Raw genomic sequence first — 66753 nt, 5'->3', positions numbered from 1 at the left:
CGGTATATAGTCTGCAAAGCCTCCAGTATTTACCATTTGGTCCTTTACAGGAAATTTTGCTGACTTTTGCCTTGGCCACTGCCAATCATTATACTTTTATCAGAGGGATCTTTCTGAAGCACAAGTCTGATTACATATACCATGTGTCTGCGTGCTGTGTTGTTTCAGTCATGTCCACTCTTTGGGACACTGGACCATAGCCCGCCAGGCTCCTCTGTCCATGGGATTCTCCAGGCAAGAATACTGCAATCAGTTGCCATGCCTTCCTCCAGGGGATCTTCCCAACCCAGGGACCAAACCTGTGTCTCTTATGTCTCCTGCATTGGCAGGTGGGTTCTTTACCAATAGTGCCTCCTGGGAAGCCCTATATATACCACAGCCCTGCTCCAAACCCTCCACTGACCCCATGGCTTTCAGTTCTGGCTCCTTAGCTTGGCACACAAAGGTCCATACATCCTGACTCCAGACAGCTTCTTCACCATATATCCTGCCTTTCTCCCACAAATACACTGTGCTTCAGACTTTCTGAACTTGTTAGTTTCCTGAAAGCTTCATGTGCTCTCATGTGCCTCGCCACGTTCTCCCTCTGATTGAAGAGTCCTTCAACCCATTCCTCACCGAACTAACTTCTCATCTGACAAAACTCAGTTTAAAGGTCACCAAACATGGTACTGCCGACTAAAAAAATATGTACAATGTGAGGGTTGTGAGTTAAGGTTTGTTTGGGGCAATATGAGGACTGCAGTCCAGGAGACAGCACCTCAGATAGCGCTGAGAAACTGCTCCAAAGAGGTAGTGGGGACAGACAGTATATATGTGATTTTGGTAAAGGGAGACTACATGCAATCAAGCACATATTTTTTGTAAAAAAATTCTGCTGGTCTCATGAAGTTTCTACTAGTCATGAGAAACAATGGTCACCGTGAAGGATTTTAGTGCTTTTTCTAGATATGAGGAGATACAAGAATTGGGCTCATAAAATTACCTCCTGAGAATATCTATCTGAGGACCTGTCCTGCCAGTTTTCCCAGAGCACAGAGTACCTCATTTCTGCTCTCCACCCTGAATTCCTTTGGGGGTATTGAAGGTCAGCAGCTGCAGCAGCACATGATTTAATCCTTGATAGAAAGTGAAAGAGAAGTCGCTCAGTCGTGTCTGACTCTTTGCAACCCCATGGACTGTAGCCTATCAGGTTCCTCCGTCCGTGGGATTTTCCAGGCAAGAGTACTGGAGTGGATTGCCATTTCCTTCTCCAGGCGATCTTCCCAACCCAGGAATTGAATCCGGGTCTCCCACACTGCAGGCAGACACTTTACCGTCTGAGCCACCAGGGAAGCCTTGGTAGAGGTAGATGGCAAGCACCCATGGCAAGTGCCAATTTGTAGTTGACAGTACATATATACTATGGAATATTACTCATCCATAAAAAGGAACAAATTTGAGTCAGTTCTAGTTAGGTAGATGAACATAGACTCTATCATACAGAGTGAAGCAAGCCAGAAAGGGAAAAACAAATATTGTATTTTAACACATATATACGGAATCTACGGAGAAGGCAATGGCACCCCACTCCAGTACCCTTGCCTGGAAAATCCCATGGATGGAGGAGCCTGGAAGGCTGCAGTCCATGGGGTCGCTGAGGGTCGGACACAACTGAGCAACTTCACTTTCCCTTTTCACTTTCATGCATTGGAGAAGGAAATGGCAACCCACTCCAGTGTTCTTGCCTGGAGAATCCCAGGGACGGGGGAGCCTGGTGGGCTGCTGTCTATGGGGTCGCACAGAGTCGGACATGACTGAAGTGACTTAGCAGCAGCAGCACACGGAATCTAGAAAAATAGTACTGATGAACCTATTTGTAGGGCAGGAATAGAGATGCAGACATAGGGAACAGATTTGTGGCTACAATGGTGAAAGGAGTTAGTGTTGGTTGCTCAGTCACGTCTGACTCTTTGTAACCCCATGTATTGTAGCCCACCAGGCTCCTCTCATCATGGGATTCCCCAGGCAAGAATACTGGAGTGGGTTGCCATTTCCTCCTTCAGGGGATCTTCCTGACCCAGGGATCAAAACCAGAGCTTCTGCATTGCAGGCAGATTCTTTACAGTCTGAGCCACCAGGGAAGCCCAAGGAGAGAGTGGGGCGGAATTGAGAGAGTAGCATTGAAACATATACACTACTGTGTGTAAAATAGATAGCCAGTGGGAAGTTGCTGTATAGCATGGGGAGCTCAACCCAGTGCTCTGTGACAACCTATAGGGGTGGAATGGAGGGAGAAGGTGAGGGCAGTTCATGAGGGAGGGAACCTATGTAAACTCATGGCTGACTCTAAGGCAGAAATCAACACAACATTGTAATTATCCTCCAGTTAAAAAAAAAAAAAAAAGGCCATCAAGCTTTCGACGATGCCCTCAGGCTGAGTTAGGGGCTCCTAAAGTAATGCTCAAAATTCTCCTAGCCAGGCTTCAGCAATACATGAACCGTGAACTTCCTGATGTTCAAGCTGGTTTTAGAAAAGGCAGAGGAACCAGAGATCAAATTGCCAACATCCGCTGGATCATGGAAAAAGCAAGAGAGTTCCAGAAAAACATCTATTTCTGCTTTATTGACTATGCCAAAGCCTCTGACTGTGTGGATCACAGTAAACTGTGGAAAATTCTGAAAGAGATGGGAATACCAGACCACCTGACCTGCCTCTTGAGAAATCTGTATGCAGGTCAGGAAGCAACAGTTAGAACTGGACATGGAGCAACAGACTGGTTCCAAATAGGAAAAGGAGTACATCAAGGCTGTTATATTATCACCCTGCTTGTTTAACTTACATGCAGAGTACATCATGAGAAACGCTGGACTGGAAGAAACACAAGCTGGAATCAAGATTGCTGGGAGAAATATCAATAACCTCAGATATACAGATGACACCACACTTATGGCAGAAAGTGGAGAGGAACTAAAAAGCCTCTTGATGAAAGTGAAAGTGGAGAGTGAAAAAGTTGGCTTAAAGTTCAACATTCAGAAAACGAAGATCATGGCATCTGGTCCCATCACTTCATGGGAAATAGATGGGGAAACAGTGGAAACAGTGGCAGACTTTACTTTTTTGGGCTCCAAAATCACTGCAGATGGTGACTGCAGCCATGAAATTAAAAGACGCTTACTCCTTGGAAGGAAAGTTATGACCAACCTAGATAGCATATTCAAAAGCAGAGACATTACTTTGCCAACAAAGGTCCGTCTGTCTAGTCAAGGCTATGGTTTTTCCAGTGGTCATGTATGGATGTGAGAGTTGGACTGTGAAGAAAGCTGAGCGCCGAAGAATTGATGCTTTTGAACTGTGGTGTTGGAGAAGACTCTTGAGAGTCCCTTGGACTGCAAGGAGATCCAACCAGTCCATTCTGAAGGAGATCAGTCCTGGGATTTCTTTGGAGGGAATGATGCTGAAGCTGAAACTCCAGTACTTTGACCACCTCATGTGACGAGTTGACTCATTGGAAAAGACTCTGATGCTGGGAGGGATTGGGGGCAGGAGGAGAAGGGGATGACAGAGGATGAGATGGCTGGATGGCATCACTGACTCAATGAATGTGAGTCTGAGTGAACTCCGGGAGTTGGTGATGGACAGGGAGGCCTGGCGTGCTGCGATTCATGGGGTCGCGAAGAGAGTTGCACATGACTGATAGACTGAACTGAACTGAACTGAACTATATGGTCTTTCAGAGTACCACCCCTTGCCTCCTGCAAATCTCTCTCTTAGCCCTCCTGAAATATTATGTTTGATTTACATGTTTCTCATACCATGTCATGAGTATCTTGAGGGCAGAAAGCAAGTATTACTTATTTCTTTACTGACAGCCACTAGCCCAACACCTAACCAAAATAGGTACTCAATTACAACATATGTGAGCATCAGTGTATGTCTGTTCTATTTCCTTGAGTACCAAGGAAATCTCCATGTTTGCAGATGACATTCAGTTCCCGTAAGTACCTAGATTCAGTTCAAGGACAAACTGAAAGAGGACTTTACGGTATTGGGTACATAGTAAATGCTCAGGAAGGACTTACTGATTGAAAAGTATACATAAGTTTAGTCTAGTGTTTGTGGCAGTCCTTGGTTCTTTGGAGATGCATAATAAACACTGATTTAATTAATTCACATGTTGATGGAAAGGCTGAAAAGCTAAGTTGAGGCCGTATTGTGGAAGGTCTTAACACCACATAAAAGTTTAACTCATCCACTCCCCTGCTCAAAACCTCACCAATATTAATTTGGCAGCAGATAGGGGAATAAACAAAATGGGCAACAGGGGAGACCAGTGAAAAGGTTGGAAAGGTAGTCTTGCTGAAAAGTAGTGAGGCCTTCATTTATAGGATGCAGTAGGAATGGAAATGGAAAGCTGAAAGAGAAATCCAGTGCCGAGGTATGATTACCCAGCTTTAGCAACCGATGGGGTGGGTGGATGCGGAGTGCTTAAAGAAGGATGGAAAGATGACACCGGGGTTTTGAACCTGGATGACTGGAAAGCACAGGACAGCTAATAGCATTAAAATGGGAGTCAGAAGGTAGGGCTCAGCTCTGGACAGGTTGGATTTAAGGCAGCAGTCTCCAACCTTTTTGGCACCAAGAACTGGTTTCATAGAAGACAATTTTTCCACAAACTTGGGGGGTGGGGCATGGGCAATGGTTGTTTCAGGATGAATCAAGAGCATTACATTTACTGTCCACTTTGTTTTTACTACTATTACATCAACTCCACCTCACACCATCAGGCATTAGATCTCGGAGGTTGAGGACTCCTGATTTAAGAGACTGGTGGGATTTCCAAGTGAAGTTATCAAAATGGGCAGTTAGAAACTTGGGTCTAGAATTCAGGAGTGAAGTTAGGACCAGTGGTAGATCTGGGAGCTATATGCACAATGTTGAAGCTATGGGAGTCATGTGTTCTTCAAAGAAGGTAAGGAAGAAAGCCAGTCCTGGGCCAGTAGTATCGAGAATGCTATATTCAAAGAGCAGAAGAAAGAATAGGTCACACATATTGATTAGGACTCAACATAATTATGCTGGAGTTTTCAGTTTATTTCCTAAACAAACCAGCCCAATGTGCTAAAAAAGCAAATAAGATTTTTGGTGTCATTTTCAGTGTCAAGGCTATGTGAAATGAATACTCATATTACCCTCAGCCAAGTAACCTAGGATACTTGGTACAGATGTAGTAATGAAACCCCACGAGAAATATTAGTGGATCTGGAAAAAGCCCAGAGAAGAGCAATTAAAATAATCAAAGGGGTGCAGCAACTGATGTTTTACAAAAGACTAAAAGGATAAAGAACCTCTTCAGTCTGGAAAAACAGCTAAGAAGAGTCAATAGCAGCATCAACAACAATCACAATGGCTAAAATTTACTGAGTGCTTCCTGTGTGTGAGATTATTTTATAAACAATTTGTAAGTATCATCTTGCTCAATCCTGACAACAATCTTATCAGGTAAGTACTACTATTATTCCCACTTTACAGATGAGGAAACAGAGGCACAGTGAAGTTAAGTAACTTGTCCAATCTGCCAGTATTTAAACCCAACCTGTTTCTGGGGGTGTGGCCCTAAACTCACCTCTTCCATAAGCACACCGAAATTACAACTATTTGTGTGGCAACTATTGATGAGAAAGACCAGAAGGCTAATAGAAAAGATCTTCTACAACTAAAGATATAAAGAAGGAGCCCCAACGAGACAGGTAGGAGGAGCAGAGATGCAGTATAGTCAAGACCATACCACTGGGTGGGCAACCCACAAACAAGGATAATTACAACTGCAAAGGAAGAAGCAATGAGTCTGAGCCCCACATCAGGCTCCCCAGCCTGGGGGTTCTGCACCTAGAAGATAAGCTCTCAGAATGTTTGTCTTTGAAGGCTAGTAGGCTTACTTTTGGGAGAGCAAGAAGGCTGTGGGAAATAGAGATCCACTCTGAAAGGGTGCATGAAAAATCTCACATACTCTGGCACCCAGGGCAGAAGCAGTAATGTGCGAGAAGTCCGGGTCAGATCCACCTGCTGATCTTGGAGCGCTTCCCACAGAAGGAAGAGGTAACTGGAGATCACCCGAGGGACACAGACCCTGGCAGCAGCCATTTTGGGCAGCTTGTTCTACCACGTGAACAGTGGTGCTATCAAGTGCCTTTTGGAGCCCTCCATCTAGCTTATTCCAAAGAATAGCAAGGAGAGATAAGAAAGCCTTCCTCAGCAATTAATGCAAAGAAATAGAGGAAAACAACAGAATGGGAAAGACTAGAGATCTCTTCAAGAAAATTAGAGATATCAGATTTCATGCAAAGATGGGCTTGATAAAGGACAGAAATGGTATGGACCTAACAGAAGCAGAAGATGTTAAGAAGAGGTGGCAAGAATACACAGAAGAACTGTACAAAAAAGATCTTCACAACCCAGATAACCACGATGGTGTGATCACTCACCTAGAGCCAGACATCCTGGAATGAAAGTCAAGTGGGCCTTAGGAAGCATCACTACGAGCAAAGCTAGTGGAGGTGATGGAATTCCAGTTGAGCTATTTCAAATCCTGAAAGATGATGCTGTGAAACTGCTGCACTCAATATGCCAGCAAATGTGGAAAACTCAGCAGTGGCCACAGGACTGGGAAAGGTCAGTTTTCATTCCAATCCCAAAGAAAGGCAATGCCAAAGAATGCTCAAACTACCACACAATTGCACTCATCTCACACGCTAGCAAAGTCATGCTCAAAATTCTCCAAGCCAGGCTTCAGCAATACACGAACCGTGAACTTCCAGATGTTCAAGCTGGTTGTAGAAAAGGCAGAGGAACCAGAGATCAAATCGCCAACATCCGCTGGATCATGGAAAAAGCAAGAGAGTTCCAGAAAAACATCTACTTCTGTTTTATTGACTATGCCAAAGCCTCTGACTGTGTGGATCACAATAAACTGTGGAAAATTCTGAAAGAGATGGGAATACCAGACCACCTGACCTGCCTCTTGAGAAATCTGTATGCAGGTCAGGAAGCAACAGTTAGAACTGGACATGGAACAACAGACTGGTTCCAAATAGGAAAAGGAGTACGTCAAGGCTGTATACTGTCACCCTGCTTATTTAACTTCTATGCAGAGTACATCATGAGAAACGCTGGGCTGGAAGAAGCACAAGCTGGAATCAAGATTGCTGGGAGAAATATCAATAACCTCAGATATGCAGATGACACCACCCTTATGGCAGAAAGTGAAGGGGAACTAAAAAGCCTCTTGATGAAAGTGAAAGAGGAGAGTGAAAAAGTTGGCTTAAAGTTCAACATTCAGAAAACGAAGATCATGGCATCTGCTCCCATCACTTCATGGGAAATAGATGGGGAAACAGTGGAAACAGTGGCAGACTTTATTTTGGGGGGCTCCAAAATCACTGCAGATGGTGACTGCAGCCATGAAATTAAAAGACGCTTACTCCTTGGAAGGAAAGTTATGACCAACCTAGATAACATATTCAAAAGCAGAGACATTACTTTGCCAATAAAGGTCCGTCTAGTCAAGGCTATGGTTTTTCCAGTGGTCATGTATGGATGTGAGAGTTGGACTGTGAAGAAAGCTGAGCACCGAAGAATTGATGCTTTTGAACTGTGGTGTTGGAGAAGACTCTTGAGAGTCCCTTGGACGGCAAGGAGATCCAACCAGTCCATTCTAAAGGAGATCAGTCCTGGGTGTTCTTTGGAAGCACTGATGCTAAAGCTGAAACTCCAGTACTTTGGCCACCTCATGCGAAGAGTTGACTCATTGGAAAAGACTCTGATGCTGGGAGGGATTGGGGGCAGGAGGAGAAGGGGATGACAGAGGATGAGATGGGTGGATGGCATCACTGACTCGATGGACGTGAGTCTGAGTGAACTCAGGGAGTTGGTGATGGAGAGGGAGGCCTGTTCTGCAATTCATGGGGTCAAAAGAGTGGAATAGGACTGAGCGACCTAATTGAACTGATCTAGCTTATTAGCGCAGGGACCTGCCCCCAGCCCTGCTCACCAGCCTGTCGGTACCAGTACTGGGAGACCTTAGGCCAAGCATGTAGCTGAGAGGAGATACAGTCCCACTCACCAGCAGACCTGCTACCTTAAGACCTCCTGAGCCCACAGCTGCCCCGGGACCTGGCCTTGTTCACCACAGGGCCCAGGACCTGTCCTTGCACAGCAGTGTACTAGCACCATCTCTGGGATTTCCAGGGCCCTGCAGCTAGAGATCCTGAGACCTGGCTCCATCCATCAGTGGACCAGCACTGGCCCTGGGAACACCTTCACCCACCAGTGAGTGGGCACCAACTCTGGGATCCCCTGGGCCCTGGTCCCACCAGGGACCTGGTGTACCCTGGTCCGACCAGTAGGCTGTCACAGCCTCAGGACCACCTGGATCCCATCCCTGTCCACCAGCAGGCCAACACCAGCTCTGGGACACCCTGGGCCCCTTAGCCAGTGGTCCTGGGATCCTTCCCCACCCACCAGTAGGCTGACACCAGCTTTGGGACCTCCAAGGCCCTATAGCCAGAGACCCCAGGAATTGGCTCTGCCCACCAGTAAGCTGGCACTAGTTCTTGGACCCCATGGGCTCCAGCTCTTCCCACCAGCAAGCCAGCACAAGCTTTGAGATGTCTTGGATGGCTCAGCCAGTCGCCCTGAGATTTGGCCCAACTCATCAGTGGATCAGGGCCACCTTTGGGACACCTCAGAACCCTCAGCCAGCCTTGTTAGGAATCAGCCCCACCCATCAGCAGGATAACAGTAAATCTGGAAACCTTGGCCCTCCAACCACCCAGCCCAGAACCTGGTTCTGTTCACCAGTAGGCTAGAAGTAGCCCTGGAACCCACTGGGGCTCTTAAGCCAGCAGCCTCATGACCTGATCCCACCCACTAGTAGCCTGCAGCCTCTGCACAAGGCAGAGCCTGGCAACCAATCGGACTGGGTGACAGCCATGCCTACCACACCACCCACAGTAGTCAGCCCACCACAACAGAAGGACCCATGCAGCCCACATAGGGGGCACCCCTACAGCACACAGCTCTGGTGACCAGAGTTGGGTGTGCTACTGGGACGCATAGGATATCTTCTACAAATGGCCACTTATGCAGGCTCAGAAAATATAATCAACTGTTGGGGTCCTCTAATGGACCGGAACCTGGTGGTCTGGAGTAGACAATAAGAAAGTGAAAGAGAGAGCCGGAGGGAGGGAGAGAGAGAGAGAGAAAGAAAGATATGGGGACCCAAGCTCTGATGGAGCAAAGGATTAGGAGCAAACACTCAAACATTTTTTCCTAAGTGAAATTACTGAAAAGCTGATGCAGAATAACTTGACAAATGAAACGCTGTTCACATCCAAATACCTGACCTTGTCCCCAGAAAAGAAACGCAGCCTGGCAGCTGTTGAATCTCTCTGTTCAGTGTGTCAAGGAAGATGATTATACTGTCAAAACCTACCTGAAAAGAAGGTGAATATTTTTCACTTTTGATATTCTTAGGAACAAATAACTTATTTGGCAAATGGTGTCTTTTTTATGTTTTTTTGGTTTTGTATTGTGAAATAGGCACTGAAGCTGATGTTATTTGGTTTTAAGAATCTTACAGACTGGAAACAGAAATAAAGCTATATTAACAATAGTTATAGGCTTAAAGAATATATTGCGTTGGAATCTAGTAAAGTCTGTTCTGGATAAGGAAGATAAAAGTGTTCTTGTATATTCCCCCTTATTTAATTTTTTATTTGTAGTTTCAGTGTGTAATGTGTTTGTTTAATTATGTCTTGTGTTTGTGGATTATAAGGAATGTATGTAATCTGTTTATAGAGAATGAATGTAAAAACTGTTTGAATTGTTTAGAAATATAGGCAGGGCCATTGTCTGTTTTTATAGAATTAGGTGTTCTCATTATTGCAAAGTAAGCTAACAGGTGGGTTATGACATGTCATGTAGTTTCACCTCGGAGAGGTGTGGCCCATATAAAAGAAGAATTTGTATCGATCGAGACATGTAAGAAGGAAGAGCAAGAAAGTTCAGGACAATGAGTTACATCCACTTGCCATAAAATTCTCTTTCATTTGTCATAAACCTTTTTTATATTTTTGTATTTATCATTTTATTTGTCATTTCTTATATCTTTTTATGAAAAGCATATATCTTACTTTTCTTTAGCAACTATGAAGTGTCTTGTATATTAGCATTTTATAGATTGAATATATTTATTATATTATATATTATAATATATATTTATTTTTATATAAATATTTATATTTATTAATAGTTTAAAATCTCTTTAGTTTTTCTGTAAGAAAAACTTTTTGTAAGAGGAAGTTAGTGTTCAGTAATTAATGTTTTAAAATCTTACTTAATTTGGAAATGACCTAGCTATTTAATAAACTTTTATCATTTAGTTTAGTTGAATTCTAGGAATTTAAGTTACCCCAATCCTAAGAGATTATTTTAGATAGACATTTTTAAAACATAATTATTTTTAATACAGTTTATTTAAAATTTTTCACCTTATTTATATATTTATATATATATAAAGAGTTAGTTTTTTGTTGACAAATTTAGTTTTACCTTAAATCTAGGCATAATAAAAGTATCATACAATGTTGATGATTTAAGACATGTCTTAATTAGATTAGCAAATAATTATATTTAAATTATATATATATTTAAATAAACATTATATTTAATATTGAATTTTTTCAGTTCATGTGAACTTGAATTTAAATAGAGCTCATTAACTTCATATTATCCAAAAACAAAGACATACATTGAGATATAGATAATTTTAGATAGACAGACATAGTTTTCTGTTTAAATTTAAATATCTTTTTGATATATATATATATATACATATATATATAGATAGATATAGATTTTAAGTTTATATATATAATTTAAATATCTTTTTGATATATATATATATATACATATATATATAGATAGATATAGATTTTAAGTTTCACCAATTTGCTTATAGCTGGAGTCTCAGATAGAGTGGGCTGTGTATCCCAAGGACACGATAAGAGTTAACTTTAGTTTTTTTTCTTAGGCTTGTTTTTGTTTCCCAGGTAGAATTGGAGCTCCAAAACAGTATTTTAACAAGTTAACCTTTTCCTAACTGCACGTGTAAGAAGAACCGGTTTTGCAATTTCAAAAAAGATTTTATTTTAATCAGTTTTCTCTGGAGTCTAAAGAATATCATGGCCATTCAGTGTCAAAAATATCATTTCTCCTTTTTGTAGTTATAGTATATTATTAATGATATATGCATGAGGGAATTGCTGTCACACTGGATATAAAGTCTTGGCTATAAAATTTTGACAAATAGTGGGACTGTTAAGCGTACCTTGAGGTAATATAGTCCATGAAATCTTTTATGAGGCCCGATATGATTAGGATAATGGAGAGAGAAAGTGAATCTCTCCTGGTCTAAAGGGTGTAAAGGTATATTAAAAAATCAGTCTTGTAAATCAGTAATAATAATGTGTCAATTTTGAGGAATAGTAGTAGGTGATGGGATCCCTGGTTATAATGTACCCATAGGTTTCATAGAAGCATTAGCTTTTCTAAGGCTTGTTAAGAGATACCATTTGTTAGATTTCTTTTTTATAACAAAAATAGGAGAGTTCCAAGGAGAGCAAGATTCCTCAATATGTTTTAATTCTAATTGTGTGTCTGTAAGTTCTTTAATAGTCTGTAATTTTTCTTTCGTAAGGGGCCATTGTTCTGTCCAAATAGGCTCGGCATTCTTCCAAGTTATTTTAATAATTGCTTTGTTTGTTAAATGAGCAGTGGCCCTTAGCAAAAATATGGAATGTATATCTGAGTTTGTCATTGCATAAGTAAGTCCCTTCCTATTAGATTAAGGGGTGCATCTATCACACAATATCTTAATGTTGCAGGCTGGCCTTTTGGTCCTTCATATGGGTAGATTTGAACATTTTGATAAATTTTTTGTACTTTGGTTTGACAAATTCCTGCAATTTGGCAAGAGATTTTTTGTATAGGCCAGGATTTGGGCCATAAGTGTTTGGAAATAATAGTAATATTAATATTAGATCCAGTGTCGAGGAGACCAGAAAATCTTTTACCATTAATTTTGATATTTATATTTGGCTGGGCATATTCAGATACCAATGATGTCCATAAGGATTGTTTTTGATCTGTACTGCTGAATCTGCTTGTCTGTACATTATTAGAGGAGTTAATAGAAATGTAAGGTAAAAGCTGGGCTGGAAGAAGCACAAGCTGGAATCAAGATAGCTGGGAGAAATATCGATAACCTCAGATATGCAGATGACACCACCCTTATGGCAGAAAGTGAAGAGGAACTAAAAAGCCTCTTGATGAAAGTGAAAGAGGAGAGTGAAAACGTTGGCTTAAAGCTCAACATTCAGAAAACGAAAATCACGGCATCTGGTTCCATCACTTCATGGGAAATAGATGGGGAAACAATGGAAACAGTGTCAGACTTTGTTTTTTGGGGCTCCAAAATCACTGCAGATGGTGACTGCAGCCATGAAATTAAAAGATGCTTACTCCTTAGAAGGAAAGTTATGACCAACCTAGATAGCATATTCAAAAGCAGAGACATTACTTTGCCAACAAAGGTCCGTCTAGTCAAGGCTATGGTTTTTCCAGTGGTCATGTATGGATGTGAGAGTTGGACTGTGAAGAAAGCTGAGCGCTGAAGAATTGATGCTTTTGAACTGTGGTGTTGGAGAAGACTCTTGAGAGTCCTTTGGACGGCAAGGAGATCCAACCAGTCCATTCTGAAGCAGATCAGCCCTGGGATTACTTTGGAGGGAATGATGCTGAAGCTGAAACTCCAGTACTTTGGCCACCTCATGCGAAGAGTTGACTCATTGGAAAAGAGGAGGCCTGGAATGCTGCGATTCATGGGGTCGCAAAGAGTCGGACACGACTGAGCGACTGAACTGAGCTGAACTCCATCACGTCCATCGAGTTGGTGATGCCGTCCAACCACCTCATCCTCTGTCATCCCCTTTTCCTCCTGCCCCCAATCCCTCCCAGCATCAGAGTCTTTTCCAATGAGTCAACTCTTCGCATGAGGTGGCCAAAGTACTGGAGTTTCAGCTTTAGCATCAGTCCTTCCAAAGAACACCCAGGGCTGATCTCCTTTAGAATAGACTGGTTGGATCTCCTTGCAGTCCAAGGGACTCTCAAGAGTCTTCTCCAACACCACAGTTCAAAAGCATCAATTCTTCAGTGCTCAGCCTTCTTCACAGTCCAACTCTCACATCCATACATGACCACTGGAAAAACCATAGCCTTGACTAGATGGACCTTTATTGGCAAAGTAATGTCTCTGCTTTTGAATATGCTATCTAGGTTGGTCATAACTTTCCTTCCAAGGAGTAAGTGTCTTTTAATTCCATGGCTGCAGTCACCATCTGCAGTGATTTTGGAGGCCCAAAAAATAAAGTCTGCCACTGTTTCCACTGTTTCCCCATCTATTTCCCATGAAGTGATGGGACCAGATACCATGATCTTCGTTTCCTGAATGTTGAGCTTTAAGCCAATTTTTTCACTCTTCTCTTTCACTTTCATCAAGAGGCTTTTTTAGTTCCTCTTCACTTTCTGCCATAAGGGTGGTGTCATCTGCATATCTGAGGTTATTGATATTTCTCCCAGCTATCTTGATTCCAGCTTGTGCTTCTTCCAGCCCAGCATTTCTCATGATGTGCTCTGCATAAAAGTTAAATAAGCAGGGTGACAATATACAGCCTTGACGTACTCCTTTTCCTTTTGGAACCAGTCTGTTGTTCCATGTCCAGTTCTAACTGTTGCTTCCTGACTCGCATATAGGTTTCTCAAGAGGCAGGTCAGGTGGTCTGGTATTCCCATCTCTTTCAGAATTTTCCACAGTTTATTGTGATCCACACAGTCAAAGGCTTTGGCATAGTCAGTAAAGCAGAAGTAGATGTTTTTCTGGAACTCTCTTGCTTTTTCCATGATCCAGCAGATGTTGGCAATTTGATCTGGTTCCTCTGCCTTTTCTACAACCAGCTTGAACATCTGGAAGTTCACGGTTCATGTATTGCTGAAGCCTGGCTAGGAGAATTTTGAGCATTACTTTACTAGCATGTGAGATGAGTGCAATTGTGCGGTAGTTTGAGCATTCTTTGGCATTGCCTTTCTTTGGGATTGGAATGAAAACTGACCTTTTCCAGTCCTGTGGCCACTGCTGAGTTTTCCACATTTGCTGGCATATTGAGTGCAGCACTTTCACAGTGTCATCTTTCAAGATTTGAAACAGCTCAACTGGAATTCCATCACCTCCACTAGCTTTGTTCATAGTGATGCTTTCTAAGGCCCACTTGACTTCACATTCCAGGATGTCTGGCTATAGCAAATTAGGTAAAACGAGGTGACACAGAAACATGTTCCAAACAAGGGAAAAGATAAAACCCTAGAATGACTAAGTGAAGTGGAGATAGGCAATCTATCAGTAAAGAGTTCAAAGTAATGATTGTAAAGCCATTCAAAGAATTTGGGGGATGATTGGATGAACAGAGTGAGAAGTTGGAAGTTTTTTAAACAGAGTTAGAAAACATAAAGAACTAAACAGAGATGAAGAATACAATAATTAAAATGAAAAATCACTAGAAGGAATCAACAGTACTAAACAGATCAAGGAGCTGGAATACAGAGTAGTGGAAGTCACTGAAGCTCAGCATAAAAATAAAAATGAATAAAAAGCAATGAGGACAGCTTAAGAGACTGCTGGAACAATATCAGACATACTAACATTCACATTAAAAGGGTCCCAGAAGGAGAAGAGAGAGATAAAGGGACTGAGAACATATTTGAAGATATATTAGCTAAAACTTCCCTGATCTGGAAGACAGGTAAACAGACATCAAGGTCCAGAAAGCACAGAGAATCCCAAACAGGAACCCAAATAGGACCACACCAAGATATGCTGTAATAAAAATGGCAGAAATTATAGATAAAGAGAGACTATTAGCGGCAACAAGGGAAAAGCAACAAGTTATGTAAAAAGGAACTTCTGTAAAGTTATCATATCCCTTTTCAGCAGAAACTCTACAGGCTAGATATATTTAAATTAATGAAAGGGAAAAACCTACAACCAAGAATACTCTACCCAGTAAGGTCTTAAGTCAGGTTTGATAGAAAGATCAAAGTTTTACACACAAACAAAAGCTAAAAGAGTTCAGCACCACTAAACAAGCTGTACAATAAATGCTAAAGGAACTTGTCAAGGTGGAAAAGAAAAGGCCACAATTAGAAACATGAAAATTACAAAAGGAAAAATCTCATTGGTAAAGGCAAAAATACAGTAAAAGTAGTCAATCAACTATTTGTAATATTAATAGGAAGGTTGAAAGATAAAAGTAATAAAATCATCTGTATTTGCAATAATTAGTTAAGGGTACACAAAACAAAAAGATGTAAAATATGATATCAAAACAGTAAATGTGGAAGGAGGGGGGCAAAAATGCAGGGTTATTAAAATAGCTATATGAAATGACATGTTTACTAAACTTGTGGTAATCATTTCTAGGGAAGGTGGGTTTTTGAACTAAGTAGGAAAGGACAAAGTGTGCTAGGTAGGGGGAGAATATGCATGGGAAATGGATACATGGACATGGTGCATGAAATTACTTCTCCAGCTGGATGGCTGTTAATCAACTTGAAAACAATTCTGGGATTGCAGTGCTTTTTCTATTCAACCAGCTCTCCTGGGGAAACAGTGATGAGCCTTCATAAACATCTCTATCTCCATAGGAAATGCTTTAGAGATGGCTATCCCCACCTTTAATAACATCCTCATCACTTATCCACTATGCATATGAACAACGGCTATTTCTTTGGGAAAACTAAACACACTTCTTGCATCACCCAGGAATTTAAATGCTCTTTCTCATGACGTTTGACTCTTGTTCTAAGAGCTCGTGAAAACACTGCTGCCATTAGCTGTACCTTGCACCTCTGGGAATAGCTCTAATGTACAGAACACTGTATGAGTGGACCCAAGGTATTTAGTAACTGTAACTTAGTAAAGTCTTTAATAATTGTGACTATGAATATCTTGGCTTCCTTTCAGATTGGAATCTAAAGATAAGACAATTAAAGACAATTAAAATCCTACCCCATGAATATGCTGCTGCTGCTGCTAAGTCGCTTCAGTCATGTCCGACTGTGCAACCTCATAGACGGCAGCCCACCAGGCTCCCCCGTCCCTGGGATTCTCCAGGCAAGAACACTGGAGTGGGTTGCCATTTCCTTCTCCAATGCATTAAAGTGAAAAGTGAAAGTGAAGTCGCTCAGTCCTGTCCAACTCTTAGTGACCCCATGGACTGCAACCTAACAGGCTCCTCTGTCCATGGGATTTTCCAGGCAAGAGTACTGGAGTGGGTTGCCATTTCCTTCTTCATCCTGATTGTGAGGTTTATACATAGTTAGAACTGGACATGGAACAACAGACTGGTTCCGAATTGGGAAAGGAGTATGTCAAGGCTGTATATTGTCACCCTGCTTATTTAACTTATATACAGAGTACATCATGCAAAACGCCAGGCTGGATGAAACACAAGCTGGAATCAAGATTGCCAGGAGAAATATCAATAACCTCAGACACGCAGATGACACGACCCTTATGACAGAAAGCAAAGAAGAACTAAAGAGCCTCTTGATGAAAGTGAAAGAGGAGAGTGAAAAAGTTGGCTTAAAACTCAACAGACTGAAAACGAAGATCATGGCATATGGTCCCATCACTTCATGGCAAATAGATGGGGGAACAATGGAAATAGTGACAGACTTCATTTTGGGGGGCTCCCAAATCACTGCAGATGGTGATTGCAGCCACTAAATTAAAAGATGCTTGCTCCTTGGAAGAAAAGCTATGACCAATCTAGACAGCATATTAAAAAGCAGAGACATTACTTTACCAACAAAGGTCCATCTAGTCAAAGCTACGGTTTTTCCAGTAGTCATGTATGGATGTGAGAGTTGGACTATAAAGAAAGCTGAGTGCCAAAGAATTGATGCTTTTAAGCTGTGGTGTTGGAGAAGACTCTTGAGAGTCCCTTGGACTGAAAGGAGATCAAACCAGTCCATGCTAAAGGAAATTAGTCCTGAATATTCATTGAAAGGACTGATGCTGAAGCTGAAACTCCAATACTTTGGCTAACTGATGCGAAGAACTGACTCATTGGAAAAGACCCTGATGCTGGGAAAGATTGAGGGCAGGAGGAGAAGGGGATGACAGAGGAGGAGATGGTTGGATGGCATCACCAACGCGATGGACATGAGTTTGAGTAGACTCCTGGAGTTGGTGATGGACAGGGAGGCCTGGTGTGCTGCAATCCATGGGGTCACAAAGAGTTGGACATGACTGAGCAACTGAACTGAACATTTGTAAGAAATATAATATACCATACTTGACATTGATCAAGTACTCTGTCAACTCTTGGCTTAGAGGTGAATAAACTGGTGAGGGCCAGAGAAAAATAATGACTATAATTAAATGTTTGGAAAATGGGATCCAGGACAAAAGCTATATAGGTAAATTTGAGGAAATCTGATGATTCCTGGATGCCTTCCTTTCTTTCTTTTTTTTTTTTTTTTAGCTTTGAGGAAACTCAAATATATCAGAAAATGCTTATCATCAAAACGTTATCAAAATGTAAGTGTGTGTACAAGTCCAGAGGGATTTTTGAACACAATTCAAAATAACAGAAGGATGCTCTATAGAGATCCTTTCTAAGGAGGATACACCCCCTCTACTTTCCCACAATTCATTCATTGTTTCAGTAAACACTGAATGCCTACCATGTGACAGGCAATGTTCTAGGTATAGATACAAATCTCTGCCCTCTTGGAACTTACATTTCTGGGCAAAGAGAGATAGTAAACAAAAGAAACATAATCAATAGGTAAATTGTAGTGTATCTTAGAAAGTGACATGAAAATAGAGCAGTCGAGGGGCCTCAGGAATGGGAAGAATGCAAATTTAAAAGCATAGCCAGGATAGGCCTCTAATAGCAAGTGAGGTGAATAAATTGAGTAGCTAACATGTAGAATTCTGACGTTAAAGGGAAAGCATGGTGATCATCATACTTTGCATTTACCCTGTGATATGCAGTTTACAACATTGCGCCAGCCAGTCAGGTGGCAGGGAGGAGTTGATGGGAGTTTGGGAAAAGGAATGAATTCTATTTTGGCCATATTAAGTTTTAAGTGCCGTGTGATAGAAATAAATGATCAGCAAGGAGTTGGAAATGCAAGTCTGGAGCTTAGGAGAGACATTTGAGATACAGCTGTTGATTTGGAATCACTAATATTGACAATGGCTGAAAGCAGTGGGGAGGAATAGGTGACCTGGCCAAAGGAGAGTAGAACGTAAAGAGGTCAATGTGAAATGTCTACATTTTAGGGGATGAAGACAAAGATAAAAATCGAGAGTATATTTTATTCTGATCAGAGAGACAGAGAGAAGATGAGCCAGTATTGTTATCATCCTTTTATTCTTCCCTTTTTATTTCAACCTAATGTGAAATGTGGGCTTCCCTGGTGGCTCAGATGGTAGAGAGTCCGCCGGCAATGCGGGAGACTTGGGGTTCGGTCCCTGGGTTGGTAAGATCCCCTGGAGGAGGGCATGGCAACCCACTCTAGTATCCTTGCCTGGAGAATCCCCATGGACAGAGGACTGAGCTTTCTTGGTGGCTCAGACCGTAAAGAATCTGCCTGCAATGGGGGGAGACCAGGGTTCAATCCCTGGGTCGGAAGATACCCCGGAAGAGGGCATGGCAACCCACTCCAGTATTCTTACCTGGAGAATCCCCATGGACAGAGGAGCCTGGCGGGCTACAGTCCATGGGATCGCAAAGAGTCGGACACGACTGAGCGACTAGGCACACACAATGTGAAATAGGTCCCCTTAGTGACAAAACACTCCTCTGGCGCTACACCCCTTTGGGTGCGAATCTTTCACATAGACCACTTACAAGTAAAGAGAAGAGGACTAACTTTTACTGAGCGTACCCCGCTTGCAACGTGTTCGGGGCCTCCAAATCCCGGGTGGTTTTCCTCTACACCCCCACTAGCTCCCTCGCTTTCACACTAGTGCCTCCTTCCGTAGTGCCAGTTTCCAGTACGCTGAAGTACAAGAAAGGTCGACAGAAAACAAAGAGCACAACTTGAAGAAAAAGCAAAACAAACAAAAATCCCCGGCCAAGACATAGGGATCTGGTACTGACAGCCTCTAACTACCTCCTGCTGCGTCCACTGTCCCTCTGCCCTACCCGGAACTCTCCATAGGCCCCGCCCCCGGCTCTCCGCAGGCCACGCCCCCCTGCCCCGCGGCCCGCGCTCATTTGCTGGCACCTTCGTCTCCACTTCCCCATTGATCCGCCTGCGCTTCTTCTTCTACGCTCTCCACGCAGCCCCGCCTCTCCGAGAGCGGCAGCGCGGCGCAGGCCCGGCTCTTCAGCATTCCTGGACCTTTTTCCTTGTCTTTTACCCCTTCTTCCCAGCATTCCCGTTTCCGCTTTCTCACGGCTATTCTGTTTTTCCACCTCTGAGACGCTTCGCGCCCAGGGGTTCAGTGACGTCATCTTTCTGCGCTGCGCGGACAACCGCCGGTGGAGGAAGGAACGGTTCTGCCGCCCTTCGCTTCTTTTGTTGGGCTGCTCTTTCGGAGTCATGGCGCCGTCGCTATGGAAGGGGCTGGTGGGCATCGGCCTCTTTGCCTTAGCCCACGCGGCCTTTTCCGCTGCGCAGCGTAAGTGCCTGGGGGACAGGGACAGCTCCCATGCGGGACTCTGCGGGCGGCGTGTGGGCGCACCCAAGAAGGAGTGTCGGACCGAGTGGCCCAGAAATGGTCATTTGAGACCTTAGAGTTTGGGGTGACTGTGAGAAGCGGTGCGGGGCTCCCCGGTGGAAAGCTTGGAGTCTGAGGAGAGTGGGGCAACTGGGATTACAGCAGGGTTGGAAGGGGATGTTGGGGAGAGGGGATCGGTGGGCTGCAGGGTGGGCAGAAAGGGAGCCTTTCCGGGAATCTGGGACAAGTGTTGTCAGATCCATCGCGGGGTTGGTAAAGTGTCAGATCGAGGACTTCGGATGCTCATGGTTCCATGACAACTAGGTGGACAGCGTCTTGGGCACTCCTGGGTTTTCCAGGAGGACTGAGAAGTTAGGTGACCACTTGCCTCTGGGAGGCACTGTGATATGGGGCAAAGAGCACCGGGCTGGGAGACTGGAGGGCTGGTTCTTAAAAACTTGCTTTACCGCTAAATCTGTGACCTTGGGCATATCATATCCCTTCTCTGATGCTTCATTGAGGTGGATTTTAATTCTTGCCCTTTCTATGTCAAAGAGTGATTGGGAAGTTTAAGAAAAAGGCAAAGTAAAAGTACTTTATCGTACATATACAATTGTATTGTCAAGAAGAAACTTAGACTCCAGCAGAGGATGCAGTGCAGTGAGACGGTTGATCTGTTTGGAGGTCTTCCTTCTCTCCTAGACCGAGGGTTAGCAAACTCTAGCATGTGGGTCAAATGCAGCCTCCCTCTTGTTTTTGCAGTGAGCTAAGAATGTTTTTAGAGTTTTAATTTGTTGGGGGTGGGGGGAGCAAAAGAATATCATTTTATGATCCATGACAGTTATATAAAATCCACGTTTCAGTGTCTATCGGTGGTTTTATTGGCACACAGTCATGCCCGTTTAGGTATTTTCTGGCTGCTTTCTAAGGGCAAAGTTGAATAGTTGCAACGGAGATAGTAAAGCCTGCAAAGGCTAAAATATTTATTATCTGGCCCTTTACAGGAAAAGTTTGCCGATCTCTTTTGTAACCTATAGAGCCCACGAGGGCAGGGATGATGTATATTTTGTTCATTGCTGTAATCTCAGTGCCCAGCATAATGTTCCCTACAGTAGTTACTCAATAAATTTGTTGAATGAAGGGAGGAAATTCAGAGTTGAACTTTTTTCCTTTATTTGCTAGATTACTTTCCATCTTCAGGAATAAAGTGGAAAAGGAAATGCGAATTCCTTCAAAGCTCCAGTTTTCAAGATAAAATCTTTCGTTCTATGTATTATGTATACGGTAATTAAAATGATCCAATTATTAAAATTACATTTTTAGATACATGTATTATGACAACATTTGTCTTGACAAAAATTCAGCTTTAATTTTTTTAAAAATTTATTTTGAAATTTTAGATTTACAGAAAGGTTACAAAGATAGTGCAAATAGTTACTGTATTCTCTTCACCCAGTTTCTCTCCTTGGTAACATCTTCCATTACTATGGTATGATATCACAACTAGGAAACTGACATTGGTATATTACTATTAAGTACAGTCTAGCTTTTATTTGGATTTCACCAGTTTTCCCATTAATGTCTTCTTTCTATTCCAAGAATCAATCCAGGATATCACATTACATTTAGTCCTCATGTTTTCCCTGCCTCCTTTCTCTCTGACAGTTTCTGCAAAACTCCTGTCTTTAATGATGACAATAATAATAGCTTACCATGTGCCAGGCACTGAACTAAGCACTTTATGTGTATTGTGTAATTCAATCCTTCCAAAATCCCTGTGAAGTGAAGTGAAGTGAAGTCGCTCAGTCGTGTCCGACTCTTTGCGGCCCCGTGGACTGTAGCCTACCAGGCTTCTCCGTCCATGGGATTTTCCAGGCAAGAATAGATATTATTGTTATTATCACCTTTGAAAGATGAAGAAATTGAGCCACGCTGCTAGGAAACTTGCACAAAATTACAAAGATGATAAATGGGGAGGCTGGGCTTCAAATACAAACAGTTTGATTCTAGAGCCTATGTGCTACATTGCTTGGTAAAATTCAGTCTTGAGTAATTGGTTGAAATTGCGATGTGCTTAGGTGCTAGAAGGTGCAGTGATGTCCTGAGGGAGTTCAGAGTCAAATGGAGAAACAAGTGATTCAAGCAGCAGTCACCATAAAGTGATATAGATGCTAAAAGTAAAGATACATGGAGATGGGAGCAGTTGTTTTTTGGAGGTGGGGGAAGGGGTTAAGAGGCACCTAGAGCCTTGCTGATCAAGTGTGGTCAATCATCTGGGACCTTGTCAGAAATGCAGAAACTCAGACCCCACCTCAGATATGTGGAATCCGAATCTACATTTTAATAAGATCCCCAGGTGATTGTATGCACATTCATTTGAGAAATGCTGCCCTAGAGGAGATTAGGATACAGTGGTACTGTGTCATTTTCTACTATAGACTTCAGCTGTAAAATATTACAGTCCTAGAGCAAGGAGACAGGTGACAGAAGTCCAACCCTTTCGTTTTACAGATGAGGGAATATCCTACTAAGGTAGGGTTAGAGTCAGATTAGGCTTCAAGCAAAGAAAGGTAGCTGGGAATTGGACAGTAGGAAGTTAGCCAAAACCTACTTTGGCATTGGTTTAATTTTTCTTTTACACCTGTCCTGTGATGAAACTTGTGAGATAAAACCAGAAATGTCTCTAAACACATTCTCTTTTAAGAATCAGTGAGTGCATGCTTACTCACAATTTGAGTTTTTAAGCATGTTATATTAAGTAGAGGGCTTCCTTGGTGGCTCAGTTGGTAAAGAATCCACCTGCAGTGCGGGAGACCTGGCTTCGATCCCTGGGTTGGGAAGGTCCCCTGGAGGAGGGCATGGCAATCCACTCCAGTATTCTTGCCTGGAGAATCCCTAAGGACAGAGGAGCCTGGCGGGCAGTAGTCCATGGGGTCACAAAGAGTCTAAGACAACTGAGCAACTAAGCACAACACATATTAAATTAAGTAGAGACTGCTAGGTTCCTCTAGAATTAGGATTTTGTGTTTTTATGTGAGATGAGAATGCCTTGTGGCATTTATCACTGCAGTAGGACCTCTTTACAATGCTCATGTTGGAAACAGACCATTATTACCATTGAGGCTAATTGTATCTTGTCAGATTGTGGCAGCAAGTAGCACCCTATGGTGCTGTGGCATGCTCATCTTTCCTGTGATGAACTTTATTTTGGCAGAGCGCCTATCCTGTATCTCCTTTGATTCTTATATTATTCCCATTTTACTGATGCAGAAATCTAGGCAGTGAAAGGATACTATATTCTCAGGCACATTCACCCTCTCCCTCCTACATTTTAACACTCTGAGATTGAGACACATGTTACAGTCCACTAGAGTGTCTTTCACATTGAATGAGATTATGATAAACTGAAGAGCTGGTGTTATGATCCAGGCTTCTCAACTTCCAAACCTTGATCCTTTTCCTTCATACCCTGCTGCCTCCTGAGGCTAAGGCAGTAGCAGAATTAAATCATAGAAGCAGAAATTGATGTACAGGAATTACTCCTATTCCAACGCTGCCCCAGGATATTCTCTTGAGAAAAACATTTCCATAGCAATATTACTTTGTCCATATTATGTAATGGTAGTGCTATTTTAGAGTTGAGATTTTTCTGTAGACTTAATTTTTAAATAATTGTGATTTCTTTGATCAGTTAGTGAAAGAATTTAAGAGAATTCTAGTTTTCCTGTAATAATGAAAGAAAAGTTGTTTAGGTATTTCTTCCTTAGTTTGCTCACTTTTCACTCTTCTGTTTTATAGGATGAGAAAGCAGGTCATGATGGGAATAAAATAGTTCAGGATCAGACTGACTGCCTTAGAAGATAGAGGTTTTTGAGGAATCCAGGATTAGCATTGTTTGTTTTAGCATATGTCAGTTGTTTCTTTGGTATATTGATTTGCTTGCATTTTAAGAAAAATGGGCTACAGTTTCCTTAATGGTGTGCTTCTGGTTTATAGATCGTTCTTATATGCGATTAACAGAAAAGGAAGATGAATCCCTGCCAATAGATGTAAGTTGGTCATTTATATTCCATTGAAATATATATAACCAAATCACTTTGTTGTATACCTGAAACTAACACAACATTGTAAATCAGCTATACTTCAATAAAAATATATATTTATATACAGTTTAAAAATTAGCCACATAGCTTAAAATGTATTTAAAATTTTTTTTTATTTTTTATTCTCTTAATTTTCCAGACATGAAATAACATCTGTTATATACTTTTTGTCACTGATTATAAAGCCCAAAGATGTAGAAACAAAATATTTCTGTTTGGTTTCTAGAACTTAGTTTGTTTATTTTTTGGCTGTGCCACGCAGCCTATGGGATCTTAGTTTCCCAACCATGGATGAAACCAGGCCCCTGGAATGGAATTGTGGAGTGCTAAACACTGGACCATGGGGGAAGTCCCTAGAACTCAGTTTAAATAGTCTTTCTAGAAGTTGCTCTGTCCATAGTCTAAGATGAACTTAACAAGTTGATTATTTGACTTTATCTTTTTTGGCTGCACCTTGAGCCATGCAGAATCTTAGTTCCCTGACCAGGGATTGAACCTGTGTCCTCTGCAGTGGAAGCATGGAGTCTTAAGCACTGGACCGCCAGGGAAGTCCCCCACTTTTTAAAAATCTTATGTTTTTTAGAAAAGTTTCTTTTATACATAAAGTTTAAAAACAAGTAAACCTAACAAAACATTGTTTAGGGGCATACACAGAGGTGATAAAGATTAAAAAAATAGGAAGTGCTTTTTTTAAAGTTGCAATAATATGTGAACTTCACTCACAGTTTTTTATCTTTCCTGGATTTTTTTTTTTTTGGCTGTGCTTTGTGGCTTGAGAGGATCTTAGTTCCCTGACCAGGGATCAAATCCATGCCTTCTGCAGTGGAAGTGCAAAGTCCTAACCACTGTACTGCCAGGGAATCCTTCCCCCAACTTTTTTATCTTTCTTGGATTTTTAATGTACAAAAGTAGTAAGTTCTTTGTAGAATCAAACAGTGTCAAAAGTAAAATTGACTCCATATATTAAAAAAACACTGACCCCATGCTCACAATTCTCCTTCTGTTCCCAACAGTTTGGAGCGTATCAGTAGTTTAGTTTTCTTCTGTGCATAAGCAACATTATCTTTGTTTGTGTGTATATAGTTTTATGTAACCAAAACACACAGGATTTTTATTGATTTATCTTGACATATTTTCACGACAGCTCAGAGTTACCACATCCTTGTTAATGATGTCTGTGATTGCATTGTATGAAATAGGTCTTGGTACACTGATGATGGGGATGTAAACCAGCATAACATATGACATTAGATTTTGATTTAGAAAATTAAAGTAATAGCTTGTGGCTAATTTTGACTTTAATTGTCTGTAATTCAAGATATGGTAAATGTGACTATTAACTCACTCTTCTGTTACCTTTGTTTTTGTGGTAGATGCATACACACACACATACACATGCACTTGTGTATATGCACTCATTTCTATCTGTTTCAAATAACTTTCTTCTGTTTACAAATGGAAAAATTTGAAAAATACAGATAATTACAATCAGGAAAATTAAATATGCCTGTAATCCCATGTTGGTTAATATCAAACACTGCAAATTTTTGTTTACATGCTTGCACAACCTCTTTGGAAAGCAGTTTGGTATTACCTAATAAAGTTGAATTTGTGTATACTCTCACGCCAGTGATTGCATTCCCTTGTGTTAGGAGACATACACAAAGGTATCCATCCTGACTTTGTAAAAGTTACAGACAGGAACTAGCCCACATAGCTATCAACAGTGCATGGATAAATTGTGGGAATTTCATGTAATGAAATACAGTGAAAATGAATGGACTATAATAACTATATACCACAATAGGGAGGAATCTCACCAAAAGAAAAAAAAGCTCAAATGGGAAAAAGTAAGCAATGTATGTTTTAGACGTACACATAGAGCTGGTAAAATAAATAAAAGCAAGGAACTGATTAATACACAATTGGGGCCAATGGTTAACTGGCAGGGAGGGTGAGGGATATAATTGGAGAGGGATACCTGGGCCTTGAAAGGGACTGGTAATATTCTCTTTTTTAAGCTGGGTAGTGAGTGAGGGCGGAGAAGGCAATGGCAACCCACTCCAGTACTCTTGTCTCGAAAATCCCTTGGACGGAGGAACCTGGTATGCTGCAGTCCATGGGGTCGCGAAGAGTTGGACACGACTGAGCGACTTCACTTTCACTTTTCACTTTCATGCACTGGAGAAGGAAATGGCAACCCACTCCAGTGTTCTTGCCTGGAGAATCCCAGGGACGGGGGAGCCTGGTGGGCTGCTGTCTATGGGGTCGCACAGAGTCGGACACGACTGAAGTGACGCAGCAGCAGCAGCAGCAGCAGTGGGTAAGGGGTGTTTTTTTTTAATACTCTGTGTTATTTAACACTAATACATTAAAACATTTATAGTTGCTCTTAGAAGTTAGTCATAGTTGATAACTGAGTTCTGAATGGCTCAGTACCTGTTTTGCTATTTGAGCAAAACCCAGACGTGTTATTGCAGCTGATCCACAGAACTTATAGAAGATACTATTGTGTTTGAGTCCAAATCATTTAAAGTGAGAATTGACTGCTTGATAGCATCTGGGAGAAATACCTGATAGAGGCTAGAAACGGAGAGAAAATTGTAAATTTTCATAATATTTGTTTGTTGTTGAGTAATCTTAATCTTTATACTCACAGATAGTTCTTCAGACACTTCTGGCCTTTGCAGTTACCTGTTATGGTATAGTTCATATTGCAGGGGAGTTTAAAGACATGGATGCCACTTCAGAACTAAAAAATAAGTAAGTCTTTTCCTTTTCATAGACATTTAATTTCATGGGGGTTTTGCTTCATTTACATAGTTTAATATTATGTTTTCTGGTACGTAAAAGTTGGTTTTGTTTTTACATTTTGATCATGCAGTTTGTATGAGTAATGAGGTAAAAAAATTGAGTCAGTGTTTGATTTGACAGGAAAAATGGAAGTTGAATGACAGACTGTTGACATTAGAATAAGATGTTATATTATGGTTGCTTAAAATTACTTGTTTGTTGGTTGGATAGATGGATGAAAATAGATATATAAGGAAGATATTCCCTCAGGCATGTTTTCCTTCTTTCCTTCCCTTCTTCCCTCTCCTCTACCCCCTCCTCCACCCCTCACCACTTTGCTTCCCTGTCTCCTTTCTCTTTTCCTTCCCTTGCCCTCCCTCCCTCCCTTTTTCCGCTTTTTATCCTCTTGTCCCAGCTTAGTCGTTGGAAGATTAAGGGGTTTTCTGTTTCCTCTATCCTTTGAACCTAGTCTGTGACATAAACTCTGCTCTCAGGCCCTTTTATGTCCTCAGACTAAAGTATATTTGTTATTCTGCTTTGTTTTTTCCTCCTGTACTACTTCTAAGCTATTTTCACGAGCTTTGCTTGCTTTACTTTTCTGTGTTGCTCACTTTCATAGAATCATCCTTTAGCTTTGTTCAATTCAATCTCTGGACTTTACCCACCTTCTTGATCCTAGAAATTTTAACACAGTACTTCCTTAGAAGAATTCACAGTACACATTTATGTGTTACAGGAAATTCGCTCCCTTTTTACTTTTACTTTTAAATTTACATTTCATATAGTCACATGTCAGGCTTCCCTTTTATGTGGGGGTATGCTTGGATTTTTAGGTGGGCTGACTTTGAGATTTGAGTTTTTATCAAAAGAAGAGTTCTCTTTCCTTCCAGGAAATTAATATTTAAAAACAAATCAACACCAAAAGCTGTACACTTCAGTGTTTGTGAACTTTTTTTAGACTACATATATCTCGCTGGAAAGAAGAAAAGGATACTCCACTATCACCACCCACTACTGTTCTTACAAAGAGTCTACCAGGAATCACAGGCGAGGGGCCAAGAAAGAAAGCAGTAAAACAGAATGGCATTAAGTAGGTGGTAGCAAAGTACATGAATTTAGTACATGGCAGCAGAATATACAGGTTTGGACAACAGCGGGTACAGAAGGGCCGAAAGGAATCTTTCGTTGTACTGATTCTTGGGAAACAGATCAAGTGAGAATAATCAAAGGTACAATCTATGTACTTTTTTTTTTTAAGGACTATTTAGCATGGGCTAGTGGTAGATTCACAGAGGTGATTAAAGTTGAGTGATTATTTGTTTGCATAGATATCCTGGAAGGAATGCCTGAATTAAAAATTTTATTATGTTGCTTTTCCGGGTTTCTTATTTTCCTTGTACAGGAAAAAAGTGAATACAGTATGATTACCAATTATAGTCTAATTTTATGGATTTAAACTTAGTTAAAAATACAACCCATAGCAAATTCATAATTTATTAGAAGCCTACTTATTTTCAAATAGGCTTTTATCAAGGTTTATCTAAAATTGATGCTTTTCTTTTTTTAAGGACATTTGACACACTAAGGAATCACCCATCATTTTATGTATTTAATCATCGTGGTCGAGTACTGTTCCGGCCTTCGGATACAACAAATTCTTCAAACCAAGATGCATTGTCCTCTAACACATCATTGAAGTTACGAAAACTTGAGTCACTGCGTCGTTAAGATTTTTACAAATTATAATAACAGGACAGGACACAAAGCTGGAATATTGGAGTTTGGGATACAAAACACTCCCCCATCAGTATTTATATTGATCGCTCAGACCTAATTAAAAAAGTCTACAACCCTTATTTGTACACTGTTAATCAAGTCATTAATGCAGTATAAGTTATCTGTGAAATGAGTCTTTGATCTTTCATAGAATTCTTTTTTCATTTAAAACAAATTCACATTTTTTGTAAAAGTCACTGTTTTGAGCACATTTCTTTGAAAAATGTTGATGGTTTTGTAATTATTTATTTTCTTAGATTTCTTTTGCACTACAGTTTTTAGGATCCTTTTGGAAATAGTGTGACTACTGCATTTTGCAGCATGAATGGTAGTAAATGGTCTTAAGTTCTTAACAACAAATGAATTTCTCTAAAGAGACCAAAATGGTGACTTACCAGTTTTTCTTATGCCCCCTAAAAAGTGGCTCTGCTTCAGCAGATACTTGCCAGTTTTTAATTTATCCATGAATTCTCACCCTACCCTACTCCCATATACCTCCTAACATCAGCTGTCTTGTTTCATCACTTCTCTGGGATTCAGTGTGCAGTGAGCAATTTTTATGTCAGAAATCCCGTCATAACAAATAGATTTAACAAACTCAACTTACGTAAAGCTACCTGTGTTCTCTTCATGTATCTGTAAAACAATGTCCCTAATTGATTATATAGTGTAAGAATAGTTGAAGATAGACCAGAAAGACCATCCGTGAATTAATTATCCTGCCTATGTAGAAGAACAGTAATCACTGAAGAAAACTGATTAGTTGTTACTAACCAGTTTAACTTATTCTAAGCCTCTGTTATTTTATTGCATAATGAACTTGTGAATTAGTTGGAGAAGGCAATGGCACCCCACTCCAGTACTCTTGCCTGGAAAATCCCATGGACGGAGGAGCCTGGTGGGCTGCAGTCCATGGGATCGATAGGAGTCGGACACGACTGAGTGACTTCACTTTGACTTTTCACTTTCATGCATTGGAGGAGGAAATGGCAACCCACTCCAGTGTTCTTGCCTGGAGAATCCCATGGACAGAGGAGCCTGATGGGCTGCAGTCCATGGGGTCGCTAGGAGTCGGACACGACTGAGTGACTTCACTTTGACTTTTCACTTTCGTGCACTGGAGGAGGAAATGGCAACCCACTCCAGTGTTCTTGCCTGGAGAATCCCATGGACAGAGGAGCCTGGTGGGCTGCTGTCTATGGGGTCGCACAGAGTTGGACACGACTGAAGCGACTTAGCAGCAATGAATTAGTAATAATAAAGGAAACCTTATTAAAGGTAGATCTCAACAGAATTGGGCCAAATATGTTCTAAATATTTGGAACTAATATCTTTTAATTTAAAAATTAAGGTCGTAGCTTCCAATTTGTAGCAGACTTGGAGTTTTCTGTCTTCATTGTATGTTGCTGAAGGTGAGGATGAGGGTACAGACTAGAATTTTTTTAGAAATAGCAATTTTAGGGAAATTTGGCTAGCTCTGATCTGCTGGAAGCTTAACATTTCTTGGTAGAGAACGTTGCTTTTGTTGAATTGTATAGGTGTAAAGGGAATTTAAAAAGGAAATGTGCTTTAGGCAAGAATCATAAGATGCCCTTATCGTTGATGGCTTTTTTTCTGCTAGTAGTAAACCTCAGCTCTTCTGCCTGGTAACACACAGCCCAAAGTACAAGATTATTTTGTCAGTGGGTTTTTAATCGTTGTTTAGTTTTGTTTTGCTAACCTTTTAATCATTGTTTAGTTTTGTTTTGCTAACCCAATCTATCTGTGGAACACTGACTCTGCTCTCTAAGGAGAACAAAGTTAGAAATCTAAAATAATTTAGAAATGAGTTTAAAATGTGAAGTCAGGAGTTAAAGTCATATAAATCGAAGTAGTGTACGAGAAACAAGCTCCTTCCATCATGCCTGTCTACCATTTCCTCAGGTATGACTTGATTTGCAAGATCCTCTTGTTTTCTTCTCTTTTGAGGCCTGTCTTCCTTTCCTAGTATGTTTTTATAATAAATTTATTAAGATATAAATCACATACCTTACTATTTACCCATCTAAAGGGTACAATTCAGTGGTTTTATAATGTATTCACAAAGTCGTGCAAACATGGTCACAGTCAATTTGAGAATTGTGGCTGTCACCCTGGAAAGAAACCCTGTACCCTTTAGTAGTCACCTGTCCTTCCCTCCCAGTGCCTCCCAACCCTGAGCAACTAATCTTTCTGTCTGTGCAGGTTTGTTTCTTCTGGTCATTTAGTATGATTGGATTCCCATAGTATCTGAACTTTCATGGCTGGCTTCCCAAATATTGTTTAGTTCTATGTGGAGTGAGAACTTCTCATGTTAAGAACTGTGAATTCTCTGAAAGGAGGTGGTTGGTAAGAATCACTAGATGTAAGGAGGCAAGGTCAGATTCCTAACAGGTTTCTCAGTCAGTCGGATGCTGAATAGGTTTTTTCTCAGAACCAAGCATTCATGATGTGTTAATATAATTGTTTGTCTAGTCTCTAGAATGGATATTGAAATCTTTGCCTGCTCAGGATAGTCTTGCTAAAAATGATGCCAAATAATATGGCAAGTAATTGACATAGCAGACTTCAGTCATGTCTAATTTTGCTAGGAGCTTGTATACCTCTGGTCAGGTGAGTTTCCCAAATTTTTAATTTCCTCCAGTGAATTTATGCTCTCTTTTTAAAGTATGTACCATAGGATTGGGGTGATTTGGATGCATCATAACAGTGCTAAATGAATTAAGTTCAGAAGTTTTTTGTAATGCTGTGAGGCAGTACTAAGGTAGCCAAAAATGTAGTGATGTGAGCAAATTAAGCCTGCAGCTGACTTATGATTTCAGTGACATTCAGAAGTGTGTATTGTTGAAGGCTCTCTAGAATATAGGAAGGCTCACTTAATCAGGGAAGCAGCCGAATGCTATGGCCTAGTGGCCCAGCTGCAGAAAATGCAGGTCGGCAAATTGGAGGCTGTGAAGCTCTGTAACTCCCTAATGATTGTTTCCTGAGCATTGTGGCTTATTTTTGAGTGGCATGACAGCATCCCCCGGTTGTATGTGGCCTGTTTCCATGATGTATTGAGTAGTGTTGTTTGTTGTGAGCATCAATGCCTGTAACACCAAGCTAAACACATTCTTTTGGATATGTTTCCTCTCTTTAAATGATCTTGCCCTGTCCAATAAATAAATGATTGTCTCACCCTGTTTTTGGTAGTGGTTTTTTTTGTTGTTTTGTTTGTTTGTTTGTATGTTTTACTTTTAATCTCATTTTCTTCTGCTTCTCTGTCCCCAGAAAAATGTAAGATTTAATTTTAACAACTGTATTTTTTCTAGTGTGATGCTTTTACTAAATTCAATGGATACTTTACTTTTCATTATACATGTAAAGTCTTACTGCAATTTTATGCTCTTTTAGAGTTGAAATAGAATGTGTAATCTCATTTATATTTGTATTTATGAATTATCAAATACCCTTTGGAGTACAAGAATATTGGTCTTCAAGCAGCAGTGTCTAATCATTCCAGCACAAATTTGTTATATAGCCAAACTGCTATTACAGAAATGGCAATTTATACTTCATAGGAAATCATGATTGAAGCATCAAGGGGCAAATCTAAAGTTTAATCCAAGAGGAATTTCTGATTCTAAAAGCATGGCACTTGTCTGCAGTAGTTTGAAAGATAGCACTATTAGTATTCAAATCTACATAGGAATATCTCAAAATAACCTACTAATCAAGTGTTCTTTTAAAAAGAAAAAGAATATATGCACATGGCAAAAAAATCAGATGGTACAGAAAGGTATGAGATTAGAACTTGCTCCCTTTCTTCCTGCTCCTAATAACCTCTCTCCAGAGGTAACTAGCTTTAAGTGTCTTGTATATTCTTTCAGGAAAAAAATAATTTGCCAGCAAGTGTATACATAAAAAGTTTTTACATTAATGGAATAAGACTGTATACACTCTCTGTACCTTGCTTTTTTTTGCTGTGTCTTATAAGATCTTTCTGTATCTGTATATATAGAAATACCTCATTCTTTTTAATGACTGTGTGGTATTCTACTATATATTGTGTTATAAATGTTAAAACATATAGACTTCCAGGTTGTTGGCAGTATTTTACTGTTGATAAACCATATTGTGATGAATTTACTTGTACGTATAATGAGTTTAACCTAACAAGGTTAATTCCTAGTAATAGAATTGCTGGGTCAAAGGATAGTTTTCATTTTCAGGTCAGTAGGTATTGCCAAACTGATCTCCAGAAATCTGCCTAATTATACTTCCACATATAATGTATAAGAATAATTATTTATGAGGCCCTTACCAATATTGGGCACTCAGCTTTTAAAATTTGATCATCTGAAAGTGAATAAATGGTACTTTGCATCTTAATGAAGTTCTAATGCATTTTAATGAAGGAGATGGAACACATTTTCATGTTTATTGGTTACTTATATTTCATTTTCTGTGAACTGTGTGGTCATGTTCTGTTTTCGATTCGATTTGTTTTTATTAGTTTGTATGAGCTCTTTGTATGCTAAGAAAATTGGTCTATTGTCTTATGTTTAATAATATTTTCCTGAGTTTTATTTATTTATGTAGTTAAACTTACCAGTCTTTATGGCTTCTGGGATTTGTGCCTTGCTTTAGAAAGGCCTTTACATTTAAGAATAAATTTAATGTATTTTTTCAGTATTTTTAAGTTTTTTTTTTTAAACTTTTAAATCTTTGATTCGTTGGAATTTAGGTGTAAAGAGTGAACTAAGGATTCAACATTTTTCTCTTCCAAATAGCTATCTGGTTGTCCCAATCCTATTTATTTACTTTTTCCACATTGATTTGAAAAACCATCCCTTGTATATTGTTTCCATATATATTTAGATTTGTTTCTGAACTTTACAGTCTTTTCCAAAACTTACCAGTCTTTTAATTACTTTAAGTTGTTACACATTTTCATATTAGGCTTTGCTAATATACATCACATTATTATTAATTTCAGCATATTTTCCTAGTTATTCTTGAATTTTTATATTTCTAGACAAACTTTCAGTTTAGTTCAGTCACTCAGTCATGTCCGACTCTGTGACCCCATGAATTGCAGCACGCCAGGCCTCCCTGTCCATCACCAACTCCCGGAGTTTACTCAAATTCATGTCCATCGAGTCAGTGATGCCATCCACCCATCTCATCCTCTGTCATCCCCTTCTCCTCCTGCCCCCAATCCCTCCCAGCATCAGAGTCTTTTCCAATGAGTCAACTCTTTGCATGAGGTGGCCAAAGTACTGGAGTTTCAGCTTTAGCATCATTCCTTCCAAGAAATCCCAGGGCTGATCTCCTTCAGAATAGACTGGTTGGATCTCCTTGCAGTCCAAGGGACCCTCAAGAGTCTTCTCCAACACCACAGTTCAAAAGCATCAATTCTTCGCCACTCAGCTTTCTTCACAGTCCAACTCACATCCATACATGACTACTGGAAAAACCATAGCCTTGACTAGATGGACCTTTGTTGGCAAAGTAATGTCTCTGCTTTTGAATATGCTATCTAGGTTGGTCATAACTTTCCTTCCAAGGAGTGTCTTTTAATTTCATGGCTGCCGTCACCATCTGCAGTGATTTTGGAGCCCCCCAAAATAAAGTCTGACACTGTTTCCATTGTTTCCCCATCTATTTGCCATGAAGTGATGGGACCAGATGACATGATCTTAGTTTCCTGAATGTTGAGCTTTAAGCCACTTTTTCACTCTCCTCTTTCACTTTTATCAAGAGGCTTTTTCGTTCCTCTTCACTTTGTCATAAGGGTGGTGTCATCTGCATATCTGAGGTTATTGATATTTCTCCCAGCAATCTTGATTCCAGCTTGTGCTTCTTCCAGCCCAGCGTTTCTCATGATGTCGTCTGCATAGAAGTTAAATAAGCAGGGTGACAATATACAGCCTTGACATACTCCTTTTCCTATTTGGAACCAGTCTATTCCATGTCCAGTTCTAACTGATGCTTCCTGACCTGCATATAGGTTTCTCAAGAGGCAGGTCAGGTGGTCTGGTATTCCCATCTCTTTCAGAATTTTCCACAGTTTATTGTGATCCACACAGTCAAAGGCTTTGGCATAGTCAATAAAACAGAAGTAGATGTTTTTCTGGAACTCTCGCTTTTTTGATGATCCAGAGGATGTTGGCAATTTGATCTCTGGTTCCTCTGCCTTTGCTAAAACCAGCTTGAACATCTGGAAGTTCACGGTTCACGTATTGCTGAAGCCTGGCTTGGAGAATTTTGAGCATTACTTTACTAGCATGTGAGATGAGTGCAATTGTGTGGTAGTTTGAGCATTCTTTGCCATTGCCTTTCTTTGGGATTGGAATGAAAACTGACCTTTCCCAGTCCTGTGGCCACTGCTGAGTCTTCCACATTTGCTGGCATATTGAGTGCAGCAGTTTCACAGCATCATCTTTCAGGATTTGAAAGAGCTCAACTGGAATTCCATCACCTCCACTAGCTTTGTTTGTAGTGATACTTTCTAAGACCCACTTGACTGCACATTCCAGGATGTCTGGCTCTAGGTGAGTGATCACACCATCGCAGTTATCTGGGTCGTGAAGCTCGTTTTTGTACAGTTCTTCTGTGTATTCCTGCCACCTCTTCCTAATATCTTCTGCTTCTGTTAGGTCCATACCATTTTTGTCCTTTATCAAGCCGCCGATCTTTGCATGAAATCTGGTATCTCTAATTTTCTTGAAGAGATCTCTAGTCTTTCCCATTTTGTTGTTTTCCTCTATTTCTTTGCATTGATTGCTGAGGAAGGCTTTCTTATCTCTCCTTGCTATTCTTTGGAACTCTGCATTCAGATGCTTATATCTTTTTTTTTTTTTTAACTTTATTTTATTTTCAGATGCTTATATCTTTCCTTTTCTCCTTTGCTTTTTGCTTCTCTTCTTTTCACAGCTATTTGTAAGGCCTCCCCAGACAGCCATTTTGCTTTTTTGCATTTCTTCTTCTTGGGGATGGTCTTGATCCCTGTCTCCTGTACAATGTCACGAACCTCCATCCATAGTTCATCAGGCACTCTATCTATCAGATCTAGTCCCTTAAATCTATTTCTTACTTCCACTGTATAATCATAAGGGATTTGATTTAGGTCATACCTGAATGGTCTAGTGGTTTTCCCTACTTTCTTCAATTTACGTCTGAATTTGGCAATAAGGAGTTCATGATCTGAGCCACAGTCAGCTCCTGGTCTTGTTTTTGCTGACTGTATAGAGCTTCTCCATCTTTGGCTGCAAAGAATATAATCAATCTGATTTCGGTGTTGACCATCTTGTGATGTCCATGAACTTGAGTATCATTTTATTCAGTTCTAAAATCCTATTGCTATTTTTCCTAAAATTTTAGGAACTTAAAATATGCAAGAATAGTTTGATGAGTGCCAAGATACTTTTCAGTTAGATTCACCATTTCTAAGTGTTTTGTTACTTTTGCTTTTGTTCTTTCCAAGTGTGGTTTTTTCAAAGCCCTCCTGAATTGTTTGTGGTGAGTTAACAGACTTCATCATCACACTTCAGGACATCATGACATTCCTAAATATGTCAGCAGGCCTCCCCTGTAAGAGTGAAGACATTGTTTCATTTAACCACAATACCATTCTCACACTTAAGAAAATGATGAACCGTCTAATACTATATTCAGATTTACCCATGTATCCCCAGAATGACTTTTATAGCTGCCCTCACCGAGGTTCACAAATTACATTTTTAAATTTGTCTCTCTGGTCTCATTTATTTTTTTAGCTGTGCTGCCCAGCTTGTGGGCTCTTAGTTCTCCAACCAGGGACTGAACCTGTGCCCCCTGCATTGGAAGCACAGAGCCTTAACCAATTGGCCACTAGGGAAGTCCCTCTAGTGTCTCTTAAATAGTCCTTCTACCTCCTTTTAAAGATGCTATTTTCTAAATAAACCTTAGTTTTTAGAACTGTTTTAGATTTATAGAAAACTTGGGAAGATGGTGCAGAAAATTCCCACATAGCTTGCCTCAATTTCACCACAGGTTAAAGTGTTAGCATGATACATTTGGTAACAATTCTTGAACCAAGATAGATACATTGTTATTAACCAGAGTTAATATTCAGATTTCTTTAGTTTTTACCTAATATCCTTTTTATGTTCCAGGATTCCATCCAGGATATTAGCTGTGATGTCTTAGGCTTCTCTTGGCTGTGACAGTTTTTAGACTTTCCTTATTTCTGGTGACCTTGACAGTTTTAGGAAACTCAGGTAATTTGTATGATATTCCTCTATCTGGATTTGTCCAATTTTTTTTTAGCGTTATTAGACTTGGATTATGTATGGCGTTGTCATACCAAGGGTACACATTTATTAACCTGAATTATCGCTCTTGATTTTTTTTGCCTGTGCCTGCAGCCTGTGGGATCTTAGTTCCCCAACCAGGGATTGAACCTAGGCCATGGCATGAAAGGGCAGAGTCCTAACCCCTGGACTGCCAAGGAACTCCCTGTTGGTGTTATTCTTGATCACCTAAAGCAGTGTTGGTCAAGTTTCTCTATCAAAGGGTAGAGTTACCCTTTCCATACTGTCTTGGAAGTTGCTATACATAGCCCAGACTTAGAAAGTGGGGAGTTATGTTGCACCTCCTTGAGGATGGAGTATCTACATCAATTATTTGGAATTCTTCTGCACAGGAGATATCTCTTCTCCCCCACTTATCAATTTATTCTATATTTTATTTATATGAGTTTGGGCTCATGGATATTTATTTTGTACTCTGGCTTATCATGCAATACTACTTAATTTGTTGTTGAAATTGTTCCAGTTATGGACATTGGTTGCTCTTTCTTTTGATTCCTGTGTCCCTTTGACATCACTCCCATTATTGTGGATTTTTTGCCCCAGTATTTCTTACCTCTGGCACTACAAGATGTTCTGGGTTCATCTTGCACATTTCCTTCTCCAGTCCTAGAGTCAGCCTTTTACTCCAAGGAACCTGGTTCTTTTTGTTGGAGAATAGTTTTTAAAACCAAGATCTGGGCCCTGGTTTTGCTGAGTTACTACTGGAAATTTGTCACTTCAAGGCCCTTCTACCTGAAAGAGCAAGGAAATATGTGTTACTAACCTGTGCCTATACACATATGTATAAATATTTCTATAGGTAACATCTGTATTTCTATTAAGTGAAACGCAAGTTCGTTTTGATGTTTGATCCATCGCCACATACATCACTGTAACTTCCTCCTCTTGCTTATCTGTAAACTGTTTCAACACTGAGAAACCTGGTTCCCACTGTCTGCTAGCCACTTACTTGAATTGTTTAATTCCAGTATACATGTGCAGTGTTTTCAGAATTATTAACATGTTTTCCCATGGGAAACAACTTTTTCAGCTAGAGCACAGTGATTGTATAGGGATTTTTTGCTATTTTACAGTGTCCACTCATTTCCAAATTTACTTAGGTCAGCACATTTCCCACGTACTCTTTAGTACATTTGTTTCAAGAACTTGTAGTATAGATTATTTTTCCCCTTCTGCATTCTATCCTTGGACTCCCCTGACCTAAATGATTTTTAAAAATATACACCAAGGTTCACTTTTTGTGATCTAGAGCTCAGTCAGTTTTGACAAATTCATAATTTATGTATCTACAATTACATTATTATATAGGATAAATTCACAACCCTAAAAATCCCTTGTGCTTCACATGTTCAGCCCTCTCCTTTCCCCTGAGCTCCTGTTCACTACGATCTTTTTACTGTCTCCATGGTTTTGCCTTTTCCAGAGGGCCATATAATTGGAATTGTATAGTATGTAGCCTTTTCAGACTGGCTTCTTTTACTTAGTGATATGTATTCAAGTTTCCTTCATGTCTCTCTGTGGCTTGATAATTCATTTTTAAAATCTGTGAATAATAGTTCATTATATGGATGTTCCACAGTTTATCCATCACCTATTGCAAGATATCTCCATTTTCTGATGATTATGAATAAGCACTCACATGTTTTTGTGTGGACCTGCTTTTTCAAATTAATTGGGTAAATACCAAGGTGTATGATTGCTGGATCATATGGTAACATTATATTCAGTTTTATAAGAAATAGCCAAGCTGTCTTCCAAAGTGGCCTTACCATTTTGCATTCCCATTAGCAGTGAATGACTTCCTGTTACTCTGCATCCTCGCCAGTGACTGGTATTGTCAGGTTTTGCATTTTAACTATTGTAATAGATGTGCAGTGATGCTCATTTTAATTGACAGTTTTCCCTAATGACAAAAGATGTTGAGCATCTTTCATGTTTATTTGCTATCTGTATTTCTCTTTTGGTGAAGTATCTGTTTAGATCTTTTGCTTAATTTAAAAAATCAGGTTGTTTTCTTACTGTTGCATTTTAAAAGTTCTTTGCATATCTTGAATACAAGTCCTTTTCAGAGTTGTGTTTTGCAAATATTTTTTCCCAGTTCGTGGTTTGTCTTTTCAGTCTCATAATAGTGTCTATTACAGAGAAGATTTTATTTTAGTGAAGTCCAACTTATCAATTTTCTCTTTCTTATCTCATGCTTTTTGTATTATGTTTAAATGCTCATTTCCAAATTCAAATCCATCTAGATTTTTCTCTTATTATTTCCTGTAGAGGTTTTATTGTTTTTCATTTTACATTTAGATCTATGATTACTTCCTAGCTAATTTTTGTGAAAGATGTAAGATCTGTATCTAGGTTCATCTTTTTTCATATGGACACCCAATTGTTACAACACCATTTGTGGAAAAGACTATGCTTTCTCCATTGAATTGCCTTTGCTCCTTTGTCAAAAATGGTCAACTATATATGTGTGGGTCTATTTCTGGGCTGTCTGTTCTGTTAATCTACACGTCTACTCTTCTACCACACTGTCTTGATTACTGTAGCTTTACACTAAGCCTTGATATCAGGTAGTGTGAGTCCTCCATCTTTGTTCTTATTTTTCTATATTACATTGGCTATTCAGGATCTTTCATCTTTCCCTTTAATCTTTAGAATCAGTTTGTCGATATCTACAAAATAATTTTCTGGGATTTTGACTGGGATTGCTTTGAATCTATAGATCACATTGGAAAGAATTGATATCTTAATAATATTGAATTTTCCATTTTGTGAACATGGAATATCTCTGCATTTATATAGATCTTATAATTTCCCATATAGAGATCTTGTACATATTTCATTTGATTTATATGTATTTCATTATTTTGGTGCTATTATAAATGGTATTTTTTAAATTTCAAATTCTAATAGTTATTGCTGGTATTTAGGAAGGCAATTTTTTGTACATTACCCTTGTATCTTATTCCTTGTTATCATTATTTTTTAAATTCAGGAATGGATCTTGAATTTTGTTAAATGCAATTTTGGCATTTATTGAGATACTCATGTTTTTTCTTCTTTTACCTATTAAAATGGTGAATTATAAGAATAGACTTTCAAATACTGACCCATTTTTGCATTCATGGGGCGAAGTAAATATCCATTAAAGATAACAGCTTGCTAGGATTTTTGGTCTTTATGATTTTCTTTAATGTTAACCCGGCTTTTATAATACTTTCTTTAAGCCACAGGTTCACTAGGAAGACTAGATTTCTGCCAAAAGTTGGGTTATTTCTTCCTTTGTTGTTAAGGGTACTCACTTCTTTCTCTGCATTAGTTTATGTGCTGTTCTTTTTGCATTTTATAATGTAGTATTTGGTCCATACAAAATGTATGGAATATATATGTAAGCCGAAACTTAAAGGGACTTGTGTAAACTCACATCAAACTTAAGAAGAAGAGTATTATCAGTACTATTGAAAAAATCTTTTGTATTATGTGTAGTGGCCTTTTGATGTGTGTCCTCTTTAAGAAATATTTTCCTATTTTGGAATTCTTAGAGATACTCTTCTCTAAATTCCTCTAAAGTCTTATTTTTTTCTTTCATATTTAAATACTTAATCAATCTGAAATTTTTGGAGTATGGTATGAGGAAGAGATCCAATTGCATTACACTTTACATACATTGCCAATATGTGCTGCAAAAAGAAAGTCTATTCTTTTCCCAGCAATATGTAATAATACCTCTGAAATGTATCACATTCCCATATATGTGTGACACTATTTCTAGGCCCTGCTATTCTGTATCATTGTTCAATTCATGTACCTCTGCATCTGTATCACACTGTTTCTATTACTAAAGGTTAATAATAAGCCTTGAGATAGTAAGGCAGATCCCCCTAATTTGTTCTTCTATGTGTTTGTCTTGGGTATTTATTTTCCCACATAGATTTTAGAATCAGCTTGTAAAGTTCCATGAAAAACTGTTGGAACTTTGATTGTTATTGTGCTAGATTTATACATTAATTTGAGGGACGGAGGAAGTGGACTCTGAGTCTTCCTGTCTACGGTACAGACCTCACTTTAAGTCTTCTCTGATACCTTTCAATAAAATTTTATAATTGTCTGCATACCAGTATTAGACATGTTTAGTTATATTTATTCTATACACATATACACATATTCTCTCATATATTATGAAAGTGAAAGTGGCTCAGTTGTGTCAGACTCATTGCGACCCCATGGACTATACAGTCCATGGAATTCTCCAGGCCAGAATACTAGAGCGGGTAGCCATTCCCTTCTCTAAGCGACCTTCCCAACCCAGGGATCGAACCTGGGTCTCCTGCATTGCAGGTGGATTCTTTACCAGCTGGGCTACCAGGGAATCCCCCTACTATATATTCCTATATATATCTTTAATATTCTTTATATAATTTTGTTGATTTTAAGATTGGCTTTAAAACTTACATTTCCTGAATTTCTTGTTATTGTTATATAGAAGAATTATAGAATTCTTATATATTAAGAATTAATTCTTATATATGAAGAATTATAGAATTAATACACAGTTAATTTTTATGTGTTGATTTGATATCTATTCTCTTTGTCAAATTCTTTGTTTATAGACTACTTTGAGTTTAGCCAAATAACTTACTAACTTTTATTATCTTAAGGTGTAAGCTAGGGATTCTTGGAGTACAGTGTTAAATAGAAGTGGTGGACATCCCTGTCTTGATCTTACAAGGAATACTGATTTTTCACAACTAGGAATAATATACACTATAGATTTCTGGTAGATTCACTTCTTAACACATGATTTTAATTTTGTCCTTACGAATAGTTGTTTTATGACTTGTGTTTTCTGCATTGATTAGAATGATTGTATGACTTTCCTCCTTTATTTGTTAATACAGTACACTGGTTATCTATTTCTTGCCTCTCACCTCCAAATTAACGTTTGGCCTAATCTGTGAAAATGGTCCATTTCTCTTTTTTTTCCTTATAGCAGTTGTCACAGAAGTTTGTCTGTAAAGGGCGTCAGAGACATTGTAAGGGGAAAGTTTTGCTTCTGGGTCCTGGGTTGCTGACACAGCTGGCTTCTGCTGGGCACCAGGCTTCTCCAGGGCTAGGCTCTGCCCCTCACATGATTTCTCCAGGGCCTGGCTGGTGAAAGGCATAGTGACCAGCAGCACTCAATGGTCAGCAGCTTCCCTTGAAACCCTCTCAGCCAATAGTATATGTCAAACTGCTTCTGATGAGACATCTCTGTACCAACATTCTTAGATACCCCAGAGGCAGATTTCTAGAAATTTCCATTGGTGTGGTACCACAGCAACTTTACCACCATTCTCTGAGTTGCTTCTAGTCTTTTCCAATAAGGTCAGGATTTCGACCCTTGAGCAGCAGGAATACTTTTCCTTGGGTACTTTGCCTACAAGGAACTGTTTCTTGGGCATTCTCAGTCTAGGGGGTGGTACTCTTCCTTGGGGGATCTATCTCACCCTGGGAGGCGGAAGTCTTCCTTGGGTACTACAGATAAGCTGTGGGCTGGGGAGATTTCACTGGATGATTGTCAGCACTGTAGGAGAACTTTCCCTGGGGTACTCTCTCAGCTCTGTTGATGAGGGGGCTTTCCTTTAGTGCTCCATCTTAGTCCATTTAGGAGGACGTCTTCCTTGGGTGATTATCTCAGTGCTAGGGGAGGACTTTCCTGTGCGTGGGTGCTCTCCATCTCAGCTGTTTTGGGGAAAGGGATTTTCCTTGCTTGCTTATCAGCCATGTAGTGGGGAGTCTCTTCCTTAATCGCTCCATCTCAGCCCTGGTTTTGGGGGTGTTTCTTAGATTCTGTTTCTTAGATTCTGTTTCTTAGTCCTGTGAGGAAGGACTCTACTTTGGGTGCTTTACATTAGCCCTGGGGCCAGGGTTTTTCCTTGGATGCTCTGTCTTTGCCATGGGTGGGAGGTGCTTTTACTTGAGTGCTCTGTCTCAACCCCATGGAGGCAGGGAGGAACTCTTCCTAGGGCCTTCTACCCAAGTAGTGTTAAAGGAGGGGCTTGTCCTTGCATGTTTGATTTCAGCCCTAGCCAAAGGGATTCTTCCTTGGGTGCTACACCTCTAATCCCAGAGGGTGGGTTTGCAGCACCACAAAAATTCTCTGCCATACATTTCTGGGTCTCTCCAACAAGTTCTGGACATCAACCCTTTTTTTGGTGGGAGGGTATTTTCCTGTTAAGTTCCCTCTAAGCCCTGGAGAGGACTTTCCATTGGGTACTCTATTTTCAGCCAAGGTATGGCACTTTTTCTTGCATGTTTATGTCAGTAGTGGGGGAGGAAGTTTCCTTGTGGACCCTATCTCAGCTGTACAGTAGGAAGGCTTTCTTTGGGAGCTATATCTTAGCCTTTGTGCGGATATTTCTTTGGATGCTCTAACTGTCCTGGGAGTGGTACTTTGCCTTGAGTGTTTTCCCAGCCCTGAAGGGTGGTTGTTTTTGGAACTGTATCTCAGTCCTAGCAGGGATGGAAGAGGCACATTACATCTGTACTCATGGAAGAGACCATTGGTATTAAGGCACAGAACATGCAGTAATCTTCTAAACTGTATTCCACCTTACCCCAATCCTCAATTAATTAGTTTTCCTTAATCTTTCTGTGCCTTGGTTTCTTCATTTATAACAATGAGAATGGTAATCATACCTAACTCAGGATTCTACAGAGGATTAAGTGAGTTCATATATGTTAACCATTTAGAATAGTACCTGGCAGGCAGTAAATGCTCAATGAAATGTCTTCACCCTCTTTGTATTCTATTATAAGAAATGCAAATGTTACAGAAAAAATTCTTTATCATGATTCTATTCAAATTATGGGAGGCATAGTCTTTGTTATCTTTGGATGAAAACAGCTTAAAGATAAGCTTCTATGCTTCTGACCCTTATCCCCCTCAATCCAGCACCTAGGTGGACATATTTGAATCTCCCTGTGTTTGGGGGTGAGGGGGCTTATATTTTCAAACTACCCTACCCTTCACCATCTGTGTGTAGCATTGGGTAAAGTGGTAATCAATATTTGTTAATGATGAATTTAAAGCATAAAAGGACACACACAAGAGAATGATTTTTCCCTAAGAAGGGTTGATAAAGGATGAATTGTACCTCTTCAGTGGGTAATTATGCATTTGTCCCCTTTTGGTTGATGACAGCCACTCATCCCCACCATGGTTTTTTGGCTTTGGATAACACCACATATTTTAACTGCCTTATTTCATTTAGACTGGATTAAAATTAAGTTGCATTTCTGATAACAGAGTGTTTCTTGGGGGATGAATGGCAAATTTTTCCCTGTGATTAAAACCATATTAATGGTACAAATGCATGATTATACATACATCTGAAAACTTTCCAAAGTTGTGATGGTTGTATTTTTGTCATTAATGGAATAGGTTGATTTTTTTTTTTTAGTGAGTGATGACTAATGAAGCTGATGAGTTTGCTGCTCAGCTTGAAAGCAAAGTGGAAAGTCCTAGAGAATCCAACAGTCCTTCCTCATCTAAGAGAAGGTAGACTATGGCCTTTCTGTTGATAAATTAGGAAGGAAGATGGTAATTATATCTTTGAGGAATGGAGAGATATAAACATTTTTGCAAGTGGAAGAGAAAGAATCTAATAAGGTGCAACAAATTGGAGTTACTGCAAGAATTGAAAGGATGAAGCAGATTCTTGAGGCAGTAAGATATGATGGGCTCAACAAGAGGATAGGTCTGAATATCGCCATCTCCTGTTCATACTCTAATCCAGAGGAGTCTGACTTCTGCATCCTCTACGCCACTGAAACTGTCACATCTAGTCCCTTGTCTGCTACACATTGCCTTTAACTTCTCAGCAGTACGTGACACAGTCAGTCACTCACTTCTCCATGGAAACCTTGGGTTTCCAGAAACCACATTTCCCTGATTTCTTCCCTGTTTCATTCTCCTTTTTCAGTTGTTTCTTTTCATTCCCACCACTAAATATTGTAGGGCCCCAAATCTGGATCCTGGGCCTTCTTCCCTTGAATATACTATCTCCCTAGATGATCTCACAGCCTTAGAGCTTTACATATGATGTGTATTTCAACAATTCCTAAATTTATACCTCGAAATGACAACTTACTCCTAAACTCCAGACTCAGATTCTAATGCATGCATGTTATCTCCATTTGCATGTCTAAGAGACATTTAAAACTTAAATCACTCCATGTGTTTAAACTGAACTCCCTCTCCTGCACTAGCCTTCTCAGCATTACAGCATTTGTCTATTTTTTCTTTTGTTGTCTGTGCTTTTAGTGTGATATCCAAGAAATTATTACCATGTCCAAAGTCATGAAGCTTATTCCCTGTTTTCTTCTAGGAGTTTTATAGTTTTAGGTCTTACATTTGGGTCTTTAATCTGATTTGAGTTAATTTTTGTTTATGGTATAAGGTAAGGGTCCAGCTTCATTCTTTTTTTATGTGGATATCAAGTTTTCTCAACACCATTTCTTTTTAAAGCACTCATTTCTCCATTGAGTAGTCTTGACACCCATGTAGAAGAGCATTTGACCATATACATGAGGGTTTATTTCCAGAATCTCTATTCTGTTCCATTGATCTATTTGTATGTCTTTATACCAGTAACATGGAGAAGGAAATGGCAACCCACTCCAGTATTCTTGCCTGGAGAATCCCAGGGACAGGGGAGCCTGGTGGGCTGCCGTCTATGGGGTCACACAGAGTCAGACACTACTGAAGTGACTTAGCAGCAGCAGCAGCAGCATACCAGTAACATACTGTTTTAATTACTAAAGCTTTGAAATATGTTTTGAAATCAGGAACATAAGTCTTCCAATTTTATTCTTTAAAGATTTTTTTGTCTGGCATCCCTTGAGATTCCATAGGAATATTAAAATCTAATTTTCTATTTCTGTAAAAGATAACTTTAGAATTTTGACAGGAATTATATTGTAGATTGCTTTGGTTAGTATGGGCATCTTAACAATATTAAATCTTCCAATCCATGAACATGGGATGCCTGTCTATTTATTTGTGTCTTCTCTAATTTCTTTCAGTGATGTTTTGGTAGTTTTCAGTGTACAAATCTTTCACCTTCTTTGTTAGGTTTATTTTTAAGTATTATTTTTTCTGCTCTTTTAGATGGAATTGTTTTCTTAGGTTCCATTTGAGATTGTTCTGTTAATGTATAGAAATGCAACTTATTTATGTGTGTTGATTTTGTAACTTTCCATGAGGTTTCATTTTATAATCCCACATTCACTGTAAGCTCCTTTTTGTATCCCTCACAATGTGTTGTACCACATAGGTGTTTTGGCATCTTTGGTTAATGAAATACCTGTTTATTTTCAGATTTAGAAGAAGATTCAGGACCTTGAGAATGTACTAGAAAAATAAATTCCTACCATCTTCACAACAAAGTTAATTACATAAAAACATAATCCTATTAAAACTATCAGTGAGAAACATTGACACGTTTGCTGTGCTGTAGGGTGGTGCTGGATATTGGTGAAGTTCCCTAGAATATAACATTCAAGGGACTTGCCTTCCAGAGGTTAAGAAAAACCAGTGAAGCTTTAATGCTATGATTTTATGTCAGTAAAATCTGGCTTTGGTCCTAAGAATTTTCTTTGAAAACATAGTTTGCTTTCTTATTTATTGTTTTCCCCTTGAGGAGGGATATGTTATTAACTCATCAGGCTAAATACTATTACAGTCCTGGTTTGTGCAGCAAGTCACATTCCTGGTATTTATAACTACTTTCTTTTAATACCCTTGTCCTCAACCAGCACTCAGCTTTTCATGGTTCTTTTCTTGGGAGGTGACTCAACATTCATTCTTGAATGCTTTGGCCACTAGACATTCTGCTTCAATTAGGTTTACAATTATCCACTGTTAGCTGCTCAGTCGCATCTGACTCATTGGGGCCCCTTGGACTGTAGCCAGCCAGGCGTCTCTGTCCATGGAATTCTCCGGGCAAGAATACTGGGGTGGGTAGCCATTCCCTTCTCCAGAGGATCTTCCCAACCCAGGGATCAAACCTGTGTCTCCTGCATTGCAAGCTAATTCTTTACTGTCTGACCCGCCAGGGAAACCAAGGGAATTCCAGAAAAACATCTATTTCTGTTTCATTGACTATGTTAAAGACTTTGACTGTGTGAATCACCACAAACTGTGGAAAATCCTTAAAGAGATGGAAATACCAGACCACTTTACCTGTCCTCTGAAAAACCTGTATGCAGGTCTAGAAGCAACAGTTAGAACCGGGTATGGAACAATGTACTGGTTCCAAATTGGGAAAGGAATACGTCAAGGCTGTATATTGTTGCCCTGCTTATTTAATTTATATGCAGAGTACATCATCTGAAATGTTGGGCTGGGTGAATCATAGCTGAAATTAAGACGTCTGGGAGGAATATTAACAATCTCACATATGCAGATGATACCACTCTAATGGCAGAAAGTGAAGAGGAACTAAAGAGCCTCTTGATGAGGGTGAAGAGGAGAGTGAAAAAAACTGGCTTAAAACTCAACATTCAGAAAACTAAGATCATGGCATCCAGTCCTATCACTTCATGGCAAATAGATGGGGGAAAAGTGGAAACAATGACACATTTTGGGCTCCAAAATCACTGTGGATGGTGACTGTAGCCATGAAATTAAAAGATACTTTGCTCCTTAGAAGAAAAGCCATGACCAACCTAGACAGCATATTAAAAAGCAGAGACATCATTTTGCTAACAAAGGTCCATATAGTCAAAGCTATGGTTTTTCCAGTAGTCATGTATGGGTGTGAGAGTCTTCATAAAGAAGACTGAGTGCTGAAGAATTGATGCTTTTGTACTCGCATAAGTGAGTCTCCCAAAAGTCATTTTACTTCAGGACGATGGGAAACACAAGAACAATGAATTCCATGAACACTGCTCCATTTCTGCACTCATTTCCTGTGAAATGGACTCCTTATTTAGAAGTGATGCTGATTGGAATACCATGATGGTGAATAAGGCATTTTTCAAGTCTATAAATGTTGGTTTCTCAAAAGCAGTTCAGGTGGGAAGGAAAATCCATCTCTTCTGACAGGATGTTTAACATACATTTTTTAAAATGATAGAGGCGGTGAAGCAATCTCTTTTAAATAACTGTGTCAAGAGTGATATGGCTTTTTCCATTAATACTCTAACAATTTCTTTTTAATACTTTTTACTGCTATGACAGTTTTACAGAAATTCTGCTGTACTTAAAATAAGCTTTGTTATTAAACTTAAAAGCTTTTGCACAGCAAAGAAAACCATAAACAAAATGAAAAGACAACCTACAGAATGAGAGAGAATATTTGCAAATGATGCAACTGACAGGGATTAATTTCCAAAATATATAAACAGTTCATTCAGCTCAATAGCAATCCCCCTCCAAAAAAAATCCAACCCAATAAAAAATGGACCAAAGACCTAAATAGACATTTCTCCAAAGAAGACACGCAGATGGCCAACAGGCACATGGAGAGATACTCAGTGTCTCCAATTTTTAGAGAAATGAAAATCAAAGCTACAATGAGGTATCACCTCACACCAGTCAGAATGGCCATCATCAAAATATCTATAAATATCAAATCTAGAAAGGATGTGGATAAAAGGGAACTCTCCTACACTGTTTGAATGTAAATTGATGCAACATCTATGTAGAACAGTATGGAGGTTCCTTACACTAAAAATGTAGTTACCATATGTCCAGCAATCCCAATCCTGGGCATATATCCTGAAAAGATGAAAACTCTAACTCAAAAACGTACATGCACCCCATCTGTCAGCACTATTTACAACAGCCAACACATGGAAGCAACCTAAATGTCCATCAACAGGTGAATGGATAAAGGAGATGTGGTACTATATATACAATGGAATACTACTCAGCCTTAAAAAGAATGAAATAATGCCATTTGCAGCAACATGGATGGACCTAAAGATGATCATTACTAGGTGAAGTAAATCAGAAAGAGAAAGATAAATATCATATGATATCATTTATATGTGGAATCTAAAACATACAAATGAACTGATTTACAAAACAGAAACAGACTCGCAGACATAGCAGTAAAATCAAACTTATGGTTACCAAAGGGAAAAGGGGGTAGGGGAGGGATAAATTAGGAGTTTCAGATTAGTAGATGCATACTGCTTTATATAAAATAGAAAAAGAACAAGGTCCTATTGTATAGAACAGGGAACTTAATCAGTATACTGGAGTGGGCTGCCATGCCCTCCTCCAGGGGATCTTTCCAATCCAGGGATCAAACCCAGGTCTCCTGCATTGCAGGCAGATTCTTTACCATCAGAGCCACCAGGGAACCCAAATGAACCATAATGGAAAAGAATATGAAAAAGAATACATGTGTATATGTATAACAGAACCACTTTGTAGTACATCAGAAACTGACACAACATTGTAAGTCAGCAGTTCAGTTCAATTCAGTCCAGTCGCTCAGTCGTGTCCGACTCTTTGTGACCCCATGAATCGTAGCACACCAGGCCTCCCTGTCCATCACCAACTCCCGGAGTTCACTCAGAATCACGTCCATCGAGTCGGTGATGCCATCCAGCCATTTCATCCTGCCCTCAATCCCTCCCAGCATCAGAGTCTTTCCCAATGAGTCAACTCTTCGCATGAGGTGGCCAAAGTACTAGAGTTTCAGCTTTAGCATCATTCCTTCCAAAGAAATCCCAGGGCTGATCTCCTTCAGAATGGACTGGTTGGATCTCCTTGCAGTCCAAGGGACTCTCAAGAGTCTTCTCCAGCACCACAGTTCAAAAGCATCAAGGGACTCTCAAGAGTCTTCTCCAACACCACAGTTCAAAAGCATCAATTCTTCGGCGCTCAGCCTTCTTCATAGTCCAACTCTCACATCCATACATGACCACTGGAAAAACCATAGCCTTGACTAGATGGACCTTTGTTGGCAAAGTAATGTCTCTGCTTTTGAATATGCTATCTAGGTTGGACATAACTTTCCTTCCAAGGAGTAAGCATCTTTTAATTTCATGGCTGCAGTCACCATCTGCAGTGATTTTGGAGCCCCCAAAAATAAAGTCTGACACTGTTTCCACTGTTTCTCCATCTATTTCCCATGAAGTGATGGGACCGGATGGCATGATCTTCGTTTTCTGAATGTTGAGCTTTAAGCCAACTTTTTCACTCTCCTCTTTCACCTTCATCAAGAGGCTTTTTAGTTCCTCTTCACTTTCTGCCATAAGGGTGGTGTCATCTGCATATCTGAGGTTATTGATATTTCTCCCGGCAATCTTGATTCCAGCTTGTGTTTCTTCCAGCCCAGCGTTACTCATGATGTACTCTGCATAGAAGTTAAATAAGCAGGGTGACAATATACAGCCTTGACATACTCCTTTTCCTATTTGGAACCAGTCTGTTGTTCCATGTCCAGTTCTAACTGTTGCTTCCTGACCTGCATACAGATTTCTCAAGAGGCAGGTCAGGTGGTCTGGTATTCCCATCTCTTTCAGAATTTTCCACAGTTTATTGTGATCCACACAGTCAAAGGCTTTGGCATAGTCAATAAAGCAGAAATAGATGTTTTTCTGGAACTCTCTTGCTTTTTCCATGATCCAGTGGATATCAGTAATTTGATCTCTGGTTCCTCTGTCTTTTCTAAAACCAGCTTGAACATCAGGAAGTTCACGGTTCACGTATTGCTGAAGCCTGGCTTGGAGAATTTTGAGCATAACTTTACTAGCTCTGAATAAAATTTAGTAGTTCTTGCAAGCATGAATGTGCTTTAGGAGACAGATCCAAAAAAATATTTCTACAATTTATATCAAAGAGTGTTCTGCCTATGCTTCCTTCTAGGAGTTTTATGGCTTCTGGTCTTACATTTAAGTCTTTAATCCATTTTGAGTTAATTTTGGATGTGGCTTTAGAGAATGTTATAATTTCATTCTTTTACACATAGCTGCTCAGTTTTCCCAGAACCTCTTATTGAAGAGACTATCTTTTCTCCATTACACATTCTTTCTTCCTTTGTCATACATTGACCATAGGTGCATAGGTTTATTTCTGGGCTCTTTATTCTCTTCCATTGATTTGTGTGTTTTTGTGCCAGTACTATACTGTTTTAATGATTCTAGCTTTGTAATATAGTCTAAAGTCAGGACGTGTGACTGCTTCAGCTCTGTTCTTTCTTAAGATTGTTTTGGCTATTCTGGGTCTTTTGTGTTCCATACAAACTTTAAAATTATTTTTTCTAGTTTAGTGAAAAATGCCATTGGTGGGTTTTTTAATTAATTACTCTTTTATTGAAGGATAATTACTTTACAGAATTTTGCTGTTTTCTATCAAACCTCAACATGAATCAGCCATAGGTATACATATATACCCTCCCTTTTGAACCTCCCTCCCATCTCCCTCCCCATCCCACCACTCTAGGTTGATGGAGAGCCCCTGTTTGAGTTTCCTGAGCCATACGGCAAATACCCATTGGCTATCTATTTTACATATGGTAGTGTAAGTTTCCATGTTACTCTTTCCATACATCTCACCCTCTCCTCCCCTCTCCCCATGTCCATAAGTCTATTCTCTATGTCTGTTTCTCCATTGTTGCCCTGCAAATAAATTCTTCACTACCATTTTTCTAGATTCCATATATATGTGTTCAGTTCAGTTCAGTCACTCATTTGTGTCACTTTGCGACCCAACGGAATGAATCATGCCAAGCTTCCCTGTCCATTACTGACTCCCAGAGCTTGCTCAAACTCATGTCCATCGAGTCGGTGATGCCTTCCAACCATCTCATCCTCTGTCATATCCTTTTTCTCCCACCTTCAATATCTCCCAGCATCAGGGTCTTTTCCAATGAGACGGTTCTTCGCATCAGGTGGCCAGAGTACTGGAGTTTCAGCTTCAGCATCAGTCCCTGCAATGAACATTCAGGACTGATTTCCTTTAGTATGGACTGGTTGGATCTTCTTGCTGTTCAAGGGACTCTCAAGAGTCTTCTCCAACACGACAGTTAAAAAACTTCAGTTCTTTGGCACTCAGCTTTCTTTATAGTCCAACTCTCACATCCATACATGACTACTGGAAAAACCATAGCTTTGACTAGATGGACCTTTGTTGGCAAAGTAATGTCTCTGCTTTTTAATATGCTGTCTAGTTTGGTCATAGGTTTTCTTCCAAGGAGCAAGCATCTTTTAATTTCATGGCAGCAGTCACCATCTGCAGTGATTTTGGAGTCCCCCCAAAATAGTCTCTCATTGTTTCCCCATCTATTTCCCATGAAGTGATGGGACCAGATGTCATGATCTTCTTTTTCAGAATGTTGAGTTTTAAGCCAACTTTTTCACTCTCCTCTTTCACTTTCATCAAGAGGCTCTTTAGTTGTTTTTTTTTTTTTCTGTTTTCTGCCATAAGGGTGGTGTCATCTGTGTATCTGAGGTTATTGATATTTCTCCAGGCAATCTTGATTCCAGCTTGTGCTTCATGCAGTCCAGCATTTCTCATGATGTACTCTGCATATAAGTTAAATAAGCAGGGTGACAATATACAGCCTTGATGTACTCCTTTCCCGATTTGGACCAGTCTGTTGTTCCATGTCCAGTTCTAACTGTTACTTCTTGACCTGCATACAGATTTCTCAGGAGGCAGGTTAGGTGGTTTGGTATTACCATCTCTTTCAGAATTTTCCACACTTTTTTGTGATCCACATGGTCAAAGGCTTTGGCATAGTCAATAAAGCAGAAATAGATGTTTTTCTGGAACTTTCTTGCTTTTTCAATGATCCAGCAGATGTTGGCAATTTGATCTCTTGTTCTTCTGACTTTTCTAAATCCAACTTGAACATCTGGAAGTTCACAGTTCATTTACTGTTGAAGCCTGGCTTGGAGAATTTTGAGCATTACTTTGCTAGCATGTGAGATGAATGCAATTGTGTGGTAGTTTGAGCATTCTTTGGCATTGCCTTTCTTTGGGATGGGAATGAAAACTGAGCTTTTCCAGTCCTGTGGACACTGCTGAGTTTTCCAGATTTGCTGGCATATTGAGTGCAGCACTTTCACAGCATCATCTTTTAGAATTTGAAACAGATCAACTGGAATTCCATCACCTCCTCTAGCTTTGTTTGTGGCAATGCTTCCTAAGCCCACTTGACTTTGCATTCTGGGATGTCTGGCTCCAGGTGAATAATCACACCATTGTGATTATCTGGGTTGTGAAGATCTTTTTTTTATAGTTCTTCTGTGTATTCTTGCCACCTCTTCTTAACATCTTCTGCTTCTGTTAGGTCCATATCATTTCTGTCCTTTATCGAGCCCATCTTTGCATGAAATGTTCCCTTGATATCTCTATTTTCTTGAAGAGATCTCTAGTCTTTCCCATTCTATTGTTTTCCTCTATTTCTTTGCATTGATCCCTGAGGAAGACTTTTTTTTTTTCCTTCTCTCCTTGCTTTTCTTTGGAACTCTGCATTTAAATGGATATATGTGTTAGAATATGATATTTATCTTTCTCTTTTGGACTTACTTCACTCTGTATAACAGGTTCTAGGTTCATCCACCTCATTAGAACTGGCAAATGTATTCCTTTTTATGGCTGAGTAATAGTCGATTGTGTATATCTACCACAACTTCCTTATCCATTCATCCATCGATGGACATCTAGGTTGCTTCCATGTTCTAGCTATTGTAAATAGTGCTGCGATGAACAATGGGATACATGTGTCTTTTTCAATTTTGGTTTCCTCAGGGTATATGCCTAGGAGTGGGATTGCTGGGTCATATAGTGGTTTTATTCCTAGTTTTATAAGGAATCTCCACACCATCTTCCATAGTGGCTGTATCAATTTACATTCCCCCCAACAGTGCAAGAGTGTTCCCTTTTCTACATACCCTCTCCAGCATTTACTGTTTGTAGACTTTTTGATGAGGGCCATTCTGACTGGTGTGAGGTGATATCTCATTGTAGTTTTGATTTGCATTTGTCTAATAATGAGCAATGTTGAGCATCTTTTCATGTGTTTGTTAGCTGTTTGTATGTCTTCTTTGAAGAAATGTCTGTTTAGGTGTTTTTCACACCTTTTGATTGGGCTGTTTGTTTTTCTGGCATTGAGTTGCATGAGCTGTTTGCATATTTTGGAAATTAATCCTTTGTGTTGTAGCAGCAGCAGTAGTTGTTTCATTTGCTATTATTTTCTCCCATTCTGAGGGTTTTCTTTTCACCTTGCTTATAGTTTCCTTTGCTGTGCAAAAGCTTTTAAGTTTAATCAGGTCCCACTTGTTTACTTTTGTTTTTATTTCTTTTACTCTAGGAGGTGAGTCATAGAGGATCTTGCTTTGATTTATGTCATCGAGTGTTCTGCCTATGTTTTCCTCTAAGAGTTTTACAGTTTTGGTCATACATTTAGGTCTTAAATCCATTTTGAGTTTATATTTGCATATGGTGTTAGGAAGTGTTCTAATTTCATTCTTTTACATGTAGCTGTCCAGTTTTCCCAGCACCATTAACTGAAGAGGCTGTCTTTGCCCCATTGTATATTCCTGCCTCCTTTGTCAAAAATAAGGTACCCATAGGTGCACGGGTTTTTTTAATGGGCTTTCTATCTTGTTCCATTGTCTATATTTCTGTTTTTGTGCCTGTAGCATACTGTCTTGATGACTGTAGCTTTGTAGTATAGCCTGAAGTTAGGAAGCTTGATTCCTCCAGCTCCATTCTTCTTTCTCAAGACTGCTTTGGCTATTCAGGGTCTTTTGTGTTTCCATATGAATTGTGAATTTTTTTGTTCTAGTTCTGTGAAAAATGCCATTGGTAATTTGACAGGGATTACACTGAATCTGTAGATTGCATTTGGTAGTACAGTCATTTTCACATTATTGATTCTTTCTACCCAGGAACATGGAATATCTTTCCATCTGTTTATATCATCTTTGATTTCTTTCATTAGGCTCTTATAATTTTCTGTGTACAGTTCTTTAGTCTCCGTAGATAAGTTTATTCCTAGATATTTAATTCTTTTTGTTGCAATGGTGAATGGGATTGATTCCTTAATTGCTCTTTCTGATTTTTCATTGTTAGTATATATAGAAATGCAGGTGATTTCTGTGTATTGATTTTGTATCCTGCAACTTTGCTAAATTCACTGATTAGCTCTAGTAATTTTCTCATACTATTTTTAGGGTTTTCTATGTACAGTATCATGTCATCTGCAAGCAGTGAGAGCTTTACTTCTTCTTTTCCCATCTGGATTCCTTTTATTTATTTTTCTTCTCTGATTGCTGTAGCTCGGATTTCCAGAACTATGTTGAATATTAGTGGAAAAAGTGGACACCCTTGTCTTGTTCCTGATCTTAGGGGAATGCTTTCCATTTTTCACCACTGAGAATAATGTTTGCTGTAGTCTTATCATATATGGCCTTTCCTAAGTTGAGGTAGGTACCCTCTGTGCCCATTTGTTGAATAGTTTTAATCATGAATAGGTGCTGAATTTTGTCAAAAGCTTTTTCTGCATCTATTGAGATGATCATATGGTTTTGATCTTTCAATTTGTTAACGTGGTCTATCACATTGATTGATTTCCATATATTGAAGAATCCTTGCATCCCTGGAATAAACCCAACTTGATCATGGTGTATGAGCTTTTTGATGTGTTGCTGAATTCTGTTTGCTAAAATTTTGTTGAGAATTTTTGCAGCTATGTTCATGAGTGATATTGGCCTGTAATTTTCTTTTTTTGTGTAGTCTTTGTCTGATTTCGGTTTCAGTGTGATGGTGGCCTCATAGTACGAATTTGGAAGTGTTCCTTCCTCTGCAATTTTTGGAAAGAGTTTTAGAAGGATAGGCATTAGCTCTTCTTTAAATGTTTGATAGAATTCTCCTGTGAAGCCATCTGGTCCTGGGCTTTTGTGTTTTGGGAGGTTTTTGATCACAGCTTCAATTTCAGTGCTTGTAATTGGGTTGTTCATAATTTCTATTTCTTCCTGTTTCAGTCTTGGCAGATAGAACTTTTCTGAGAATCTGTTCCTTTCTTCCAGGTTATCTATTTTATTAACATATAGTTGTTTATAATAGTCTCTTATAATCCTTTGTATTTCTGCATTGTCTGTTGTAACCTCTCCTTTTACATTTCTAATTTTGTTGCTTTGATTTTTCTCTCTTCTTGATGAGTCTGGCTAGGTGATTGTCAATTTTTTTATCATCTCAAAGAATCAGCTTAAGGTTTTATTAATGTTTACTATTGTTTCTTTCATTTTTTTTCATTTATTTCTGCTTGGATCTTTATGATTTCTTTCCTTCTACTTATTTTTTTTTTCTTCTTCGTTTTCCAGTTGCTTTAGGTGTAAAGTTAGGTTGTCTATTCTATGTTGATGTTTTTCTTGTTTCTTGACATAAGATTTTATTATAAACTTCCCTATTAGAACTGCTTTTGCTACACCCCATAGGTTTTGAGTTGTGTTCTCATTGTCATTTGTTTCTAGAAGTTTTTTGATTTCCTTTTGATTTCTTTAGTAACGTGTTGGTTATTTAAAATGTGTTATTTAATCTCCATGTGCTTGTGTTTCTTACAGTTTTCTTTCTTGTAATTGATGTCTAGTCTCATAACGTTGTGGTCAGAGAAAATGCTTGATATGAATTCAATTTTCTTAAATTTACTGAGGTTTGGTTTGTGATCCAAGATGTGGTCTATCTCTACACACTTTTTACTATCAACTTGTCAATTTCCAGCAAAATGCAACATGGGGGAATTTTAGACAGGATTAGGGCTTCCCAGGTGGTGCTGGTGGTAAGGAACCTGTCTGCCAATGCAGGAGATGTCAAAGATGTGTTTGGTACCTGGGTTGGGAAGATCCCCTGGAGGAAGACGTGGAAATCCACTCCAGTACTCTTGCCTGGATAATTCCATGGACAGAGGAGCCTGGTGGGCTACAGTCCATGGGGTGCAAAGAGTTGGATATGACTGAAGCAATTTAGCACACTCGCACAGTAGAGATCATTTTTCAGGAGAATTGACAGTAATGACTCAATAACAAATCTTTCAGTCCATCCAAAAAGTATTTTTCTCCATTTCCTGAGGTCTTTAATTTCTTTTAGTAATGTTTTATACTTTTTGTGTTGTTCATGCTCAGTCAGTCATGTCTGACTTTTTGTGATCCCATGGGCTGTAGCCCGCCAGGCTGTTCTGTCCATGAGATTTTGCCAGCAAGAATACTAGTTGCTATTTCCTTTTGTGTTGTGCTCTAGCACTTACTTAGATTTAGATATTTGATGTTTTTGATCCTGTTTTCAGTTGTATTTAAAACTTCATATTCTAGTTATTTCTTGCTATTATATGGGAAAAGAAAAGTGGTAGTAATAACTAAAAAGTGGCTATTATTATAACTAATAAGTTGATTAAATTCACTTATTAACTATAATGATTTTATATTCTTTGGCATATTCTATGTAATGACATCTGTGAATAATGACAGTTTTACTTTTTTCTTTCCAAACTTCACAACTGTTATAATTTCCTGGCACTACTGAACTTTTAGAACCATCAGTTAATTGTTGAATAGATACTGGACACCACTTATTCTGAACTTTGGGAGAAAATGTTTGTTATTTCGTCATTAAGTAGGACATTTTGCTATAGATTTTTGGGGGAGTAGATACACTTATCAGATTAAGTAAGTTGCTTTTTATTCTAAATTGTGGATAGATTTTATCTTGAATAGGTATTGAAATTTAACCCATCTATAAAAGTAATCATAACGTTTTCCTTTGGTTTGCTGTTGTTAAGTATTATGTTGAGTTTTGAATCTTGCGTTCTTGCAGTATACCTCATCAAGACAGAATGTATATCCTTTTACATATACAATCATATGTAAATGTAGTTCAGGAGAGATATTAGTGCAAAGGCCTATAGTTTTCCTTTCTTCAAATATCCTTGTGAGATGTTATCAGTTTATATTGACCTTCTAAAATGAAGACAAAGAAAAGGAATTATTTCCCCTAAACAAGAGTTGACACAGATTGGTTTCTACTCCCTCAAAGGAGTAATCCACTTTTTTGTTGATGAGAGTTGTCCATTCCCCAAGCATTCTGATTACTCATGGTTATACCACATTTGGCTTTTTGACACAACCTTGTGTATTAACTTCCTCTGTTTTTAGACTGGATTAAAATTAAGTGGTGTTTTCTGGAAAGAGTATTTGTTGAGGTATGGTAAATATTGGACCATGGATAAAACTAAAATTAGTGATTCACTTTCTTGATTGTATATACATACACAAACTGTTTGCAATTTTGTGATTTTTGGATTTTTGTTGCAAATGGAACCTGTGCATTGATGTTTTTCAGGAAACGATGAGTGATGAAACAGAGTTGGCTGTAGGGCCTGAAAAACAAATGGAACTTTGCAGAGAACCCAAGAGTCCTTCTGCATCTAAGGAAAAGCTGAGTGTGGACCTGCTGTCAGTGAAACAGGAAGAGGAAGGAGAGTCCTATTCTGGAACCTCATCCCGAGTCCATGGAAGATGGTAAGGATGACTGTTCTCACCTCCTCTTCATGATCTTACCCAGTTAAGTGTGGATTCTGCCACCTCCACTTTACTGGAACTGTTCTCATCAATCTCTCCAGTTTTGGCTGAGACTGCCATTAATTTCTCAGCCATATTTGACACAGTTGTTAACTCCCTCCTTCACGGAAACTTTCTTGTACTCCCATATTCCAAGGTCTACTGGTTTTCTTCTCATATTTGTAACCCCCTTTCATTCTTTTTTTCCCTACTTTCCCTTGTCATTTTCCCTGTAGATATTATTGTAAAGAGTCCTGAATCCCACCATTTTTCTCTATCGTCTCTGCTGCTGCTGCTGCTGCTAAGTCACGTCAGTTGTGTCTGACTCTGTGTGACCCCATAGACGGTACCCAACAGGCTCCTCTGTCCCTGGGATTCTCCAGGCAAGAACACTAGAGTGGGTTGCCATTTCCTTCTCCAGTGCATGAAAGTGAAAAATGAAAGTGAAGTCGCTCAGTCATGTCCAACTCTTAGCGACCCCATGGACAGCAGCCTACCATGCTCCTCCATCCATGGGATTCTCCAGGCAAAAGTACTGGAGTGGATTGCCATTGCCTTCTCTGCTATCATCTCTAGGCTACTCTAATGTGAACTTTCAACAAGATACTACAATAGTTTCTTATTTGATCTGATCCCCATTCTTGCTAGTCTGACCCTCACTGTCTAACCCTGCAGCCAGAGTGGTCATGTCAACACAGAAATCAGATCACACCACATCTATGCTGAAAACGCCTCATTACCTTTCCTCGGCACTCAGAGCACAATATGAGCTCCTGACTCTGGTCCACCAGCTCTGCACGACCTGAGCACACCATCCTCTCCTAACACGTGTCCTCTGCATGGGCACAGGCTGACTCTCTCTCCTCCTCCAGCCTCTGCCCAACGGACACATGCTCAGAAGGATCTGCCTGACCTCGTGATCCACTGGGGTTCCCCCTCCTGCTCTCTGTCCCCTGCCTGCTTGCTTCTCCCTGAACACTAATTTGAACTGTAATTATTTTGTTGGATCATAGTACACTTCCTACCTGGCCTTCCCATGAGCATGGACATTCCATAAGGGCAGGGATTGTTTCTTTGTGTGCCGTTGGAGGCCTCCCCCCAGCTCCTGGCACAGTGCCCAGAATAGAGGACAATGAGTCAATGGAGGAAAGGTGTTAGACCTGGAATAAAAAGAAATTCACTTTTCTGAGACAGAAAAGATGGATAAGGAGGATCATGTACTGACAGGGATTTGGGGCGATTGACTGTGGTTATCAGACATCTTGACATCGAGTGAGACTTGCAGCTTTTCAACTCATACAGAGCATTAAGGAGATATTAAATCATGAGTGCCAGGGCTCTATGAATGTTTGCATAGTAGTTGAACTGTTCAGATACATTACTGTATGTATTGAGAGTGTCAAGAGAGAAAAAGTGTTCTATTGTATGCTCCTTGCTCAGTCCTATTTGTGAGATCTGATATTTCCACTTGGAACATCTTCCTGCTCTGTGAAAGAAATAATTCCATAGAAACTGAAGAGCACATAGATGTCCCTGTGGGGGTAATTGAGCACAAATATCTTTCAGTTCAAACTCTATATTAGGTTTCTAGGAGCTCTTGTCATTCACAATATCCATGAGGATGGGAGGGGAAGTGGTCATACTCCACATGATGGTTTCTTGTCAAAATCTATTCCAGTGGACCTCATAGATTTGGCAAGCGGTGGTATTCTATCCAAGTTGGCTTCTCTGTCCGATGACTTAACTGGCCTCAGCAAGGGTGGGCTGATTCACAGACCTTCCAGTAATGCCCTATAAGAGGACTCATTACCAGCTGTCTTTTTGCAGATGAACAAAAAATCTTGATAATGGCTTCTTTGGGAATGATGCCAACTAAATTGTTATTAAGTCCAGAGGAAATCAATGCTGATATAAAATGTGAATTAAAGAAGTAAATTCAGCAACCTGAACAAAGTAAGTAGTATAACAATTTCTATTAGAAAAGAAGCACACACACACACACAAAAACCATGCAGAGTCTCTCTCATTCTATGATTTAGGATAGATTCAACCTAAGTCTTGTTGCCCAAGTTGGGTTTTCACATAATTTAGGATAGCTTCTTTTTATTTTGACTATAATATTACACTGCACCTTTTTTGGGGGTTATTTTAATTTTTACTTGGTTATTGCTTGCAAGAATTCCATTGGTAGATATGTTCAGGCATCATGACTGACACATTTAAAACACATACCCTATGTAACATTTTATCAATTGAATATCTGAAGTAGCAGATACACCAAGATTGAGTTCTACCATCTTTTCATAATTTGAGAAATAACTGAAGATTTTTAAAATATATCTCTAGGATATGAAAAAATCTTCAGATTGCTTAAAACAGTGCAAGGACCACCAGCAGTGAGGAAGCAATTTCTTGAATTTGCTGTCTAGGAAGCAGCAAGGTGGGTCTAAAGAGGAATTCTCCAAATTTTTTAATAGCTAGGCTCAATGCAATGTTGGGATGAGGGGTGGGTACAGGCCCCACCTTGTGTTTCTCACTGGGTCCTTCATGAGAGTTAATGCTGTCTCCACAGTTATTCAGGTTAATATTACCTGAGTCTGTCTCATTCTTCCAAGCCCAAGGGGACTTCTGTTCACACAAGAATTTGATTGGGCCTTGAACCTCAGTTTATACTCTGTATTTGCTCTATTGTCTTTTACCATCAGGGTCCACTTACTATTCCCAAGTGGATTCTAAGTTCCTCTTTCTATCCCCCACAGTACTGCCCATGTCATCATTTCATTGGTTATCTCTGTTACTGTCATGTCTCTTCATTTTCAAATTTAAAAGCCAAGACTTAATTGATTGCCTTGAGAAGGTACTAGAAAGAATGGAATATGGTTACTCTTTCAACAAAGATTATTATGCCTAAAACATATAATCCAGTTATCTCAATGATCAATGGAAAAAGAAGATGAAATTGCTGTTTTCTAGAGTAGAATGAAATGCTGTTGTAATCTCCTAGTATCCTAGCATGTGTTTAAAAGACTTGCCTTCCAGAGGCTACGAAAAAGCGTGGAACTTTTTAATATTATAAATTTCTGTTAGTAAAAAGTGGGCTTTTGCCCTAAGAACTCATTTGAATGGATAATTCATGTGTGTGTGTTTGTGTGTGTGTGTGTTTCTTTCCCACCTGGCATGATGGATTATTAACACATCAGTTTACTTACATCCCTTGTTTTGCAGCAGGTCACGTTATTGTAACCGGTGTTTAAAATGGCATCCTGTAATACTTATTTCTTGTTCCCTTTGCCCTGAGACTGCACCTTAGCTGGTCTTGGTGCTTGGCCTAAGAGGTGGGGTGACTCAATCCTCCATTCCTGAAAGATCTGGACTATTAGATATCCTGTCTGATTTGGATTGTTGTAATTTCCCATATACCTTCATCACAAAACATGGGAGTTTTAGGAGAGACTCTAGATATTCTGCACATATTTCTCCTAGCCACTGAATGGTAGCAACCCAGTTTCTTTTAGCAGTCAGATTCCATCACTCCAGCCAGCACAGAAACCCCCTTCGTGCCTGTTGGTTAAGAGGAATGAGCAGTCCAAAGTGGCTAACTGGCAGTCTTTCTTGACTGCCATTTCAATGAGTCATTATTGGGTCCCATGTTGATAAAATTTCTCCATTTGGAAGGAAGACATCTAGTCTAGCAGAGCTGAATGTTGAGAGGGCAGGAAGAAAATTTTTGCTAGTGGATATGTAGCAGTTCCTCAATTATGTTGCCCCAGTTCCAAAAGGAACTGACACCAGGCTGGAAGTGTAACTTAGACTTCAAAGAGTCATCCCACTATTTATTGAGCTGGCCAATTCAGGATCATAGGGAACATCCTAAGACCAGAGAAATCCAAAAGAAGATACAAAGCCTAATTTTTGCCTTCAGGTCTTATTCCCTCTGTTGCTGCCTGATTCACACCCTGAGTTTAATAGCTTGTATCTAAGTCCTGAGAAACAAAGTTAAGTCTAATGAAGACATTTGAGGTTAGCAGATAAGGGTATGAGAAGGGGTAAAAACAAAAGATATTTGGTCAATATGTATGTAAACATATTGATATCAAAATAAGAATGAAATACTCATAGTGATTCTAGTCCTTGTTTCTGAAAGCAGTCATACGGTCTTTTCTTTCATTACCCATTATATATTCTCTTTGTCCTCAACAAGCAGCTTCCTGGAGAGGATCATTTTCCTGATAGGGTGATGCAAAGTTTCCTTCCTGTGGTTCACTGCCATTAGCCGTCCTGAATGAATTAGGATGTTGTAGTTTCCATTGATGTTAATCACTGGACATAGCAGTATTAAGAGGTGCTCTGTACAATCTACTGCACTCCAAATATATTCTTCCTTATTCCCATTATGAATGAGAGGCCTTGAAACAATCAAATCCCAGACATGACCTAGTTTACAGATCCAAAACCTTACAAATGAAGGAGAGGCCTCTTGAGGAAAGACCCTGTGACAGAGCAAATGTTTATCCAGTTTTATCTTTCTCTCATTGATACCCAGAGGGACCTGCACCCACTTTTTAGGGTGCCAGTGCAATGTGGAAAGAGAAATGATCAGATGCTTACTGATTACAGGTCCTGAGCTCTGCAGAGACAATAATGTCCTAGAGATGCAAATGTCATTCTGCCATTTCAAGAAACATTTGACTTATTGCTGGGCCTTAGTAGAGACTGAATGCTTAGACACAGGACACCAAGTTCTCATGCCACCTGAGCTGCCCAATCTGACATGGAAATTGTCTGACCTACCAAGTCATAGCACTGGGGATGCACAGAAGCACCCCATTATCAATAGAATGTGTGTATACATCAGACTAAGGAGAGGCTGAAGCTAAAAGTAAGTTCCATTAAGATGTGGCCAAAATACTTATGATTGTACTTCTGCTACACAACTTTCTCTGTCTATGCTTGGCTGAATTCTAATGTGGTCTCTATGACCTTTATTCCTTGATCATGTTATCTAACATGACAAAAGTGATTTTTCAGATGTAATTAAGGCTACTCATCAGTTTACTGTCATATAGTGGGGTTATATGGATGGGCCTAACCTACTCTCATAAGCCTTTCAAAAGCAGAAGGTTTTTCTAGCTGGTAGCACAAGAGGACAAGGGAATACAAGACACAAGATGAACTAATGTGCAGTTGCTGACTTGAGGATGAAAAGGGTTATATAAAAAGGACCAAATAGTTGCCTCTATGAGTTAATGGTGACCCCCAACAGTCAACCAAAAAATCAAAAACTTCAGTCCCACATTGCAAGAATGGGATTCTGCCAACATTCTGAATAGATTTGATAGCAAATTCCACCTAAGAGCAGCCAGATGAAAATTCAGCTAGGACAAAATCTTGCTTTGAGCACTTTAAGAGCTGAGGTGGAGAATCAAGAGAAGCACATCCAGACTTTTGAGTGCAAAATTATGAGATAAGACATAATATAGATGTGCTGTTTTAAGCCACTAAGTTTGAGATAATTTCTTAAAAAAATTTTTAAATATATTTATTTTAATTGGAGGCTAATTACTTTACAATATTGTAGTGGTTTTTGCCATACATTGACATGAATCAGCCACGGGTGTACATGTGTTCCCCATCCTGAACCCCCCTTCTACCTCCCTCCCCATCCCATACCTCTGGGTCATCCCAGTGCACCAGCCCTGAGCACCCTGTCTCATGCATTGAACCTGGACTGACGATCTGTTTCACATATGATAATACACATGTTTCAATGCTATTCTCTCAAATCACCCCACCCTCACCCTCTCCCACAGAGTCCAAAAGACTGTTCTATACATTTGTATCTTTTTGCTGTCTCACATATAGGGTTATCATTACCATTTTCTAAATTCCATATATATGCGTTAGTATACTGTTTTGGTGCTTTTATTTCTGACTTACTTTCGCTCAGTATAATAGGCTCCAGTTTCATCCACCTCATTAGAACTGATTCAAAGGTATTCTTTTTAATGGCTGAGTAATATTCCATTGTGTATATGCACCACAGCTTTCTTATCCATTTGTCTGTGGATGGACATCTAGGTTGCTTCCATGTCTTGGCTATTGTAAACAGTGCTGCGATGAACATTGGGGTACACGTGTCTCTTTCAATTCTGGTTTCCTCAGTGTGTATGCCCAGCAGTGGGATTGCTGGGTCATATGGCAGTTCTATTTCCAATTTTTTTAAGGAATTTCCACACTGTTCTCCATAGTGGCTGTACTAGTTTGCATTCCCACCAACAGTGTAAGAGGGTTCCCTGTTCTCCATATCCACTCCAGCATTTATTGTTTTTAGACTTATTTTTTCCTTTTTTAAAAAATTTTATTTTATTTTTAAACTTTACACTATTGTATTGGTTTTGCCAAATATCTAAATGAATCCGCCACACGTATACATGTGTTCCCCATCCTGGACCCTCCTCCCTCCTCCTTCCCCATACCATCCCTCTGGGTCATCCCAGTGCACCAGCCCCAAGCATCCAGTAGCGTGCATCAAACCTGGACTGGCAACTCATTCCATATATGATATTATATGTATTTCAATGCCATTGTTTTTAGACTTTTGGATAGCAGCCATTCTGACCAGCGTGAGATGGTGCCTCATGATGGTTTTGATTTGCATTTCTATGATAATGAGTGATGCTGAGCATCTTTTCATGTGGTTGTTAGCCATCTGTATGTATTCTTTGGAGAAATGTCTGTTTAGTTCTTTGGCCCATTTATTGATTGGGTCATTTATTTTTCTGGAAGTGAGCTGCAAAAGTTGCTTATATATTTTTTGAGATTAATTCTTTGTCAGTTGCTTCATTTGCTATTTTCTCCCATTCTGAAGCCTGTCTTTTCACCTTGCTTATAGTTTCCTTTATTGTGCAAAAGCTTTTAAGTTTAATTAGGTCCCATTTGTTTATTTTTGCTTTTATTTCCATTACTCTGGGAGGTGGGTCATAGAGGATCCTGCTATGATTTACGTCAGAGAGTGTTTTGCTTATGTTTTCCTCTAGGAGTTTTATAGTTTCTGGTCTTATGCTTAGATCTTTAATCCATTTTGAGTTTATTTTTGTGTATGGTGTTAGAAAGTGTTCTAGTTTCATTCCTTTACAAGTGGCTGACCTGTTTTCCCAGCACCACTTGTTAAAGAGATTGTCTTTTCTCCATTGTATATTCTTGCCTCCTTTGTCAAAGACAAGGTGTCCATAGGTGTGTGGATTTATCACTGGGCCTTCTATTTTGTTCCATTAATCTATATGTCTGTCTTTATGCCAGTACCATACTGTCTTGATGACTGTGGCTTTGTAGTAGAGACTGAAGTCAGACAGGTTGATTCTTCTAGTTCCACTCTTCTTTCTCAAGATTGCTTTGGCTATTCGAGGTTTTTTGTATTTCTATACAAATTGTGAAATTATTTGTTCTAGTTCTCTGAAAAGTACCATTGGTAGCTTGAAAGAGATTGCATTGAATCTATAGATTGCTTTGGGTAATATACTCATTTTTGCTATATTGTTTCTTCCAATTCATGAACATGGTGTATTTCTCCATCTATTTGTGTCCTCTTTGATTTCTTTCATCAGTGTTTTATAGTTTTCTATATATATAGGTCTTTTGTTTCTTTAGGTAGATTTATTCTTAAGTACTTTATTATTTTTGTTGCAATGGTGAATGGAATTATTTCCTTAATTTCTCTTTCTCTTTTCTCATTGTTAGTGCATAGGAATGCAAGGGATTTCTCTGTGTTAATTTCATATCCTGCAACTTTACTATATTCATTGATTAGCTCTAGTAATCTTCTGGTGGAGTTTTTAGGGTTTTCTATGTAGAAGATCATGTCATCTGCAAACAATGAGAGTTTTACTTCTTCTTTTCCAATCTTGATTCCTTTTATTTCTTTTTCTTCTCTGATTTCTGTGGCTAAAGCTTCCAAACTATGTTGAATAGTAGTGGTGAAAGTGGGCATCCTTCTCTTGTTCCTGACTTTAGGGGAAATGCTTTCAATGTTTCACCATTAAGGATAATGTTTGCTGTGGGTTTGTCATATATAGCTTTTATTATGTTGAAGTATTTTCCTTCTATGCCTGCTTTCTGGAGGATTTTTATCATAAATGGATGTTGAATTTTGTCAAAGGCTTTCTCTGCATCTATTGAGATAATCATATGGCTTTTATCTTTCAATTTATTGATGTGGTGTATTACATTGATTGATTTGCAGATATTAAAGAATCCTTGCATCCCTGGGATAAAGTCCACTTGGTCATGATGTATGATCTTTTTAATATGTTGTTAGATTCTATTTGCTAGAATTTT

The 66753-nt window shown here is 39.4% G+C and overlaps 1 protein-coding gene across 2 annotated transcripts; it reads left to right on the top strand.

Moving 5' to 3' along the window:
* Window positions 1-19426: 19426 nt before the first annotated feature.
* MMGT1 (membrane magnesium transporter 1) lies at window positions 19427-31704 on the top strand. 2 transcript variants are annotated; one of them, XM_019956079.2, is made up of 5 exons: window positions 19427-19793; window positions 21015-21116; window positions 23829-23881; window positions 26595-26698; window positions 28297-31704. In XM_019956079.2, exons 1-5 carry the CDS (start codon window positions 19715-19717, stop codon window positions 28454-28456), a joined length of 498 nt encoding a protein of 165 aa, XP_019811638.2. In that variant the 5' UTR covers window positions 19427-19714; the 3' UTR covers window positions 28457-31704. The 2 variants fall into 2 exon arrangements, with proteins under 2 accessions (XP_019811638.2, XP_070640842.1); XM_070784741.1 differs by lacking the exon at window positions 21015-21116 and having other exon boundaries at window positions 19436-19793.
* The last annotated feature ends 35049 nt before the right edge of the window (window positions 31705-66753 follow it).

Source organism: Bos indicus, chromosome X (assembly GCF_029378745.1).
Source record: "Bos indicus isolate NIAB-ARS_2022 breed Sahiwal x Tharparkar chromosome X, NIAB-ARS_B.indTharparkar_mat_pri_1.0, whole genome shotgun sequence".
Lineage (NCBI taxonomy): Eukaryota > Metazoa > Chordata > Mammalia > Artiodactyla > Bovidae > Bos > Bos indicus.
The sequence above is the reverse complement of the archived record's forward strand: the minus strand, read 5'-3'. Positions and strand labels throughout refer to the sequence as shown.

Bases quoted from the DNA above. Each gene is read 5' to 3' on its own strand.
- MMGT1 (XM_019956079.2), top strand. From the start codon at position 19,715: ATGGCGCCGTCGCTATGGAAGGGGCTGGTGGGCATCGGCCTCTTTGCC. The intron at 19,794-21,014 runs GTAAGTGCCTGG...TTTATTTGCTAG, and splicing joins GGCCTTTTCCGCTGCGCAGC to ATTACTTTCCATCTTCAGGA. The intron at 21,117-23,828 runs GTAATTAAAATG...TCTGGTTTATAG, and splicing joins TTCTATGTATTATGTATACG to ATCGTTCTTATATGCGATTA.